The sequence below is a fragment of the Elgaria multicarinata genome, chromosome 13, assembly GCF_023053635.1.
Source record: "Elgaria multicarinata webbii isolate HBS135686 ecotype San Diego chromosome 13, rElgMul1.1.pri, whole genome shotgun sequence".
NCBI classification, from domain to species: Eukaryota; Metazoa; Chordata; class Lepidosauria; order Squamata; family Anguidae; genus Elgaria; species Elgaria multicarinata.
Window position 1 is genome coordinate 30,811,784 of NC_086183.1, and position 70,642 is coordinate 30,882,425.

The 70,642-nt window shown below is 48.8% G+C and overlaps 2 protein-coding genes across 2 annotated transcripts; one reads left to right on the plus strand and one right to left on the minus strand.

Moving 5' to 3' along the window:
• The first annotated feature begins 2,010 nt into the window (after positions 1 to 2,010).
• Positions 2,011 to 15,449, plus strand: FAM98C (family with sequence similarity 98 member C). Its single transcript, XM_063140222.1, has 8 exons — positions 2,011 to 2,091; positions 3,114 to 3,250; positions 5,686 to 5,820; positions 7,612 to 7,796; positions 11,026 to 11,109; positions 12,705 to 12,821; positions 13,644 to 13,811; positions 14,178 to 15,449. Exons 1-8 carry the CDS (start codon positions 2,069 to 2,071, stop codon positions 14,313 to 14,315), a joined length of 987 nt encoding a protein of 328 aa, XP_062996292.1. The 5' UTR covers positions 2,011 to 2,068; the 3' UTR covers positions 14,316 to 15,449.
• Positions 15,450 to 16,204: 755 nt separating this feature from the next.
• Positions 16,205 to 48,799, minus strand: RASGRP4 (RAS guanyl releasing protein 4). The gene is made up of 17 exons (XM_063140527.1): positions 48,692 to 48,799; positions 41,296 to 41,498; positions 40,517 to 40,622; positions 38,640 to 38,702; positions 37,709 to 37,840; positions 36,236 to 36,389; positions 33,321 to 33,494; positions 31,098 to 31,214; positions 29,447 to 29,722; positions 26,207 to 26,287; positions 25,486 to 25,590; positions 22,112 to 22,221; positions 21,022 to 21,166; positions 19,730 to 19,766; positions 19,177 to 19,311; positions 18,145 to 18,371; positions 16,205 to 16,472 (listed from the first exon to the last, which is right to left on the minus strand). The coding sequence occupies exons 1-17, from the start codon at positions 48,712 to 48,714 to the stop codon at positions 16,305 to 16,307; spliced, it is 2,256 nt and encodes a 751-aa protein (XP_062996597.1). The 5' UTR covers positions 48,715 to 48,799; the 3' UTR covers positions 16,205 to 16,304.
• Positions 48,800 to 70,642: the final 21,843 nt, after the last annotated feature.

A 70,642-nucleotide genomic window follows, 5' to 3' on the forward strand; every position in this document is an offset into this window, starting at 1 on the left:
TCTGAAATTGACAGATTCAGGGTGCAATTACATGCCTATTTTAGGGTGAACCTATGAAAAGGAGGACAGGGCTCCTGTATCTTTAACAGTTGCATAGAAATAGAAAAGGGAATTTCAGCAGGTGTCATTTGTATGCATGTCGCACCTGGTGTAATTTCCTCTTCATCACAACAGTTAAAGCTGCAGGAGCTATACTGCAACTATACTGTGACCAGATTTAAAAGAGGGCAGGGCACCTGCAGCTTTAACTGTTGTGATGAAGAGAGAATTTCACCAGGTTCCCCATATATACAAATGATACCTGCTGAACTTCCTTTTTCAATACAACTGTTAAAGATACAAGAGCCCTGTCCTTCTTTTCCTATGGTCACCCTAGCCTATTTAGACAGGGAAAAATCCCAAGGCTCCCAGCTTTTTCCTAGCCAGCTATACTGGCTGGGAATGCTGGGAGTCGTAGTACTTTTTTCTGTCTAAACATGCATGGGATTACACTCCTGGGGTCGGTGTGGGGGGTGGGGTGGCACAGGAGATGCAAGCTGTGTTGTCAGAGGGAAATGAAATGCAGAAAGTGCAATTTACATCTGCTCCCAGCATGAGTTATATATGAACCCGCCAATTTGAGGTTAACTCTTCGTGCATCTGATGAAGTGTACAGTGGCCTTGAAAGTTTACGCCAGAATAAAGGTCTTCCATCTTTAAAGCACCTCTGCTGTTTTTGTTGCGAGAGACTAATATGGCTGTTTATCCCTCTTTTACACTAACCTACCAGCAATACAAAACGCACACTGGGGAGTAAATCCTGTTGAATTCAAGCCTTACAATGGGAGAAAAACTATCCGCACATGCTCAGGGGCATTTTGACCTTGGGGTTTATTTTAGGAGGGGAGGGGTTGAAAAGCTTTCATCTGACTGGGAGTGATGTCCACACATGCATGGGGGCATTTTGACCTCGAGTTCTTTTTGGGGAGGAGGGTTGAAAAGAAGCTTTCATCTCTGGTTCGGAGTGATGTCTGCACATGCTCAGGAGTATTTTGACCTTGGGTTTTTTGGGGGGGGGAGGGTTGAAAAGAAGCTTTCATCTCTGGTTCGGAGTGATGTCTGCACATGCTCAGGAGCATTTTGACCTTTTTTTGAGGGGGAGGGTTGAAAAGAAGCTTTCATCTCTGGTTCGGAGTGATGTCTGCACATGCTCAGGAGCATTTTGACCTTTTTGGGGGGGGATGGTTGAAAATAAGCTTTCATCTCTGGTTCGGAGTGATGTCTGCACATGCTCAGGAGCATTCTGACCTTGGGTTTTTGGTGGGGGAGGTAAAAAGCTTTCATCTCTGGTTCGGAGTGATGTCCACACATGCTCAGGGGCATTTTGACCTTGTTTTTTTGAGGGGGGGGGAAGGGTTGAAAAGAAGCTTTAATTTCTGACTGGGGGGGAGGATTGATGTCTGCACATGCTCAGGGGCACTCTGGTTTGATGAGACAAAAGCTGGCAAGCCTGAGGCGCCCACGAAGCTCTCCTGCCTGCTGCGAGGCGTGCAAGCGGGGCTTCTCTCTAAAAGCCGCCCCCGCTTCCTTGCAAGGTAAGTCAGATCAGGCGGTGGGGCAGAGCGAGGCTCTGATTGGATGCCAGGTGGGATTTTCATCTCCACCGGTGTCTGGCTGGTTGCCATAGCGAAAGGGGCGGGGCGTGTGCAACGGTGGCCTTCAATTGGCTGAAGTCTCTCCCTGTAATGCCAGAAAGGACTCTTAATTGGTGAGCGCGGGTGGGAGGGAAAGACAAACTCCCGGTTGCTGAGGCAATTTTCAGCCAATCCAAGGCGCGGTGCTGCGAGGAGCCTGTAAATAGTGGAGGGGGCGGGAGAGGTTGTATCGTATGTATTTTTTTTTATCCAGAAAAGGCTCTCATTGGCTGGAAGGCTCGGCCAACGGAAATGCCCGTCGCGGTGTCTGAGGCGGGCCTCGCTTGAGCCAATTGACGCAAGGCGGGGAAGCTTAGCGAGCTTCCAGCCGCGCGCATGCGCTGTTGGGATGCGGACGTCGTCGAGGTCGGGCTGCGCTGCGTCCTGCCGAAGTCATGGAAGGAAGCGGAGTGGAGGGGTATAAGGAGAGACAGTGTGGCCTAGTGGTTAAAGCAGCCTCTCCCAACCTGGGGGGCCCTCCAGACGTGTGGGACTACAACTCCCAGCATGCCCCAGCCAGATGTGTTGTGGTCCAGCACACCTGAAAGGCCCCAGGTTGGGAAAAGCTGGGTGAGAGCCTTGGGCCGAGACTGGGGAGACCCGGGTTCGAGTCCCCCCTCAGCCTTGTAGCACGCTGGGTGACTCTGAGCCAGCCTAACCTTCCTCACAGGGTTGTTGTGAGTGAGGATAAAACGGAGGAGAGGAGGAGGAGGAGGATCGTGTACAAGATAAAAGTTCTTGGCAAGAGGAAAGGCGGGATAGAAATGTAACAAATAAAATAAATAATGGAAGCCCGTCTTCCCCAGCCTGGGGCCCTCCCAGTGCTTTGGACTACAACTCCTATCATTTCCTGCCTGGGGCTGATGGGACTTATAAGCCATCTATACGGCTCGGGTCCAGGTTATTTGAAAGGCCGTATTCTCCCTTATGAGCCGCCCGTGCTTTGAGATCTTCTGGAGAAGACCTTTCAGTCCCACCATCTTCACAGCGCGCTGGGTGGGAACATGGGACGGGGCCTCCTCGGTGGCTGCTGCAGTGCTCTGGAACTCTCTTCCCGGGGAAGCTAGGCTGGCTCCCTCCTTGATGGGCTTTAGGAGGCACGCAAATACTTTTTTGTTCCAACAGGCCTTTGGCGAATAATCTGGGCCTCTGTCTGTGCTTAGGACTTTAAAATTGTCATGTATTTTAAATATTTAATGTTCTAATATTGTAATATATTTAATTTTTAACTTTTGTATATTTTTTCATAGGTTTTAAAATGTATATGTTTTAAATTTATTTATTGGGCAAATAAATACAAATAAATATAATAATAATTAATAATAATAGCATCTGGAGTGTACCAGCCAGGGAAGGCTGGTGCATGTGATGAGGGAATCCCAGGAGACGAATGTTAGCTGGGGTTCTCTGGTCCACCTTCCTGATCTCTCGCTCCTACAGGTGCCTGTCGATGGAGACCTTTGCCCAGGTAGCAGAAGGAGGCGTCTCCAGCCCACAGTTCACAGCGCTCTGCTCTTGGCTGGTTTCAGAGCTCCGGACCTTTTGCCCGCTAGAAGAGGATGTGAATCCCACTCGCGGTAGGCAACCTGGTTTTGTGGGCAGCAAAAAAAAATAAAAATCCCTTGGGCAGGAGCTGTAGATGAGGGAGGAGGGGCAGGAGCAGTGCTGTGGTGGAGCCAGGGCTCCGCCTACCCCAGCACTTATCTGCCCCACCCCTCAGTCTTCCCTGTTTCCTCTGAATTTAGCTACAATCCTCAGGGTAGTTGGGAGAAAAGGGATTTTCAGCAACAGTATACTTTCCCCTGTTGTAATGCAAAGTATGTTGAGGCAGGCAATTCAGACCTATAGCTTTACAGAAGACCTGCTAGATGAAAACTCTAGAGCTGGTTGGTTGAGATGGATCCACACCAGTGGCTGCATTTTTGGACACCCCTTGGGTGCATTGGTCTGCGACATTTACCACTTCACAACTGGCCCCTTCCCCCCCAGCAAAGAATCCCATTCGGGGACTTCGTCACTGTTGTGTGACTGTTAAACTCTGAAAAGAAACAGCCCAAATGTAACGTAGACCAGTGTGTTTCAGTTTTCATTTATGGCTTTGGTGCTTGTGTTGGGCCCTTAACCTGTGGAACTGGTGGCTGAAAGGTTCTGTGGGTCCAGTGTGCCACCTGTGAGGGGAAATGACAGATCAGGCCTACCAAGCAAACTGTAGGGAGAATCTACAAGGAGGCCACGGGAGGGCAGTCCATGGGGCAGTGCTGTGGGGATTTTTTTTTCTGGCAAACTTCCCTATTTGAAAGCCCGTATTCTCCCTTATGAGCCTGCCTGTGCTTTGAGATCTTCTGGAGAGGCCCTTCTTTCAGTCCCACCTTCTTCACAGGAGCACATGGTGGGAACATGGGACAGGGCCTTCTCGGTGGCTGCTCCAGTGCTCTGGGGAAGTTAGGCTGGCTCCCTCTTTGATGGGCTTTCGGAAGCAGGCTAAAACTTTTTTGTTCCAGCAGGCCTTTAGAGAATAATTTGGTCCTCCATTTATGTTAATGTCTTATAATTTTGTTGTGTATTTTAAACGTTTATGTCCGTCCATCCCCAATGTATGTTTTAAACTTTGTAAGGCCGCCTTGAGGCCCAGCATTGGGCAAAAGGCGGGATACAAATAAATATAATAATAATAATAATAATAATAATAATAATAATATGCAAATTAGGGTAGTTACATAGGATAATTGGCATCTGTTCTTTTTCTGATGTCCTTGAGCAGGTGTGGGCAATTTCAGAAGATCTGGTTGCCATTTCTGCAACACACACACACCCGTGGGCCACGCTCTTGCTGCTACTTCTGCCCGCCAGAATTCCGCAGCGGTGGTGACAAAAAATAATCACCGATTTGCTGCTTATTTTCAGTAGCAGAATGCTACAATGGCCAAATTTACCTTGAAAACAATCTAAATTTGGCTGTTGTCGTGTTCCATAGTAGTTTACCACTGAATTTCAATGGCAGGTCAGCTGGGGGTGTGGGGTTTGCCATCAGCAGTGGGGTCCGCATGTTCCCCACCCCTTTCCTATTGAGTAGCAAACTGCTATGGAAGCAGAGATCTTGGTTGAACATTCTTGATGATAGGGTTAGTTTGACAGTGCAGCCAATTATCTGGCATGGGGAGGGGTCTCCTTCCCTGGAGGTCTTCAGGCAGAGGCTGGATTTCCTGCATCTCTCAGGGAGCTCTGGATTTCCTGCATCAAGCAGGAGGTTTGACTAGATGGCCCCCAGGACCCCCTCCCACTCCAATTCTCTGTTTTAGAAGTATATCTTCCCCGTAAAATCTCGATAAAATAGTTAAGAGCAGAGACACCACACTGACAACAAAGGTCCGCATAGTTAAAGCAATGGTATTCCCCGTAGTAACCTATGGCTGCGAGAGCTGGACCATAAGGAAGGCTGAGCGAAGGAAGATAGATGCTTTTGAACTGGGGTGTTGGAGGACAATTCTGAGAGTGCCTTGGACTGCAAGAAGATCAAAACAGTCCATACTCCAGGAAATCAAGCCAGACTGCTCACTTGAGGGAATGGTATTAAAGGCAAAACGGAAGTACTTTGGCCACATAATGAGAAGACAGGATACCCTGGAGATGAGGCTGATGCTAGGGAAAGCGGAAGGCAAAAGGAAGAGGGGCCGACCAAGGGCAAGATGGAGGGATGATATTCTGGAGGTGACAGACTTGACCTTGGGGGAGCTGGGGGTGGCGACGGCCGACAGAAAGCTCTGGCGTGGGCTGGTCCATGAAGTCACGAAAAGTTGGAAGCGACTGAACGAATAAACAACAAGGTCCGCTATCAGTGGGGCGCTGAATCCGTTCCAGGTTTCAATCAGAACTCTAAAGAAGCTATCCAAGATGCAAAGCTTCCAACTGTCTCAAAATGGTTCTCAGTCATCCATTTTTAATTTTTTAAAAAAAAAAAAAACGTTCTGGCAAGAAGATTATCTTTATTTCATGAGCTGTTTTGTTCTATCAGGTCCTGAGGACGCCGAGACATTCCAGATCGAAGTGAACGGCCTTCTTAGCGAGCTGTTTTGTCCTTATCCCTCGCTGACTACGGGGGACCTAAGATCCAGACTCAGCACCCCAGAGAACTGCCTCCAGCTCCTGTGTAAGTCCAGAGAGGAATGAGTCGTTCCCCCCCTCCCATTTCTTCTCTGCAGCTGTGGGGCCACAATGGATGTTTAATCACTCTCCACAATCAGAAGATTTAGAGTAAAACCCAGCTCAAGTCTTATTTAGAGTAGAACCCTTGAAATGAATGGGACTTCAATGAGTCCTGCCAAACTTAAATCCCATTCATTTCAAAGGGTCTACTCTAAGTAGGACTTGTGCTGGATTTTACCCCCTTGTATTCGGGGAATTCTGAGTCTCTCCTGTGAATTTATTTATTTACAATATTTATATACCGCTCCCCATTGAAAATTTCAGAGCGGTGTACAAGATAGAATGAAAATAAACACAGAATAAAACAGAGAGCTTCGGCTACTGGGCGGTATAAAAATGTAATAAATTAATTAAATTAAATTAAAATACAGTGACTCATAGCAGGACATTAAGGACAGGCTTCCTGGAACAATGATGTTTTCAGGCGCCACCGAAAGGAGTACAAAGTTGGCACCTGCCTGACCTCCAGAGGCAGGGAATTCCGCAGGAGGGGGGCCACCACGCTGAAGGCTCTTCCCCTGGTGGACTCAAATCGGAGGATGGATCTATGTGGAACCACCAGGAGCATGTCCTCGGATGACCTCAGTGACCGGGCAGGTTGGTAGGGGAGAAGGCACTCTCTCAAGTATCCTGGTCCCAAGTTGTTTAGGGCTTTGTACATAAGTACAAGAATAATCCATAGCAAACATCCACATGCAGTCACCCATCCCTCTGCAGGCCAAGGCCTTTCCAGCTGAGCAAATGTGACATGACATGCTAGCTTGCTGCACAGGAGTGTGTAATTCTAGGAGGGGTGCAGGTGCATTGGTTTACTGAAGCTGTTCCCAGCCTGGTGCCTTCCAGAGCTGTTGGACTGCATGGTAAACTGGCTTGGGAGTGATGGGTGTTGTACTCCTGAGTTCTAGAACAAGAGCCCCCTGTGTTCACGCAGCCTGGGATGCTCCTGTCGGAGATACCTCTCACTGGCTCCTTTTTCGTTCTGTCCTCCTTGCTCCAAGATCACAGTCCTAGGTGCGAAGACCTTTTTATTCTCCCAGCATTTTCAAATATTTTAGCCACTGTGCAAGTTTTAACTTGCTCGCCAGTTTTACTGATTGATCATGTTTTATCTGCTGTTTTTATTATTTATTATTATTTATTTAGAATATTTATATACCGCTCCCCATTGAAAAATTTCGGAGCGGTGTACAAGGTAAAATGAAAATAAAAACAGAATAAAACAGTTAAAACAAAATTTAAAAAGAAGCAAAAATCAGAAATCCAAGGCTGCATGTTAAAGAAAGGCTTCTTGGAATAAAGATGTTTTCAGAAGGCGCCGAAAGGAGTACAAGGTTGGCGCCTGCCTGACCTCCAGAGGCAGGGAGTTCCACAGGAGGGGGGCCACCACGCTGAAGGCTCTTCCCCTGGTGGATTCCAATCAGAGGTTGGATCTAGGTGGAACCACCAGGAGCAGGCCCTTGGATGACCTCAGTAGGTAAGGGAGAAGGCGCTCTCTCTCTCAGGTATCCTGGTCCCAAGTTGTTTAGGGCTTTGTACACAAGTACAAGAACCTTAAACCTGGCCCGGTAGCGAATATCTGTTTTTATCTTTAATTGTGATTTTTTTTTTAAAAAAAAAAGTCTTTCACTGTTGGCCCCTCTGGGAACTCTTGTGCCCTGAGGTTCTGCAGGATATCCGTTTACTAATAAATGCAAAGACATTAACCTAGCTCTCTTTAAACTCCCCCATCCTCCAGATTTCTTGAGCTCAGAGCTCCTCGCAGCTCGACTCCAGGCCCGGAAAAAGCCCTCTTCGCCTGAGCAAGGACACAGAGCTGGCGAAGCTATGAGTGAGCTCCAGCTCATCTGCCAGTCCCTGGGAATGCCGGAACCGGATCCGTCCTGCTCCATCCGCCAGCTCATGGCTGACGTAGAGTCCAAGGTGAGAATGGATGGGCGGGAGATTTTACTTGACGTGCCTCTGTGCCGTGGGTTGGTGCTGGTGGCACTTCAGTTTCTGGTCCTTAATAATGCTGGAAGGAATTGAAAATGCAGGGTCTGTAGCTGGGCCCGAGAGGGAGGGATCCAGACGTGCCCCTCACTCATACCCCTGACCTACGCTCGGAATGAAGGAAATCGTGATAAAGTCTGGGAGTCTCGGTTGGTTTTTTAAAAACTTTAAAGGCAGAAACTCTCAAACTGTGCTGCAAGAGAGCTTCTAGCGGGCTTCTGTAAGGCAACAAATGCTGAGCACTGTCTGATTTACGACTCTGTCCTTGCTTCCTTCTGGAGGGGCAGCGGGGGTGGATTGACTTATCTGCCTTTGAAGACGGTTCGGAAACTGCAGCTTGTGCAAAATGCAGCGGCCAGATTGATAACCGGAACCAGAAGGTTCAAGCATATAAGATCCACTCTGGCCCGCTTGCATTGGCTGCCTGTATGTTTCTGAGCCCGATTCAAGGTGCTGGTTTTAGCCTATAAAGTCCTACACGGCTTGGAGCCACAATACCTAAACAACTTGGGACCAGGATACCTGAGAGAGCGCCTTCTCCCTTACCAACCTGCCCGGTCACTGAGGTCATCCGAGGGCCTGCTCCTGGTGGTTCCACCTAGATCCATCCTCCGATTGGAATCCACCAGGGGAAGAGCCTTCAGCGTGGTGGCCCCCCTCCTGTGGAATTCCCTGCCTCTGGAGGTCAGGCAGCCTCCGACCTTGTACTCCTTTCGGCGCCTCCTGAAAACATCATTATTCCAAGAAGCCTTTCTTTAACATGCAGCCTTGGATTTCTGATTTTTGCTTCTTTTTAAATTTTGTTTTAACTTTTGTATTTTGTTTTTATTTTCATTTTACTTTGTACACTGCTCCGAAAATTTTCAATGGGGAGCGGTATATAAATATTCTAAATAAATAAATAAATAAAACCTGATGGAGTGCCTCCCCTGACCGGAACCTACTCGTACACTACTCTCAACATCTAAAGTCCTCCTCCAGGTGCCTACTCCAAGGGAAGCTTGGAGTACAGCAACAAGGGAGAGGGTCTTTTCAATGGTGCCCCCCCCCCCCCAATTATGGAATGATCTCCCCGACGAAGCTTGCCTGGCGCCAACATTGTTATGTTTTCGGCACCAGGTCAAGACTTTTCTCCCAGGCATTTAACAGCATATGTTGAATTTTTTAACTGACCCCAGAACAGTTGTTTTTAAGTGGATATTGTCTGTTTTCGTTTGTATTTTATGCTTTTTATGGTTTTAAATTTTGTATATTTCTTTTCAATGTTCACTGTTTTCAACTTCTGTAAAGCGCCCAGAGAGCTTCGGCTATGGGGTGGTATATAAATGTAAATAATAATAATAATAATCTCAAGTATTTTTTTATCTCGCTCCTCAATTCAAAAAAGACGCTCATCCATTCATAAATTAAGGCAGCCCCTGCCCAAAGGCTTAGAATCTAAAAAGTCATGACGTAGAAGGAAAATGGGAAGGAAAAGAAAGGGGGCGGGGAATGAGTGGATTGTTTTCAGGGTTGGTGGAATGGCTTTGTCTTCACTGCTCATCTCCTGTTGGCAGAGGCAGCAAGGGAGTCCAAATGAAGCAGGCCTTGATGTTCCCTCGGGCTGCCCCCGTCTCCCTCGCTCCGCGTCAGCTCTGCACCAGGTGCAATTGGATCTTTCAGTATCTCTGATAGATACAGAAGCACCTGCCCTTGGAGGAGGTTCCCCGTTGCCTCTCTGCACGAGTCGCTCCTCTGGCTTTGCCGCCTTTCAGTTGGGGGGAATGCCCGGGGGAAGTGATTTGCATGAACACAACGGACAGGCTTCTTTTGAGGAGGGGCAGACAAAATCACCCTGGTAGAGTGGATTTGCAGCTCACGGGCCGCCAGTTAACAATTTCTACCCTTCAGGGCACAACACAAGGGTTAAGTTATTGGGGAAAGCGTCCCATCAACTCTTGTTAGTTATTCTAGCTCAACAGAGCCTTGTTGGTCAGACACAGTAAGCCACCTGATAAAGCAAAAGCTAGGTTTGCAGAGCGGGGTGTGGTGTACAGCTAACAGCATCACTTATGACCCAAGAAACTCCTGCTCCAAACTTCATCTCTGCCACAAACTCACTAGGTGGCCTCAGGCAAGTCCCCCAGCGCTTCAGCCGCCCTATCTGCAATACATGGATAATATAGACACTTTCAGGGTTGTTGTAAGGATCACTGAGATAATATATGTGAAGATACTTGGCTCAGCAATACTACAAACGAGAAGGATCTTGGAATTGTAGATTGCAAGCTGAATATAAGCCAACAGTGTGATATGGCTGCAAGAAAGGCAAATGCTAATTTGGGCTGCATTAATAGAAGTATAGCTTCCAAATCACGTGAGGTCCTGGTTCCTCTCTATTCAGCCCTGGTTAGGCCTCATCTAGAGTATTGTGTCCAGTTCTGGGCTCCACACTTCAAGGAGGATGCAGACAAGCTGGAGCGTGTTCAGAGGAGGGCAACCAGGATGATCAGAGGTCTGGAAACAGAGCCCTATGAAGAGAGACGGAAAGAACTGGGCATGTTTAGCCTGGAGAAGAGAAGATGGAGGGGAGACATGATAGCACTCTTCAAATACTTAAAAGGTTGCCATGCAGAGGAGGGCCAGGATCTCTTCTCGATCCTCCCAGAGTGCAGGACATGGAATAACGGGCTCAAGTTACAGGAAGCCAGATTCCAGCTGGACATCAGGAAAAACTTCCTGACTGTTAGAGCAGTACGACAATGGAACCAGTTACCTAGGGAGGTTGTGGGCTCTCCCACACTGGAGTCATTCAAGAGGCAGCTGGACAACCATCTGTCAGGGATGCTTTAGGGTGGATTCCTGCACTGAGCAGGGGGTTGGACTCGATGACCTTGTAGGCCCCTTCCAACTCTGCTATTCTATGCTTCTAAGTTCTTAGTCTGTTTCCAACGTTCCATCTAAATATCATGCAAAGTGTTAGATTTCGAAAACTTTTTTTTCTGGGGTGGGGTGGGGTGGTTGCCTCAGGCGTATTTAGGGGTGGAAGCATCTTGTTTCTCCTCCTCCTCCCCTGCATGTGCCCCCCCCCCCCAGCTGCTGCTTTGGCTCCACCCCCAATATGCAAATTGTCTATTTCTTTCTCTTTCCCAAACAGCTAAACTTGTGGTCTCCTCCTTAGATCTCCGAGGTACTTTCTACGCTACCCCCAGAGCACCAGCAGATGGCGCCACTCCTGAAGGTCCCGCCGACCTCTGCGGAATGGGTAGGAGCGGATCGATGCCGGGGTTTCCCCGAGACACCTCCCACCCCAAGATGGCCACCAGTTTGGATGGCTTTAGAAGGGGGTTAGACAAATTCATCAACGGCTGCTAGTCCTGATGGCTCTGTGCGATCTCTTGTATCACAGGTAATATGCCAATGTGCACCAGTTGCTGGGGAACTTTAATTTATTTTTATTACGTACTCTTATATCCTGCTTTTTGTGATAGTTGGATGCTAAACTTCCTTGTTGGATTCTGATTCTGCCAGATCCAAATCATCCATCAGGTTCATAAGAACTTAAGAAGAGCCCTGAGGTTGGATCAGGCCAAGGGTCCATCTAGTCCAGCACTTTGTTGACACCGTGGCCAACCACCCACAAGGCAGGACATGCTGCAACAGCACCCTCCCGCCCATGTTCCCCAGCAACTGGTGCACCCAGGCTTATTGCCTCGAATACCGGAGATCGCACACGACCATCAGGGCTAGTAGCCATGGATAGCCTTCTCCTCCAGGAATTTTCCAACCCCCTTTTACAGCCATCCAGATTGGTGGCCATCACTATGTGGTAGTGAGTTCCATAATTTAACTCTGCGCTGTGTGAAGAAGTCCTTCCTTTTATTTGTCCTGGATCTCCCACCCATCAGCTTCATGGGATGACCCCGTTGGGATCTAGTGTTTTGAAAGAGAGAGAAAAATGTCTCCCTCTCCACACGTTCCTTTGGCAATCAAGATGAAACAGGTCACTTGTGCAAAAGGATGACAGTTTATTGATAGAAAATGGATGCAGACTATATACGTGCAATGAAAGTTAGCGCCTCCTTCCGGCTAATCAAGCTCTCATAGCTGGGTGTCTGTTGCCCCCTCTTTCCCACGATAGACGGAAGCTGTCCCTTTGAGCCACAGCAGATTCCCCAGGCCAGTTGCACGGTTCCTCCTAAAGTGAGGCCGAAGCATGAAGCCTGTGCAATGGGTCTTATAGGCTTCTCGGCTCAGGAGCTGACAGGCTGCTTCCCCTCCCCCCTCTTAGAAGAAGCGGGGGGGCAGGTGTCCCTCGGGCAAGTTGGGAAATTGTCTTTTCTACCGCCTCATTAGGAGTAAAAACCTCCCAGCTCATCTTGAGATAAGACTTCATGAGCGAAGGATGGCATAACTATGAGAGGTCATTACTGACTCTTGGAGGGACGCCAGCTTTCGCTGACATTTTCTTGGCAGGCCTTATGTAGCGGGGTGGTTTGCCGTTGCCTTCCCTGGCCGTGATTACCTTTCCCCCAGCTAACTGGGTACTCATTTTACCGACCTCGGGAGGATGGAAGGCTGAGTCGATCTGAGCCGGCTGCCTGAGAACCGCTGGGATCGAACTCAGGCCGTGGGGAGAGTTTCAGCTGCAGAAACTGCTGCTTTACCACTCTGCGCCACACGAGGCTCTCAGCTAAAGCCTCCTAAAATCTACTCACTGTGTTAGACTACACAGGACTCTTCGCAGCATTTTGGAACTCTGCGGAGTCTGTATTTCTGCTCACTAACAAACTCACTACACTTGTCTCCTACACCTTTTTGTCCTCATTTCCCCCCCCCCCCCTGCCGATAAAACACTAGGAAGCACTGAAGGGCATCCAGGAGGCGCTGTGTTCGGAGTACCAGTGCCGCAAACACATGATGATCACCCGTTTTGACGTCACCGTTGCGTCCTTTCATTGGTCTGAGAGGGCAAAGGTGAGACGTCGGAGCAGGGGCACTGCCTGCTCCTTGAAGTTACCGGGGGGGGGGGGGAGGGGGAGGATGCAGTGTTTGCGTCTCTGCTATGCGCCAAATCACTTGTTCATGACCATCAACGCTGGTTTGATAAGATTTGGAAACTAGCTTTAAATGATAAGTTGACACAACATAGCAGGTTAGCAAGAGGAGAAATAACATCAGACACATTTGTGGAAAACTGGTTGGACTTTTTCCACATTTATTAATATGAATCCTGGAGAACCTAGACCAGTGGTTCTCAACCTGCCTAATGCTACGACCCTTTAATACAGTTCCTCATGTTGTGGTGACCCCCAACCATAAAATTATTTTCGTTGCTACTTCATAACTGTAATTTTGCTACTGTTATGTAGCAAAATTATGTAGCTCGGTTCCTAAGACCATCGGAAATACATGTTTTCCGATGGTCTTAGGCGACCCCTGTGAAAGGGTCATTCGACCCCCAAAGGGGTCGCGACCCACAGGTTGAGAACCGCTGACCTAGACCCCCAATGACTCAGGAATCCTTTTGGTCAGAGGTTCTAACTTAACCTGCATCTTTTTCTGTACCAAGTGCTTATTGAAGGAATGAACACCCATGCTTTTTTATAGTGGTGCTGTGGGAACATTTATATTGTTGTTGAGTGTTTTCTTTTACTCTGTGTGTTTATTGTATTTGTCCTTACTTGAAAATCAATAAAAATAGTGTCTGTGTGTGTGTGTGCGTGTGTGTGTGTGTGTGTGTGTATATATATATATATAATTCACTTGTTCATTTCCCGTAACTTTCGTCCCTGCTAGGACCGTACCACAGCCATGGCAGAGGCCTTCAAACCCTTGAGGCAGTCCTTCTCCGGGGATTCCCAGGTCACCCTCGCCCAGCTGCTCGCAGCAAGGGAGGACTTCTCACGTATCATCAAGACCAGCAGCGGCTCCTCGCGGGACAAGACCAGTTGCTCCATCAACAAGGTATGGGATGGAGAGGAAGCCTGGGCCCCCCCAAATGGGGGCAAGAGAGCTCTATAGCCAGGCCTGTGTGTGTAGCAATGCCATAAAATTGCTCACTGCCCAATGACTCCAGAAGTTTTGCGTAAATGAATCAAATCAGGTTATTTACCCCCTGACCCAAGCTCAGTGCGTGCTGCCCCCTGACCTACTGTCTGTAATTGTGCTGACAACTTATCCCCCCCCCCACAAAAAAAGGCAGCATTTGTGCATTAGTCGTGGGATGGGAGAACAGGAAGTTGCCCAGCGCTTCCTGTCCATTACGCCCATCCCCTCCTTGCTGCCCCCTGGTGCCTAGCTCTGGAATAACTCCACCTTCCCTCCCTACAGGTGCTGATGACGGGGGGCGTCCCCGACCGGGGTGGGCGTCCAAACGAGATCGAGGCCCCTATGCCCACGTGGGAGAAGAGGCGGGAGGGGGGAGGCCAGCAGCGCTGGGGCAAACGGGGCAAGAAGAAGAAAAAATAACCCCACCCACCCTTTCCAGCCTGGGGTGTGGTCAGAACTACCCTCACCTGTGGGGAACAGGTTTCAGGAAGGGAACTGTGGAGAGGGGTTGGGGGGGGGCCGACACGTTGGTGAGAAGTTCACTCCAAGCCAATGCCAATCTTCAGAGGTGGTTCTGTTGTTGCCTTTTCCCAAAGATGGGGGAAAACGCAGCTTTGAAATAAGGGTGTGATTATTTTAGGGTTGGAAGTAAGACGGCAGCACTGACTTTAGCAGAAGTGCGCGTGTTTAGAAATGTCTCCCTCGCTTTTTTTTTATTTTAAGACAAATTAACCTTTAAGCTGTCAGACCCAGATGTTTGTTACCGTGCGGTAACTTGGTGCCATACGGATTCTTCCCTGAGTTGCTTTGGAGGGGAAGGTGGAGCTGCTAAACTTCCGTTAGGTATTTGGAATGGGAACGCCATCTCTGTTTTTTGGGGGTGGGGTGGGGGTGTCCTTTTTATTTTTCTTCCAACGAGGCGATTGCAGCCTTAACTTCCTGGAAACCGTCTGGTTAGGGTGCAGCGGTTCTTGTTCCAGGCAAAATAAAAAAGGCCAACGGGGCAAAGACGCGGGGAAGCTACGGTCTGGATTTCTCCCCAAGATTTTGTTTTCCGGCTTTCGCTAGCCAAACTTGAGTGTTGGGTAGCCTTCCTTTTTTTGGAGGGTGTGGAACGAAGTATATAAAAGAATCATCATTGATACTGTATTCAGTCAGATGAGACACTACGTAGCAGCTTTTCCTAGCCTGGCAGCCTTCAGATGTGTTGGGCTACAACTCCCAGCATCCCCTAGCTGAGGGATGCTGGGAGTTGTAGTCCAACACATCTGGAGGCTGCCAGGTTGGGGAAACCTGCTATATCGTTAGCCAGTGTAGGAGTTGGAGCGAATAACTCCTTTGGATTCTAAACACACACACTCTAAGCCTGTGGGCCATCTCCGTGGTGGCATCAAACAGTCTGCATTCTTTCGGTTGAAATGGTGTAAATTAATGTTTCTCTCACCCAACTCCTGCTGCAAGGAGGGCAGGTGGGCAGGACTGAAATCACAAGGCTGGATCCAGCACAGCACCAATGTAATTCTTGAGATTAAATGTTTGCACTTGCAATTCAAACTCTTCGTGCAAAGGTACTTTTTTAAAACCGCAACAACCACAGCTTTGTTTTTACCCCGTTTGCTCTTTCGGTGTTGCGGGTGGTGGTTCTGGGAGGGTTGGGACAGAAGACGACGTTAAAAATCGGCAAGGGTTTGCGGGTTTTTCGAACGGGATCAGATTCCTTGCGTGCGCGCGCACACACAGCGAAGGGTTAGGGTACAGGAGGCTTGGGGCGGCTGCAAAGACCAGGTAGAACAGGATCTCCTGGAAAGACAACTTGGTTTGAAAATTATAGAGCCCCTCTACTGCCTCCCTTTCCAGCAAACGGCCCCCTCCCCCCACCCAAAACGCAAATGGGATTAGGGGAGTGATGCAGAGATATGGGTATTGTCGAAAACGAGGCAGGAGGGCGAAGAGATACTGGAATGTATCCGATGCTTCCGTGCTCCGTCTCCTCCTCTGCCGTCTTGCCATCAGTTTCACGACCCAGGCTCCCGTCTCTCTGCCGCCCTAAAAACTTCTTTTCCCCAACCTCTACGCTTGGCATTGGCGGCACAGAGGATCACCCACGTCCAAGAAGGGATCTCTTTGCGCACGGACTCCTCGATTCTTCTACTTTTCAGTGGACAACCGTAGTCAGCAAAGTGCCTTCTACAAACCAAAGAGCAACCCGGATGGATTGAACGAGTAAGCCATGCTGCGTCCGACATTCCGCAGAAACAGCAGCTGCGGCCGAAAATGCGCACGTGAGAAAAGGCCGCCGGGGTTTGCCATTCAATAAATAGTTCTTTTTATTCAGCTACCATGAAACCCTTCCAACTTCTGTGCCCCAACCCATGTCCCCTTCTTTCCTGCAGCTCCTGTCCCCTTGGTTCAGTTGGGCTTTGGGGGCATGGGGGAGCTGCAGGCCGTCCACGCCTTCCAGCAGGTGAGCGATGGGAGGCTCGCGGCTTCCATCTTCAGCAGCCGGCTGTTCTCCGCCTCCAGCTGTGAGTTGCGGCTCTGGAGAGACTGATTGGCCAGCACCAGCCTGTCCCGGTCCTGCAAAACAGGGCAAGCCATGAGCAGTTCAGAGGCAGGCCTCTCCCCCGCCCTGAGCAACCGCAGTACTGCTAACAGACAAGCTGGAGCGTGTTCAGAGGAGGGCAACCAAGATGATCAGGGGTCTGGAAACAAAGCCTTATGAAGAGAGACTGAAAGAACTGGGCAGGTTTAGCCTGGAGAAGAGAACGCTGAGGGGAGACACGATAGCACTCTTCAAATACTTGAAAGGTTGTCACATAGAGGAGGGCCAGGATCTCTTCTCGGTCATCCCAGAGTGCAGGACACAGAATAACGGGCTCAAGTTAAAGGAAGCCAGATTCCAGCTGGACATCAGGAAAAACTTCCTGACTGTTAGAGCAGTACGACAATGGAATCAGTTCCCTAGGGAGGTTGTGGGCTCTCCCACACTAGAGGCATTCAAGAGGCAGCTGGACAACCATCTGTCAGGGATGCTTTAGGATGGATTCCTGCATTGAGCAGGGGGCTGGACTCTATGGCCGTGTAGGCCCCTTCCAACTCTGCTGTTCTATGATTCTATGAAATGAAGAATTCCCATGGGCTGCAGAGGCCCACAACCTTTCACACAGCAATGTACCGGAGGCAGGGCCCGCAGGGGCTCAGCTCCCACACTCTCTTATCAGCCATGATGCTGACATCATCTGCCTCCCCCCCCCACCAGAATTCCCTGTTCCCTCTTACTGCGTCCGGGAAGAAACAGATTTTCCCCAACCCTAATACGTTGTCCCTGGTTGTAATGCCAAGTATTTTCGGGCGATCTCGAATGGGCAATTCATCCCCATTTACGAAAGACTTGCTCCTGGTGGAGAGAGGAACTGCTAGAAGTGGCTTGTTGATATGGATCAACAAAACAGCCTGGATTTTTGGACTCTCTGGTGGCTACGATGTCTGTCACGACATGTGCCCTGCGCTTCCAAATTTAACACTACAACTCGGCTTTCAAACGTGCTGCAGCCGCAAACGACACATAGGAGTGCTCAACATGAGGTTTTCTCAAGGACAATAAAAGGCTAGCGGCATTGGGCCAGTGGTTATGCTGGATCGTGCCCCTTGTCTCTGAGCAGGAGTGATTTGGCCACCTTCACTTGCGTGCGGCCTGTCCGGGGCGAGGGGCAGCGTTCGTACCCCTTCCGTGCAGAAGCCACAAGGGGCCCTTCGTTCTCATCCGCTTCATAGCAAGGGCTTTAGGTTTGGTCGTAACTATCCGGAAGGCTGCCTTATGGCCTCTTCCTCCAGAGGACTTTGAGCAGAGCGTGACAGGTTATGAGAGAACAGCCTAGCTAGCAATCGTGGGTGAGGCTGTAGTTGGGTGCGGCTGAACTTCCTCTTCGTTTGTCTGAGAAACGCACGCGTTCCTGGAGCCCAGCGCTCATTCGCACATGTCAGCTCTTGAATTCCTACAAGCTCCAGGCCATGCTGGGGGTGACGTGCGAGGCGCAGGCTTCTGTCTGTCCTCCGCCCCCACGGCAGCTTTCTGGGATTCAGATCGGGGAACGAGCGACGGTGGAAAGGGTTGAACGCTCTCTCGTCCCCGTGACTTCCCCAGTTGTGAGAACAACCCGGAAGGTCTCCCACATTGGTTACCTCTAGTTTAGCCCTAATTCGCTCCCCCAGAAGTCTGGGACGTGGCCTTCCCTATAAACATCCTCACCTTTTCAATCTCCTTCAGCTGTTCCAGTAGCTGCTTCCGGCTCTTGCTGCGGCCACCCACCCCTGCCAGGGGCGCATGTTGCCCACCGGCCGTCAGGCTGACCGCCTCCGTTTGGGTCGAGACGTGTTTCACCCACCAGCTGCCCGTGGTGGGGCTTGCCACTCTGAGGAGGGGGCTCTTCGTCTGCTCCCGTCCGGGTGGGAAGAGAAAAGCTTCTTCCTCTGAACCTGCAGAGCAGGATAGGCCTGGTTAGAAGGGTGGCCGTGGGATTGAAGTCGTGCCTACCACCTTGCGCAGAGGACAATGTCTTGGTCTGGGCCAAAGGTGCAGCAGAAGTCTGTATAGGTTGCCATGGGCCAGCGAGCCTCTCCGGCAGGATGACGGCCCAGACAGGAACGTGGCTTTGGAGGGAGAGGAGCAGCAAATGTCCTACCGCGGGTCGTGCTGCCAGCCTCAGTCTGGGACAGTGTACTGCAGGAGGGGGGCATGGGCGCCTTTGGGAATTTGAGACCATGCTGTGGGCACTACTACAAAATGCCTAATCTGTCAAGTGCCACTTTGGCATCTCATCTGCCGCGTCTGTGGATCTTAGGCTGCCTCTTCTTCAGCAAAAAACCTTTTGTTTCTATTGGATGCCACAAGGGTTTGCCACATTTGCCTAACTGCTGGCCGTGCAATGCAGCGACAGCTTCTTTTAAACCTATCTTTTTGGCCATGGCCAGTAGTTCCTACTTTTGGGGAGGAGTTTACTACACAGCTCAATTTTGTACCGGAACAGTCTTTTAATATTCACCGATGTACACCACTCTTAAATTATTTCATGGAAATTAAGAAATGGTCAGCATAAGTGGGACGGTGTAGATGGGGTTTTTTAAAAAATGGATTTGACTGCTTTTGCTCTTCTTAGGGCTCCACGTGGATTGCAAGGCTGGGTAGAAAAAAAACAAGTCCTTGGCGCTGTGAATGCCCCAGAGCGGTCCTGTTTCCCAACCCGCCTATAGAGGTTCCCAGCCTGCGCCTGCAACCTCTTACCAGAACTCGGGTGATGGGTGGCAGCTGGCGTGGCGATTCGGGGCGTGGTGCTGTCGGAGGCGCTGGAGTGGAAGCGCCGCTGGCACTCCACCTCCACGTGGTCCTTGCACTGCTTGTGACAGGTCATGCCACAATCTGCAAGGGAAGGAGCGAAAGGGGGAATCAAGTCAGAAGCTGGGAATGCTGAAGCCAGGTGTACACCTGCAACAATATGATTTGGCTTAAAAATCACAGCCCCGCTGCTTTTTTTTTAGTAACATAGGGTGCAATCAGATGCATATTTAAGCGGGGGGGGGGGGGGAGTCCCACAGCTCCCAGCATCCTGGGGAATGCTGGAAATTGTAGGACTTTTTCCCCTGCCTAAACATGCATACAGTTGTGCTCTAAGTAGTTTTCAAAAATGGATTTCGTTACGTTTGAGAGCCGCTTGAGGGCGTATATGAGGTCAAAAAGGGGCACATAATTAGATATTGGAAGCTGATTAGAGCGAAGATCCCAGCTGCTCGTGCAGCAATAGCTCTCCTCTTTAGTGTCCAGTAGGGGGCATGCTTACCCCGACATCTGTATCCCTGCTTGGAAACTCCCCAGAGCTAGAAGTGCAGAAAAGAGAGAATGCAGATGTTAGTTGCAGGAGTCGTCACCGCTTCCTTGGGCCGTGACATTACGATGGCTTGCTCAGCTCCGTCATCAAATGTCAGGACCGGATATATTCCTGTTTTAACTTTAAATCACGGTCATTATATACACACATACACACAAAAACTACCAGTGGTTTAGCATGTGCCTGGGGATGCAACTTTCCTGTTTCCACTTTATTGCCAGTCACAAAAGTTGGATTCTAGCAACACCGTCCATTCTAAAAAAAATCCTGCTTTGGGTTCTGAAAGATACCATGTTTCTAGGCCTCATGGTCACATCAGAAAATAGTTCTGAAGGCTGCAAGGCTAACGGGTTCTGCTTCTAGAGCAGCCTTCCTCAACCTGGGGCGCTCCAGATGTGTTGGACTGCATCTCCCAGAATGCCCCAGCCAGCTGGCTGGGGCATTCTGGGAGTTGTAGTCCAACACATCTGGAGCACCCAGGTTGAGGAAGGCTGTTCTAGAGGGAAAGAAAGAGTCGAACTACCAAGGTCCTCCTTCCTTAGGGGCTCTAGGCCTTTTATCCTCCAACCCACCTGTTGCTGGATACAGTCACCACTGGACACCCGTTCCATCTCCTTTACCACTGTTCAGGGCCGGTGCTACTATAGAGGCCACTCAGGCGGCCGCCTAGAGCGCCAAGGTAAGGGGGGCGCCGAATGCCGCACCCAGAAGCCGCTCTCCCACAGCGGCTCTGAGAGGGCGGCTTCTGGGCGCGCTGTTCTGAAGCCGCCCGCCTGCCCCAGCGTCCTGGCTTCGCTTCGGTTGGGCGCCCACCCAGACAAAGCGAAGCCACGCCCACCCCACTCTAGCGTCCTGGCTTTGCTTCGGCTGGGTGGGCGCCCAGCCGAAGTGAAGGCAGGATGCTGGGGCAAGCGGGAGGCTTCGGAACGGCGTGCCCGGAAGTCGCTCTCCCAGCCGAAGTGAATCCCCCCCCCCAGTGTCCTGGCTTCGCTTCGGCTGGGCAGGTGAGACAGCGCCCCGTGCCCAGGTACGCTGGGGTGGGGGTGGGGGTGGGTGGGTGAAAGCAGCTCACCTGCCTAGGGCGCAAAATAGTCTGGCACCGGCCCTGCCACTGTTGCTGCCCTGTTTTGAATGCGAAAGGGGTTCTCTTAATCTGGAAGCGCACAGCTACAATTTCTGCCAATGGAAGTTGCTGAGTGGTGGGTGAGTTGCTGGTGGGGGTGGGGTGAGAGGTGAAAACTCACAAAGCCGTTGCAGCTGTCACAGAACGTGGGCTTCTTAAAGGTGGCCTCCTGGAAGTTGTGCAAGAAGCCAAGGCTCAGTTTGGAGAAGACGGCGCAGGCCCGCATGAAGTAGTCCGACAGTTCTTCCCGGCTCCAGGCTCCCTCGCTGTGGTGGGAGAGAGGCACGGGGTGAGGCTTCGGCCTAACTCGCTCGGGCCCGCCAATGAGGAATCCCAACAGGCCCTTACAAAACTCCCGGGCTCGGTTTCACACTGATTTGGCTAGCAAGGAGATGCCCACCCTTCCAAACCCTTGCAAAGGATTCTGGGAGGAGTTCAGTGAGTCTATGCAGAGGATCAACTCGGTCTCCCGGGCCTCAGTGGTCCCCCAGAGTGAACTAAGAAGGTGCCCTGTGGCTGCACACTGAAGGCGAACGTTTGAAGCTTCTCTGCCATTCGTAATCTTGCAAAAGATCCCTTGATAAGCTTGCAGGCTTCTGCGGGAAACGGCTGTTATCTCGCGTCTGGGCCTGCTGCTACTCTTGCACAGCTGGCGCTCACGGATTGGGGGTCCTCCCACCAGCTCCGACCATGCTTTTGCCATGGGTAGTCCTCCATTTGAAGGGCGGGCTTGTCCAGTTCCGGTTTGATTAAAAAGAACTTAAAGACGTGTTTCCCATCAACAGAGTCTAAACAGGAAGGCAAGCAGCTCACCTGTTCACACTCTTGCTTGCTACGTCGAAATGGACTGTACTGTTTAAATAATAATAATTCTAAATTTGTGTCTATATATATGTTAGTATAAGCAAATGATCATCTTTGGTCCTCCTTTTTTTTTATGATGATGCATTTCCTCTTTTTGGCAATTCATAAATGGCCACCCTAACCCCCAGTCTGCAACTTTGACTCCTGGGCATCTTGCACGACAGGGGCAGGAGCTGTGACGATTGTGCGGAATTTAGACTGTCGAATGTGTGCATCCCCCTTGCCTAAACGATGCCCTCGTATAACCCGGGGGTCCCAATTCCCCAAGGACATCATGTTCTGCCCTAAATCCCTTCGATTTCTTCCAGGGGTTCAAGCTTCCAGCCTCTCCGCACCCCAACCCTTACCGATCTCTTTCCAGCCCGTAGAAGGAGAAAGGAAAACTCGTGGAAATGGTCTCGAAATCCTCCTGGGAGATGTAACCTTGTTGTTCAGTGTCATAATTCTTGAAGACGGACTGGTGGGGAAGGAGAGAGAGGGGAGATGAGTAGGCAAAGGCTTATATAGGCGGAATTATCCTCCACTGAGTAGGTATGGGCATATTGATTTAGCACACACACCCCTCGTGTGGTGCAGAGTGGTAAACGGCAGTTACTGCAGCTGAAACTCCCCCCACGGCCTGAGTTCGATCCCAGCAGAAGCTGGTTCTCAGGCAGCCGGCTCAGGTCGACTCAGCCTTCCATCCTTCCGAGGTCGGTAAACTGAGTACCCAGCTAGCTGGGGGAAAGGTAACCGCGACTGGGGAAGGCAAGGGCAAACCACCCCGCTACAATGTCTGCCAAGAAAAACGTCAGCGAAAGTAGGCGTCCCTCTAGGAGTCAGCAATGACTCAAGTGCTTGCACGAGAGGTTCCTTTCCTTTCCTTTCCTTTCCCTCTGCGTTGGCCCTTCACAAAGAATGAGCTGACAGGTCCCTGCCCCGAAGCGTTTACAATCGAGATCAACTTTTCTTTGGTCAAGAGCTGTATTCCCTCACGGGTAATCATCAGTGATGATGGGACCAAAGCCAGAAGTGAGTAAAGCCAGAACTAAAAGTGGGCGGGTCGCCCTCTTTGCCAGCCCTTTCTTTCTCCTCCTTACGCAGTGGACTGCTCTTGCCAGGGCTCTGAGCTGGTCACACGCTGAGGGCTTTTGAAATTAGTCTGAGGGCTGCATGTCTATATAGAAACTGATGGAGGGGGCCAAGGAGAACAGCAGAGGAAGGGAGATGGAGGCAGGCTTTAAACAGGAAGGTTGCGTGCCACGTGCTATGTATTCTTATCCCCTTCATTTGGAGATGTGGGGTTTTATGTGAGGGGCCAGTTGGGAAAGGTGGTGCGGCTTGGACATGGCTTTTAAAAGGGTGTCACCAGTGAATTAAACCTTGCTCATGGGCTTCTAGCTAATAAATAATAATAATAATAATAATAATAATAATAATAATAATATGCTTGAAACTGCCTAGCGAAATCTCAGAAAGCCTGGATCGATTGATCCACCGAACTCAGCGCTGACTGGGAGCACCCCAGTTCTGGGGAGAGGTCTTTCCTAGCCTACTAGCTGTTTTCCAAGGGGTCATCACAACGAGTGCCACCCTCCCCCAGGCTTTATGCAGGCAGGGTGGGGTTTGCATCCCTCTTCAGTGACCTGGTTTGTACATCACGCTAAACCGCCGTGGGTTAATTAACTCACGGGGCTTTGCAGCAAATGCAGGCCGCCATTTTGAATATGCAAACTGCGTTCGGCGTGCGCTGTGGCTTGTGTCGTATGAACCTGGCCGGCGTGGGTTATGGGAGGGCTCAATAACCCATGGTGACTCAGCACTACGTGCGAACCATCCCAGTGTCTCCTGTGCTCACAACTACCCTTGAGTCCTGGGCCCTGCCCCTGTTTTTGTCTTTGGGGGATGTCCAGTTAAAGTTTCAGTAGATGATTTCCCAGTATTGTCATTCTTAAGAGTTCAGCAAAATCCCTCCCACAGGTTCTAGGAGAGAAATCTGTGGGTGGGCGGGTGGAAATGCGCCTTGTCTCTAGTGCATATGTGCGTAAGTGCTTGTGCCTGGGTGCTTAACGTACATAGCCTGACCTTTCACACACCGTAGCTGCTGAGGCACTCTTTAAACCAGCCTCCTCCAACCTGGTGCCCCCCAGATGTTCCTAACCAACATGGCCGTGCCATCCTAGACATCTGGAGACTGTCGGGGTTGGAGATGGCTGATGTAAACAGTTCATAACGTATTTGCAAAATGCTATTCTCCACCCAGAGAGCACACATGCGCCTGGCTTTTCAAAGACGTGGCGGATGGGCCGTTGCAGAGACGTGCACCACAAGACGCGCCATGAGCTGCATGAATGCTATTTATGTACATGTTTTCGGTTATGCAAACAGCAGTTCTGGGGAAGCCCAAGCGGCAGGACTGGAGGGGAAAGGGACAGGGACGGGACGCTGCCGCGGTCCTCAAAACCTCCTCTCTGAAACTGCTTGGGGTGTCCTAGTGTGATGCGCGATTGTTTAACCCTCGCAGAACTCAGGCCGGTCGTGTTCGTTTAAAACAAAAAGCCACGCCGTATCACCAAAGCTTCTTCAAAATGGCTTCGTGCCGTGATGCACGAACAGGCCCAAAGAGTACAACTCGCATGGTCCGGAGGCTGCAACTTGACATGACCAAAAAAGGTGCAGGTTGATTGCATTCATGCGGCATCAAGGGTGCATACTTAAAATTAGCATCAGCAAGTTTGGCTCTTAAATATAGCCCGGCGTGGGGCCTACATTAGGGGTTTCGGTGACATGCAGTCGTGGGGAAGGGGCTTGGGCACTCTTCCTTAAGGTGGGCATGGATCTGTGGGATGGGGGGATAATCTCTTCTCCCCCTCCCCACCCCCAAGACAAAGTTTGTCTCTGCAGCAAACTTTATTTGCAGTTGCAGAAAAGGAAGTGGTTGAAGTGGCCGGATTTGAGCCTCTTCCTTCACCAAAGGGGCGCGTTGCGTGGAAAGGGGAGGAGGAAAGCAGGAACAGACCCCGCGGAGGGGGGAGGCACTCTCTTTTCTCCAGGGGTTGCAGAGCAGCCAAACATGATACCAGAAAGCGACACCGACCGCTGAGCCACAAGTGACGGAGCATAAATTATGCCGGGTTTTGGTAGGCAGGCGATGACTTGACACGACCCTGACTGGCAAGACAGTGTGATAAAAACGACGCTACCCCACGATCGTGGTCCAGGAACAGAAGACATGCTATCGCGCAATGACGCAACACCGCCCCCGGTGGAGGAGGAGGGTTGGATTCGGATTGGGGAGTCCCGGGTTCAAATCCTCCACTCAGCCCTGCCAGCTCACTAGGCGATCTTGGGCTAGTCTTTAACTCTCAGCCTGACCTGCCTCAGAGGGCTGGTGGCGAGGCTAAAATAGGGTTAGGGTTATGCTGGAAGACCCTATGCTGGAAGAAGGGCAGGAGATATCTATCTATCTATCTATCTATCTGTCTGTCTGTCTATCTATCTATCTATCTATCTATCTATCTATCTATCTATCTATCTATCTAATGAATATAATATCTTCATCTTCCAACACGCGGTTTTGCTTTATATGTTCCTGGTAAACGGATCCTTTTGAGTTTACCGGAGAAACTAAAGTAGCCTTCGCCCCCAACCAGCTGGCCTCCAGATGTGTTGGACTACAACTCCCATCTGGAGGGCATCCCTCCAGGCTTTTCATCCAGTCCCCAGATTGGCCCATTCTTACCTCAATCATTTGCTGGACGTGCCTCCTGATAGTGATCTGGTCAGGCTTGGGAGAAACCCCAGGCGCCCACTCCACAACCACAGGGGACTTGAACTGGGTGGGCGGCTGCAAAGAGGAATAGTTAAATATTATGAGTAATTATTTATTACATTTCTGCACTCCTGACCCTATAGCTGAAGCTCTCTGGGCATTTTTTTAAAATAAATAGAAGCCATTAAAATACATTATACAAAGTGTAAAGCCATTTACATTAAAAACACACACACATATAAACAGAAAGCAAGTACACACGCGCACATATGTCTAAAAGAATTTAAGCAATCAAAAACCAAATCCAGGCCTTGATTGAAAACAGATGCTACCAAATGCCTGAGAGAAGAGAAAAGTCTTAACGTGGTGCCCACTGGGGGGGGGGGGCATCACCAGGAAGGCCCTCTCGTAGGTTAAGCGGGCAGAAAGTATTTTTATTTAATTTAATTTATTTATTACATTTTTATACCGCCCAATAGCCAAAGCTCTCTGGGCAGTAGATCTCCAGAGGTTTTGGATTTCAACTCCCAGCATGCCTTGTTGGCAGAGGCTTCTGTGAGTTGAAGGCCCAAACATCTGGTGACCTTACCTTCTGCCCCCACCCCTGGTTTAAGAGATGGGACTGCGACGAGGCCGAGAAAAGGGCTTTTCCGCTCTCTCTGACTTGCTCACAGGTTCGCTACTCTCTTACCAGTGACTTGGGGCAGCGGGGCTCACGGGCATAGGAGAGTGTGTAGATCTCCTCGTCTGTGTAGTAGAGGTCAAGAGAGAGCTGGAAGACAGAAGAAAGTTAGTAGGGAAAGACGAAACCACACGCAGGTCCCATAAATCACATTATTATTGGCCCGGAAGTGCTGCCCATCCTCCTGGTCTCCATTTAACTGCAATGGAGGTCTTTGATAGGTGTGTGCGAGGAGACATTTTGAGGCCTAAGGCAAAAAATAAGATGACGGACCTCTTCCCACCACCATCTCCCTGTACAGAGGAGAGCAACCAGTATGATCATGTGTCTGGAAACAAAGCCCTATGGAGAAGGACTGAAAGAACTGGGCAGGTTTAGCCTGGAGAAGAGAAGATGGAGGGGAGACATGATAGCACTCTTCAAGTACTTGAAAGATGGTCACACAGAGGAGGGCCAGGATCTCTTCTCGATCCTCCCAGAGTGCAGGACACGGAATAATAGGCTCAAGTGACAGGAAGCCAGATTCCGGATGGACAGCAGGAAAAACTTCCTGACTGTTAGAGCAGTATGACAATGGAATCAGTTACCTAGGGAGGTTGTGGGCTCTCCCACACTAGAGGCCTTCAAGAGGCAGCTGGACAACCATCTGTCAGGGATGTTTTGGGGTGGATTCCTGCATTGAGCAGGGGGTTGGACTCAATGGCCTTGTAGGCCCCTTCCAACTCTGCTATTCTATGATACAGGGGCTGATTAGAGTGGCCGTTGAATCTTACTTCCACCCTGGCAATGGGCAGTGATACATGTTGAAGTGTAGGAGCTCCTCATCACAGTCCCCATGGCCACATTTCCAAGGAGAGTCCAAAAATGCAGGCTTGATCTGTATCAACAAACCCGCTCCAGCCATTTTCATTTTCTTCAGGAGCAGGCCTTTTGTAAGGCAAATGGCTCTGAATTGCTCCTTCAAGACCAGGCCTACCCTGAAATAATTTGCATCACAACACGGGAGAATATATTGTTGTAGGGGGAAATTCATATCCCCCCAGCTACTGTGAGGATTGAAGCTCAGCTCAGAGGGAACAGGGAATTCTTGCAGGTGTGGTAGCATCACGGTAGGCCCTGGCTCCTCTACACCACTGGCAATGGGACAGTACCCCTGGGAGCAGCAGATTTGCTTAGGGGACGCAGAACAGACTGTGGGCCACTTCCGCACGATCATTGCAGGCTAAACAAGCCACTGTGGGTTGTTTAAGCTGCGGAGCATAACCGGCAGGTTTGATAATAATCACCCACTCGGCCATGGTTCATCATGTTGTCCGAACCCAGGCAGAATGGCTTGCTTGAAGGGGAAACAACCCTCAAACAACAACAGCCCACGGATTATTTGAAGGTTGTTTCCCCCCTCAAACAAGCCATGCCACTTGGGTTTGGACAACACAAGCTGCGGCTGGATGGGTGAGTATGCAAATCGCATCTGGCACACACCATGGCTTAGAATCATAGAATCATAGAATAGCAGAGTTGGAAGGGGCCTACAAGGCTATCGAGTCCAATCCCCTGCTCAATGCAGGAATCCACCCTAAAGCATCCCCGACAGATGCTTGTCCAGCTGCCTCTTGAAGGCCTCTAGTGTGGGAGAGCCCACCACCTCCCTAGGTAACTGATTCCATTGTCGCACTGCTCTAACAGTCAGGAAGTTTTTCCTGATGTCCAGCTGGAATCTGGCTTCCTTTAACATGAGCCCGTTATTCCGTGTCCTGCACCCTGGGAGGATCGAGAAGAGATCCTGGCCCTCCTCTGTGTGACAACCTTTTAAGTATTTGAAGAGTGCTCTCATGTCTCCCCTCAATCTTCTCTTCTCCAGGCTAAACGTGCCCAGTTCTTTCAGTCTCTCTTCATGATCATCCTAGGCTCTCTTAGCCTACGATGATCATCCGAACGAGGTCTGTGTGGTGGCAGGCACAGTTCTATCCGCCAGCACCACGCTGCTGCTCCCTGACCCCAAGCAACGAAGGCTTGAGGTGGCCGCCTCACCCTACCTAATGCCCTGTGCATGGATCACCATTCTGACACAATGCCCAGTTGTGGCCACATGTAGTCCTGCTTCCAGGGCGTGTAGAGGCAGTGGGGCTTTCCCCTTGAGCAGCACATAGGCCGTGGGCCTCCTCCTCGGACCCTCCGACAGTGACAGTTGCTAGGCAACGCATTGCATGTTGAGCAAAGGGAGATAGAAGAGGTGGGGGAACCCCAGAGGTCTGTCTTAAGTCACGCAAGGTGCGGCCTCCTAGCGTGGTGCCTGGACCATGTAGAAGCTGGCTGCCCAGCCCTGCAACGTTTATGGCTCAATTTTCCCGGTAGCAATCGCTGATAGGCAACCCAGAAGTTGTGGTTGCTGAGTCACGGAAGAGCCGACTGCTAGGCCGAGCAGCGCACAGGCCTCTCTTTGCCTGTAGCGGGGTGGTTGCTAGGCAACGAAAGAGCAAGCAGGGGTTGTCCCCACTTGCAGGGGTTGCTAAGCAACGTGGACGTTGTGATCCTAACACACTCTGACGAAAAGGACACGTCAGGCGTATTTCCTCAATGAGGCAATGTGGTGGACCTCTACCTCCCCGTTCTTTTTGTGATAGAATTACTAAGCCTTAACGCATTGCCGGCTCCATGTTTCTGAATGCCTTTGAGCAAGACACCTCAATGAGACCCCTCTGTCAGTGCGGCTACATTCCCATCATGGTCACCAGTTGCTCCTCCTCTTGCTCCTCATGGCTCCTCCTTGTCTGCCTGACAGGTAGAAGAACCTGGGAGCAAGGAGTCCGTGGCATCTCCCACTCTTACTTCTCACCACCACCATGGTCTGGGCCAGAGCAAGGGGCAGGTTGTAATGGTGAAGAGGACAAGCTAGTCTAGGGTCTCTTATCACTGGACCCCTGCCAGGTTGTGGACTCTTGACACCTGCCCAACCAGGCCTATCGTTGACTCTGGCCCTAGTGGCTGCATTAGCATCTCTGGGAGTCTTGTGCACACCCTCCATGTGGAACACCTGTGCCCAACCCCATGGCCTCCACTCCTCCTGGTGGCCCAGGTTATCAACAAAGTATGAGAAAACTGGAAAGCACCCAAATTAGATCTGAAATGTGAGCGCTAGTCTCAAGACGCCGAAAAAATAGTTTCATTCTTTAAGAAGCCCAACTAGGTTTTCAGCATCCGAGACGGGCTCTATCTTTTTGGACCACGTTAACAAAGACCATCTCTCACAGTGAGCAGGTGCACCAAGTCCTTGTTGGCTTGGAACGGGGGCTTCGCCTGCTGCAGCGCCCGGAGCTCCCACGTGGGCTCGTACAAACTCTGCAGCTTGCTCAGGTTGAGTCGCCCGCCATCCACGCGGTCGGGCAGGGCCTCGTGCCGCGTCACCAGGTCCTTGAGGTGGACACCAACGATGGGGATCTTGAAGCCATCGCAATCGGCATACGCCCGTCGGTACGTCCCATAATTTCCACACGACGAGAGCAACTCCGTCATTTCGGACAATATCTGTGTGGGGCGGAGAGGGCAAAGTCCAAGATGTTGTGGTCAGTGACAAAGCGACTGATCTCATTTCATCGCCCAGGCGTATCGTGCCCCTTCAGGTAAGTAGCTTTCAAAATGGCGCCCAATAGATGGCTGAGGTCCATTCTGGCCACCAAACCTAGGGGTGTCAGGGTGTTGTTAGGTACTTAAAAGATTAGGGGACCAATTCAATGGAAAATAAGGACAAAACGTTTCCAAGTTTACCCAAACAAATACTCAGCCTAGATCTGCCCTTGAGGTTTGGGGGCGGGAACGCAGATTGCTTGATTCGCCCTAGGGTGCCAGTTGTTGGCAGCTAGTCTACGGCTGTCCCTGCACCGATGGACACTCAGGTCTCCATCTGGGGAACAGATCCAGTGCTAGCGCTCATGGGCCGAGGCCTAGAAACACCCCGTAGCAGAGCACGTGAGTATTAGGAGAAAAGAGGGATGGACATGCCCCTGACGTGAACGTTTTGCCTCCCATCTTTGTCCCCAATGAATCGCTAATTAACTGGACCAAGGTGACAAATCAGTCCCAATCACCTATGTTGTAGGTGCTGGGAATGACACTTTAGAGCACTTCTGTTTCGTTAATGGTTATTAGTACAACGTTTAGATTTCCCGTCTTCCAAGGAGGGCCAGGGAATTTCACCAATTGTACTAATTTACCTTAAGAAATCCCTCTAATACTTATTTCACAATATGTATATACTGAATGTTGAAGACATTTACCTCTCACAGGTTTTCTACAAATATCATAGAATCAGAGTTGGAAGGGGCCTACAAGGCCATCGAGTCCAACCCCCTGCTCAATGCAGGAGCATTGTTTGTTCTCCTTTGTAACCAAACATTGTCCTTGTATAAATGAAACTGTTAAGCATCAATGCCAGCACTATCATCCCATCAGGCATCATAGGATTCAATTATTTCCAGTCAATTTTGGAAAATCATAAGACTTCCTTAATGGTATTGTGAGAAAATGTGGGCGCCTATGGCAAATGGCTGAAACTTTAGAACTTGAAATTGGTGCAAGAGAGGCTTGTTATTTTTGTGAAATAATTATACTAGCTCTCTAGTATTGACTTAGACCAGCCTTCCACAACCTGGTAGTCTTCATAGGTTTTGAAATACAGCTCTTAGAATTCCTAAACATCGAAATCCAAAACAGCCAGAGGTCACCAAATTGGGGGAGGCTGGCTTAGATAATACTTGATTTTTAAATCTGATTTTTTTTAGTCTTTCAAGATCTAGATTTTTTTAAAACTTTTGTAAACTGCCCAGAGAGCTTCGGCTACGGGGCGGTATATAAATAAAATAAAATAAAATAAAATAAATAAATAAATTAAATAATTTCTTACCTTGGTGACCTCGGAGAGAAGGAGAGCATGTGTATCCTTGAGGCGAGCGATGGCACTGTGGCAAAGACCCCCCACAATGGCCATGAGCGTGTTGAAGTTCTGCAATTGTTTTAATTTCTGCGACAGGACGAAAAATAAAGGGATGCCAAAGACGAAAGAGGTACCCCATTGATCAAAGCCCCCACCCCCGCCGAAATCATTTGTCAGAACTCTCTCTAAGCTCCATTGGAAATGCATGACAGGGAAACTGGGTGCCATCATCTCAGAGGGAGTGTACTTTGCACATGCCTAGAGGAAATCCCTTCTCTAGCTGGCAAATACAGGGGTAGATGATCCCCTACTAATGTATCATATAGGGCAGCCTTCCCCAACTGGGTGCCCTCCAGATGTGTTTGACTACAGCTGGGAGTTGTAGTCAAACACATCTGGAGGGCACCCAGTTGGGGAAAGCTGGTGTAGGGATTTTCAGTTCTGTGTCGGGTTCCCAACCAACCAATCACAAAATTCCCAGGCTTAGGTGGGGTGGGAGTTGCTATGAGACCAGGTGCCCAAAAACCAAGACTGTTCCCCTATGTCCTTGCCTGCCGACATTTCATAGAATCATAGAATAGCAGAGTTGGAAGGGGCCTGCAAGGCCATCGATTCCAACCCTCTGCTCAATGCAGGAATCCACCCTAAAGCATCCCTGACAGATGGTTGTCCAGCTGCCTCTTGAAGGCCTCTAGTGTGGGAGAGCCCACAACCTCACCAGGCAACTGATTCCATTGTCGTACTGCTCTAACAGTCAGGAAGTTTTTCCTGATGTCCAGCAGGGATCTGGCTTCCTGTAACGTGAGCCCGTTATTCCGTGTCCTGCACTCTGGGAGGATCGAGAAGAGATCCTGGCCCTCCTCTGTGTGACAACCTTTTAAGTATTTGAAGAGTGCTATCATGCCTCCCCTCAATCTCCTCTTCTCTAAAAAGCTGCACCTTTTAGGTGACTACAAACAACTTTTGTACTCGTCTCCACCCACAGACTCCTCCCAAACTCCTGAGATCTGCCCCAGAACCACCCAAAAAACAGCAGGGCCATCCCAGACCTGCACTGTTAGAACCAGGTATCAGGGAACCTTTTAATTCCAGAGTCGGACAGCCTTGTCCTAGAACCCAACCTTTTAGTTATTTCAAACATTTTTGGATCGCCTTCAGGACAGAAGCCTTCCCGAAGCAGTGGTTCTGGTAACCAGCATGGGTTAAGCATTCATGCTTGGGGAGCCACCATGGTGAGCTGTGACCTCTTCCCATCTCCATAGAATCATAGAACTGGAAGGGAGATCACTTCACCCGATTCTTGCCCAATGCCCGTCTTTGCAATCCAACCTACAGCATCTGTGACAGACGGGCGTCCAAGTAGCTCCATCGAAGGGGAACCCACCACCTCCTGCAGCAGCCTGGTCCACTGCCAAACAGCTCTCAAAGTTAGAGAGTTTCTCCTAAAATTTCGCCGAGATTTCCTTCCCTGCAATTTCCACCCATTGGTTCTAGTTCCGCCCTCAGGAGCTACAGTTAACCAGTCTGCTCCATCTTCTGCATGATCAGACATTCGAAGAACCGCTATCGTGTCTCCCCTTCATCTTTTCTTCTATAGGCTAAACATACCCAGCTCTTTCATAAGAACGTATGTAAGAATATCAGAAGAGCCCTGCTGGATCAGATCAAGGGTCCATCTGGTCCAGCATTCTGTTCTCACAGTGGCCAAACTGGAAACCCGGCAAGCAGGCGATGAGTGCAACAGCACCCTCCCGCCCATGTTCCCCAGCAATTAGTGTTTCTCGTAGGACTTGGTTCCCTAAAAGGAAAGGAAAGGAACCTCTTGTGCAAGCACTGAGTCATTACTGACTGTTGGAGGGATGCCAGCTTTCACTGACGTTTTCTTGGCAGGCCTTATAGCGGGGTGGTTTGCCGTTGCCTTCCCCGGCCGTTATTACCTCTCCCCCCAGCTAACTGGGTACTCATTTTACCGACCTCGGGAGGATGGAAGGCTGAGTCGATCTCAGCCGGCTGCCTGAAACCAGCTTCCGCTGGGATCGAACTCAGGCCGTGGGGAGAGTTTCAGCTGCAGAAACTGCTGCTTTACCGCTCTGCGCCACACGAGGCTCTAACCTTTCACTATTCCGGTGGACACCCCACACCACCCCTTGTTCTGTTGCCAGTTCTTTCTTGTCGCCAAATGGGCAACCGTACCTGTGTGACGTGGATGAACTTGGTGAAGACTTCCGCTCGCTGCTGGGGCGTGGGCCGGTTGAGAATCATGACCTGCACCCACTGGGAGATGCTGTTGCACAGGGCAATGGCACGCTCCAGCGCTGGGCTGCCACGCACTGACCCACGCAGCACATAGTTCTGGAGGTCCAGATACTGCCCAATACATAATAACATGACAGTAAAAATGGTTTTACTGAATCAGACCAAAGGACTTTCCAAATGGAGGGAGGGGGCAACCTCTTTTGATCCGGGACTAGATTGCCCCTGGGACAAAGCCCAGCAGGCTGGATAATGCCAACGGGGCGGGCTCCACCCTGAAGCCCCTCCCATGATGTCATTGCAAACATCCCGCCCACTTCCCCTCTCCTAAATCCAACATTCTGTTTTCATGTGGCCCATCAGGGAGTCTCAGAAGTGGACTGTGAAAGGGGGACACCCACCCACAGACCTTGTTCATTCCCAGCACCTGAGATAGACTGGTTCTGCTATTCGGAGGTGTGATAGGCCTCTCTGAATGGAGGCTGGTGGCTCTAATTTTGGTGGGGCTGTGAATCCATTTGGGTTTGGGTCAGAGCCAGCCAGAAGTCTAAAGAAGCCATCCAAAGTGCTGAGCCCTATCCCCAAACTGAGTTCAGCACCTTAGATAGCTCCTTTCACTTCCTGGCTGAAACCTAGAATGGATTCGCAGCCCCACCGAAATCATAGCTGCCAGCCCCCACTGTCTCATCGCTGTGCATCCTCTTTGTGAACTAGCGCCTTGGTTTCCAACCCTCAGGCTGAGCTTTCAGAGGTGGCAGAGGGAGACGGTCCGGTTCCACGGTCTGGCACTGCCCAGCTGAAAGTCATCCTCTTCCACTCCCCAGACTGTTGGCTGAATTCAAAACCAGCTGGCCATAGAGATAGAAAGAGGAGAGTAAGACCCGCCCCGGCTTCTGGGTTGAGATGGAGTCCCCCTCGGTATCCACCGCAGGAGCACACGAGCAAATGTTGCCTTGCGGTTGAGGGCCTGATAAAAATGGTCCTTTGACTAAGATATGCCCTTGATGCAACTGGGAAAGCATTTGATGTGGGAGACGTCGCACTGGAAACCCCCCAAAAGCCACAGAAAGAACACTGACCAAGTCAGGACCGGCAGAGTGGGCGGTTGGCTGTAACTGCGATGTAACATCCACTGTAGCATTTTTAGGAGGAAAGGAAAGGAAAGGAAAGGAACCTCTCGTGCAAAGCACTTGCGTCATCGCTGACTCCTAGAGGGACGCCTGCTTTCGCCGACGTTTTCTTGGCAGACTTTGTAGCGGGGTGGTTTGCCCTTGCCTTCCCCAGTCATGGTTACCTTTCCCCCAGCTAGCTGGGTACTCATTTTAGTGACCTCGGAAGGATGGAAGGCTGAGTCGACCTTAGCCTGCTGCCTGAGAACCAGCTTCCGCTGGGATCGAACTCAGGCCGTGGGGAGAGTTTCGGCTGCAGTAAACGCCGCTTACCACTCTGCACCACACGAGGCATTTTTAACAGAAGGGTAATTTCAACCACAAAAAACTAATCACGGATGCTTCCAGAGGAGGGTTTGACTGTGCAATCACACTGCCTCAGTCACAAAATTGGAAGGGGGGGGGTCCAGACGACGTTGTCTTCCACTTGTAGCCCTCCTGTCCTTTCCCACCGTTTCTTTCGTCTTTTTTAGTTATCAGAAAAAAAATCCGTCAAAGAGGAAAAGACAGGTTAGCTGTACAGTGCCTTTTGAGTGTTGGCACTAGGAGTCCTCCGTCTGGGAGGTACTTTCGGACTGGACATGCCTACAAAAAGCACTGTGCAGCTGTTGACCTGGTTCACACAATGCAACAAGCCAGAATACAGGATGAGTATGGGTTGCTTGTGGCTTCTCGTTGAACTGTGGGTTGTTGAGTTGCGTGAACCCAGCCACGCTAATAAATCATGGTTTATTAACTACGAACAACCTACAGTTCACAAACCAACAGCAACAAGCCATGGGTTCTCTTCATGGGTTGTTCACGGTTAACAAACCATGGCTTGACAGCGCGGCTGGATTCACACAACACAACAACCCACAGTTCAACAGCAACCCATGGTTCAATGACAACTTACTCGTCAGGAAAAAAAAAACGGAAGAAGCAATACACCCAGAGGAACAATAATGCCTCGATCCACTAAAACACCAAAAATCAGCCTTCCTCAACCTGGGGCGCTCCAGATGTGTTGGACTACAACTCCCAGAATGCCAGTCCATCACATCTGGAGCGCCCCAGGTTGAGGAAGGCTGCCATCAATGAAGCAGGGTGAGTGCACAGTAGAAGCCTCGTGTGGAAGCACGCCGTTCTGCACTATAAAGATAATAACACCAGGCTGCTACTGCAATTTCCAGGGCAGATTTTTAAAAACCAAAAGAAGTATCATTTCCCTGAACCCAAGTTTGAAAGAGCATTAACAGCTGCCTTTGTTTCTGCTTTGGGCAGGGGATGGACACTGACACCCACACGCATGGCATGCTGCTTCCAAATCCCAAAACAATTACCGTAACTCTACATACTTTTCTGTGAGTGAGCAGTTTTAGAAGGCTGGTGTAGTCTTCTGACTGAAACCTGGAGGGGATTCACCGCCCCACCGTCAACAGAGCCACCAGCCTCCACTGACCAGTCCTACTCAACCCCAACAAGAAGGCTCAAGGCTTCAAAACCAGCCAGGAAATCTGTTCTCCAGACAATAGCCTTTCCCGACCAAGTTGTGCTGGACTACAACTCCCATTATCCCCAGCCAGCCGGCTGGAGGTGATGGGGCTTGTAGTCCAAGACCGTTGGAGGGCACCAGGCTGAGGAAAGCTCTTAGGTCCACACATCTCTCCATCTCTGCAACAATTTTAATCTTCCACGCTTGCCTACCGTTAGGCGGCAGAACGCCTTGAACTCCAGGTAACTGAGGTGGTTGGCCAACTCAGCTGCGTCCAGGTGATCAAAAAGCAGGGAGACCTTCCGCTTCTTGCCACAGCCGGGGCTGCCGTGGCAGCTGAGAGAACGGGTCCATATACGGGTCACCCTGGAAGAAAGGAAGGCCAGAAGGCCAAGTTAGGGGCGCTGTACTCCCAAGCCCTTGGCATGCTCAGAGGAACCCTTGCCGGAAATGCTGGAAGGTTCTGCAGTTCATGGTGAGTTAGCATGGTGATGGTTATGGGTGTGGGGTGGAGAGGCAGAGAAACTAGAACTCCAGGCTTCCATCTGCAGCTCCAGTATAGATGGAGATTCCTACAGCCCTCCCATGCATCCCACCGATGTGAGACATACATTATGGCGGGACGTGGGAGAGGGCCTTCTCTGTTGTGGCACCCCAGTTGTGAAATACCCTCCCCTTCATTTCAGCGCCAAGTTAAAACGTGGCTCTTTTTCAAAGCCTTTGAGGGCTAAAGCTTCCACAGTTACACATAGTTTTAATTGTTTTTAATTAATTGTTTTTATTGCTTATTAAAACTCTGCTGGTTTTAATTTGTTAACAATTTAATACGTTTTTAGCTACGTATTTTTATGTATGTACATTGTTCAGATTTTATCTGTACGCAGCCCTGAGATCCCACTGATATAGGGCGGGACACAAATGTTTTCATAAATAAATAAATAATAGAGGAGGAAGAATTGAGAGCCAAGTTTCCAGGGGTTGCACTGACTGAGAGCAGAATCGGGGGATTTCTAAGCCCAAACTTCCGGAGTTCAGTAAATCAAATAGAGGGGAACTGGGAAAGAGGACTCGAAAGTCCTAGAAAAAAAATGTGGGAGATATTTATTTATTTATTTATTTATTTGTTACATTTATTAGGGTGACATATTTGGGAAACCAAAAAAGAGGACACCTAGTGTGTGTGTGTGAGGGGAAGCAGCTTTCTGAGTCCTGCAGAAAGTACATTATTTCCCCACCACCTTAAAGAACCCGATTGGAGCGGAGGAGGGGAAAGGATTTCATTCTGCACCACCACCATCCACTCCAATTGGGGCCTTTTCTATAATGTCCACGAATGACCCACTTTCCCCTTTAAGATCTCAATTGGAGCTCGGGGTGGGGGAATGATGTGCCTCAAGAAAGCATGTCATTCCCTCCTGCCATGCTAATGGCAGCCTTAAAGGGGAAGGTGTGTCATTCCAGGACATTATTGAAAATTATAGAAAATCCCCCCTGACACCATGGAAAGAACAAAAACCAGGACAAATCTGGGTAAATCAAAATCCCCACTTCTTGGAGCATGACTCTCCATGAATCCCAGTTTTGCTCCATCCCTCCCCTCCCCGCCGGCCATATGGGGTCCCCCCCTTCTCTTCCCCTCCCCCACCTTAAGTTGCAGATGCGATTTCTGAGCCGGTCAGACTCACGTGCTGGATGTGTCAAGCAGGCGGCAATGGTCCTCACAGCCTTCTTTCCTCACCACCTCCAAGATCTCGGCAATGGCCTCCTCCAAGTGGGGGTCCAGGTGAAAGGCCTCGGGATAGTTCACGAGCCAATACCTGCAGCCAGAGCGAGAGGTTCAGCCTGGAGTTGCAGGCTCAGCTCTCTCCCTACAGCTCGGAGGGTGGGCAGGGCGCTCCCAGGCAGCCAGGGCCGGTGCCAGACTATTTTGTGCCCTAGGCAAAGTGAGCTACTTTCACCACCACCACCCCCAAAAAAAATGCCAACTTTGATTTTTAAGGACAGATGTTTCCTGGAAAACATAAGAAGCACAAAACTTGAAACTGCTCAATTTATTTTAAAGTGCAAGAAAGACGTCATGCCAATTATAGCAAACAAATTGGAAAGGAACGTCTATGGGTCTAAAATGCATTATTTAATAGGAATATCACCTCCAAATCATCCCCCCCCAACTCAAACGCGCGCGCACACACACACACACATGCAGCGTCACTCACTCTAAACAAACACACACATGAACACATGCATTAACTCAAAGACCCCATGCACCCCATTCACCCATACATTCTCTCTCTCTCTCTCTCTCTCTCTCTCTCTCTCTCTCTCTCTTCCGGGAGCATTCCGGAAGTCCGAACGTGGAGCCGCCCCACCCCCACCCCAGGGTCCCTGGCTTCGCTTCGGCTGGGCGGGCACGGGGCGCCATCTCGCCCACCCAGGCCCAGCTAAATCCTCGGGCCAGTCTGGCTCACAGCCAACGCACGTGAGTGCTACGCTGTGCCCGGCGCCCCTCTTAGCTTGGTGCTCTAGGCAGCCGCCTGAGTGGCCTCTATGGTAGCACCATCCCTGCAGGCAGGATGGGATGAGGGGTCAGGGGAGCGAGGGGGAGGGAACTCGTACCGGATAAAATGGCAGATTCTCAGCTGGCGTTCCTGCTGGTTCTGTCTGGATGCTTCTTGATACGTAGCGAGTGGAGTTAAGGCTTCATCACTCTCAGGTTGCTGGGCAAAGGACCCAGGAGCTCTCAGGTCCTGACCAGTGGTGCAGTGGTAAATATTGGCCCTGTTCAGACAACACGCTAAACCATGATGGTTAAGCATTGTGAGCTAAACATTATGGCTTTAGCGCCTCGTGTGAACCATGGGTTAGTGCGTCGTGTGAACTATTCCTAACCATGGTGGCTACATAACCACGGTTTGAACACCCTGGCTAACCCCTTACTGCAAAAGTTTAAGCGGCGTAACCGTGGCTTAGCGTATTGTCTGAACAGGCCCATTGAAACGCAGGACATCATCATCACAGCCCCCGTAGCACCCCCATCAGCAGATGCGTTGATCCAGATCAACAAACGCGTTGTAAAGCGAATGGGTCTGAATTGCCCATTCAGGACCAAACCACCCCAAAACAATATATTGTTCCTGGCAAAACCCATTCGCCACCGCTCCCTTGCCCTTTCAGCTACTGTGAGGACTGCAGCTAAGCTCAGAGGGAACTAGGAATGGCGTTGGCAGCCGATGATGTCAGCATCTCTGCTAATAAAAACGCACAGCTGATGTATCCTTGTGTGCCCTGGTTCTGTGACTTCACTGGTCCTGGCCCAACCCTGCTGGAATGTTTCCCTCTCCTTCCTTTCAGAGTTCCTAACCAAAGCCCAGTTCAGTTTTGGGAGTAATTCTATAAGGCAGTGGAGGCTGGTGGCTCTGATGTCAGCAGGGCGGTGAATCCGCTCCCGGGTTTCAGTTGGAACCCCAAAGGACCTATCCAAGGTGCGGAAGCTTTTTCCAATCTGGTGCCCTCCAGTTGTGTTCAACTACAACTCCCATTACCCCCAGCCAGCATAGCCTTGCGTACAAAATAATGTATGGTGTAGATAGGGAGACTTTTTTCCTTCCCCTCTCATAATTCTAGAACTCAATGGGGTCATCCCATGAAGGTGATTAGTGGGAGACTCAGGACAGATAAAAAGGACTTCTTTGCACAGCGCATCGTCAAACTATGGAATTCACTTCCACAAGATGTAGTGTAGCCATTTTGGATGACTTTAAAACAGGGTCAGACACATTCCTGGAGGAGAAGGCTATCAATGGCTACTAGTCCTGATGGCAATATAATCATCTCCAGTATCCGAGGCAGTGTTTCTCTGCATGCCAGTTGCTGGGGAACATGGACAGGAGGGTGCTACTGTGCTCATGGCCTGCTTACGGGTTTCCCATGGGCAGCTGGTTGCCCATTGTGTGAACAGAATGCTGGACTAGACAGACCCTTGGTCTGATCCAACAGGGCTCGTCTTGAAAGGTTGTCACACAGAGGAGATCATTCCAGAATGCAGGACACAGACTAATTGGCTCAAGTTAAAGGAAGCCAGATTCCGGCTGAACATCAGGAAAATCTTCCCGACTGTTAGAGCAGTACAACAATGGAACCAATTGCCTAGGGAGGTCATGGGCTCTCCCACCCTAGAGGCCTTCAAGAGGCAGCTGGACAGCTGTCTGTCAGGGATGCTTTAAGGAGGATTCCTGCATTAAGCAGGGGGTTGGACTTAATGGCCTTAGAGGCCCCTTCCAATGCTACTATTCTATGATTCTATGTTCTGATGAGTTGTGCTCCAGCACATCTGGAGGGACCCACACTGGGGAAGGCTGATTCAAAGTATCTACCCTGGCACCAACTCCCTCATCTCAGCAGTGGCTCCTTTTCATCCGAGCACAATGGCAAAGCAGGGCGAAGGGGGCGCTTCCTATATTCAAAGAAGCCCAGAGTTACCCTCAAAAGGATATAAAGTCAGGAGGTTGCGAGCCAGCTCTGCGGACGGTACCACCCAACTGTGGACTGTTAGCGTCATATTTACCATGAAGTCGCTGGTGCACAGGTTCCCCTCCAAATCTAGAGGAGGAAGAAAAGGGTTCCGCTGGGTTATTTGTGGGCAGAAGGGAAGTGGAACTGGACGGCGGAGTGGAAATGAAGAAGATCACAACAGCAGTAGATCTGAGATGGGCCAAGGGCTGGTGTGGATTCATTAAGCTTGGGGTCACGGAGACATCACACAGCTGTTCATTGCTGAAAGTGCATTGCAGTTAATTGACAACATAGAAGTGCACTGAAGTCTGCTTGTTTTCTTAACCTTCAGGAACATGATTGATTTGACTGAAGAAATGTTCGCATGGAAGGGACAAAAACTGAAAGAAGCCGAACAGGCAGAGAAATGGCTGCCCGTGATTCTCTCTCTATGTTCAACCAGGCTTTAAGGCAGGGGTGGAGAACCTGTGGCCCTCTCCAGATGTTGTTGGACTATAACTCCCATAACCCCCAATCATTGGCCATGCTGGCTGGGGCTGATGGGAGTGGAGTCCCTCAACTTCTAAAGGGCCACACCACAGCCTCTCTACCTATGCTTAAAAAGGAAGGTAGGACCAAAACTCTTTCTCCCAACTGGAACCTGGAACGCTTTGCAGGCTGATTGACAAAGAGCATCACAACAGCCTTGTAGAAGACCTGATCCGTGGGAAGGGCCCCCATGCCTTAGCCTCCCCCCACCCCCAGGTTGCTGCCAAATTACCAAAGGAGCGAAGGCATTTCTCGATCAACTCATCCAGGGTGCAGGACCGGTTCAATTCTCCCAGCGAGATGGAGGCCAAAGCCTGGTTGATTTCCCGGGGATTAGGGCAGGTCATGCGGCGCCGGCTCTTCCGCCGGTGGATCTTGCCTGCGCCCGGGATGGTGCCGGCATCCACCATGTTGGCGGATTCCACCCGAGATTTCCTGCAAAAGAAGGCGCTCTTAAATTGGCCAACGTGGCAAGCTCAGGGCGTGTCGACTGTGGGCGTCGTTGGCTTCCCAGAAAAACGGGGAGGACAGAGCCAGAAAGACAAATGGTGCTTTTACTGTAAGTTGGGAGGGTCTAAATGCCAGAGGCCCGCCTCAGCCAATAAAACGGTCAGGCTGTTAAAATGCCCCTAGAACAGGTAATTTATATCTACAGCAGAGATACAGATGGAAAAACTATGTCGCCAGAGAGGGAGAGAAGCTGGAAGGTAGTGGATAGGGAGTTTTGGACAATAGAGTCCTGAGTTCCAAACCCCACACCAGCCTTCTCCAAGGTGGAGGCGTCCATTAGTGTTCGACAATGACCCCCACAATCCCATAATTATTGGTGCGGTACCGTGTCCCTTTCTCATTCCACCTACAGAAGCCAGCTGGACCGGAAGTTGAAAATTACTTCAACATTGGTGATGGGTAATTTATTTATTTATTAAATTTATATACCGCCCCACAGCCAAAGTTCTCTGGGCGGTTTACAAGTCCTCCGTCACACCTGAGGCAGCAGGATAGCTAGTTTAAGGGGGGAAGGATAGGTTGTACGGCGTACACCAATCTGTCCCCTAACAGAAAGGAACAGCTGGGGACTTCAGGAGGAACAGCCAGGAGGCTGCCACTGCCGCCTCTCAGAATCAGCTGCCTGAGGCAGTCGCCTCGGTCTGCCTCATGGTAGAGCCAGCCCTGAGTAGGCTAGATGGCAGCTCCCTGCCAAACAAAAGCGTGCTCCGAACAGGGACTCTGGAGAAACCGGTGGGCTGGGGCGCAGGATAGCGGGCGTGTAAACGCGAATATCTTCAGGTGTAAGTTCTTCAAGTGTCAGAAATTACCACCCCCACCCCCAGAACCACAGTTTTAAAACGTGTGCAAATGCCAACTGTCCCACCATTTCACATTTGACAGACTGAGCTTAAAAAAATCGACAGCAACACATTTTGCCGAGTGTCAAAATCTAGTCAGGCCGGTTTAGAACTCGGCCGGATGGCAGCTTTCCCCCCAGGTGTGGCAGAATCTACGCCTGTAAATTTGGCACCCATGCCGGGTGAATGAAAGGCTCTGCTTCCAAGCTTCCTGTCCACCCCATAGCTGGCATATATGGGAGGAGGGAGGGAGCAGCAATGAACCTGAGTCCCTCTTGTTCCTCAACATACCCAAGTGACTGATCTATAGCGGCCTTCCCCAACCTGGGGCCTCCCAGATGTGTTGGACTACAACCCCCATAATCCCCCAGCCAGCTACAACCCCCCCATAATCCCCCAGCCAGCTCTATTCACATTTCATGGGGAGGAACATCTCCCTCAAGTTCCCTCAAAAGCAACATTTGGCAAGGGGGCACCGCAACAAATTGTTGCAGTGAATTCTCACCTCCTCTCCGGAATGCTCTTCTTAAAGGTTCCAGCAAGCTATGGCTCGGTCTAAGTTCTTCCGTTCCCTGCCCCGTTTTCCATTTTTCTTCTCCAATTCAGAGTTACATTCTGTGGCTCCTGAGACCTTGCGTAGGGCTGTTCTTTTAGGAGTTTTGCCTTCTTGGTTGCTTTTCTCATTTATATTTGCATTTTTAAAGACTTATTCCACTTCCACAAATCTTGGGGTTCTCCCAAGCATGCAGGTAACTCCTTGTTTTTAATCAGTGGCCTTGTTTAGGCTGCGGTCTGGTTGCCAGACGCCACCCAGATTCGCTGTTAGAGAGGGCGACGAGTTTTAATTTTAAGAGCTAGTGCTCCAAACAATTAAGTCTCTAGTTCATATCTTGCCTAACTGTTGTATACTTTCCCTGTGAGAAGGCAAGGATTGCTAGCCATAACTAGCCTGGCTACATCCTTTGTCAGGCAAATTGCTCTTTAATAGACGTCTCTCAGTGGGAACGAATGGTTAGAAGACGCCTGCTTGTTTTAGAGCTCCATCAGACGAGCATTTCATAGCATGCACGCTCGTTCCTGGGCACTCACGGATTTTCGTGGGTCCCTCTCACAATATCGTCTGCCTCCCGCCCCTTCTAGCCTTCTTCGCCCAACAAAAAAAACCCCCAGTAAGTATGACTTAATTTTAAAGACAGAAGTTACAGCTCTCTCCTGCTGTGTGCAGGAGAGGCAGCGAGATCAAAACAGCCCACTGAAGGGGCCACGCGCCCGTTGTTTACGTCCTCTTTCAAAAGAGGAAGTAATGAGGGACAATCGCACGGGCGGAGAAGCGACGGTAAGCAAACGCGACTTCCCCCTGTGTGATGTCGCTCTTCGAGACCACCCTGGAGTGTTTTGAGTGGCTCCTGCATTCAGAATGGAGTAAGGGCACCCCTCCTCCGCTCCCTCCTCACTGCTAAGCATGATGTCATCTGTGTGTAAAAAAGTCCAGGGCTAGATCTACACTACTTCTTTATAGCGGTATTGAAGTGCCCTGACAACTGTTGGGGCACATTCCGTACACCGCTTTCAAAGTGTAAATTTACTGCTTTTTAATTCCACATTCGTAATGGTTTGACACAAAAGGTGTAGATCTGGCCCAGGTTGTAGCACAGCGAGGCAGAAGAAAATGAAGCGCCTTGGAGTTGAAGGGTTAGGCTTCCAGATTAGGTTTTTCTGGTGTTATCTCTCAGCCCCATCTATGGGCTTTTACAGGGTGTCCTGATGTCATCATCTTCAACAATGGAACCAAAGACCTGGGGAGGTGGTGGGCTCTCCCTCACTAGAGGCCTTCAAGAGGAAGCTGGACAGCCATCCATCGGGGATGCTTTAAGGCAGGGTGACCATATGGAAAGGAGGACAGGGCTTCTGTACCTTTAACAGTTGCACAGAAAAGGGAATTTCAGCAGGTGTCATCTGTATATATGGAGAACCTGGTGAAATTCCCTCTTCATCACAACAGTTAAAGCTGCAGGAGCTATACTAGAGTGACCAGATTTAAAAGGGGGCAGGGCACCTGCAGCTTTAACTGTTGTGATGAAGAGGAAATTTCACCAGGTTCCCCATATATACAAACGACACCTGCTGAAATTCCCTTTTCAATACAACTGTTAAAGATACAGGAGCCCTGTCCTCCTTTTCATATGGTCACCCTATTTAAGGTGGATTCCTGCATTGACCAGGGGGTTGGACTTGATGGCCTTAGAGGTCCCTTCCAGCTCTACTATTCTATGATTCTATGAACTCAAACCCGTCCCGTGTTTTCCCACCACTTCTTCCATCTCGTCTGTTACTTTTAAGAAGGAAAAGTCAGAACAGCTGATTGGTAGCACTAGGAGCCCTGGAAAAACCCTTAGTGAGTGAGAAAGTGGCACAGAGCAAACTTTAAGCTGTACCCTACCCAGTGCCTATTTGCATTCTCTTCCCCTCCTTATTGCTTTACTATGATTTTATTAGATTGTAAGCCTATGCGGCAGGGTCTTGCGATTTACTGTTTTACTCTGTACAGCACCATGTACATTGATGGTGCTATATAAATAAATAAATAAATAATAATAATAAAGGGGTGGTGAGAGGTGTGTAAAGCAGGGGAGGCTGGTGGCTCTGAAGTCAGTGGGGTGGAGAATCCGTTCCAGATTTCAGTCAAAACCAGTCAAAACTCTGATGGAGATCTCCAAGGTTCTCACAGCTCCTTGGAGAGCTCCTTTAGAGTTCTGACAGGTTCTGACTGAAGCCCAGAGAAGATTCACCACCCCACTGACACTGGAGCCACCAGCCTCCACTGCCAATAAAGCCTGGCTGAGGGTACGTCTTGGGCTCCATTTCTGGGGATCTCAGGGAATGGTCATTCTATTGAGATGCATAGGTGTGTTAGCCAAACAGCAAGGGTGTGTTCTGTGCAGGCCCCGAAGAGCCACAAAATCTCGGCATCCAACATCCTGAGAAACGCAGGGCTCAAAACGAGCAAGTTTCTAGCCCTCATGGCTAAAATGCCTGACGAAACCTGAGAAGCCATGCCGATGTGAATGCCCAAAGCCTCCCTTAAGCCCCGCCAGGCAAAATAAAGTCTGATTTTACAGGGACAAGTGGCAGAAAATGACAACTTTACAGGGACACTTTGGACATATCTCTCAGGCCTCATGCTGCTTCATCAAATCTGGATTCAGCCTCCAACGCTTGCGCTCTACCACCTATGGCCCTGTCAAAGTGATCCTATTGATCGGTTCCCAGAAATCTGAAATGCCCCCCACCAGACATTTTTGGAAACCCTAACTTTGAACGCATGCCCACCCCACCCCAAAAAAGATTCATAATGCACAAACACTTGGGCTTCCTCATTTCCCCCACCTAAGAGTAGACTTCCCTCTCAATTCACTTCCTTGCATTTGAAAACAAACCAACCATGCAGTGGCTACGCCTGGAAGTCCTGAGCGAGACCAGAAGACTTCCTCCTCCTTGCCCAACTTCCTTGCAGGCCCAGACTGTGCCTCCGCCCTGCGCCACCACCCCCATCCTTCAAGGCTTATCAGCATTTTTACTTTGAGTGCGAGATCCCTAAGCAGGGAGAGGCCAGTCTTCCCGCTATGACATTTCATCTCCAAACTTGGCTAAGCGTTCTGATCCATTGTCCCTGGATCAGGTGACGGGTCTTTTTCCAATCGCTGAGCTAAGCTTCCCGGATCACAGCAAGACACCTCCCCTCTGCATCTCGTGAAGATCAAGCTATGCATACAACCTTGGGGTCGCCGGATCACGGCAGAACTCTGTTACATAATCTCAGCTTTCCCCTTGGAAAGTTTTAACATTGCTAAACCTGAGCTGCAAAAGTGGACCTTTGCAAGACCTCGGCGCTTTCGCAAGACAGCCTGCTAAGCGAAAGTTGCTTAAAGATCAGGAATGGAAAAATAAATAATATAAATCCACCTTTCAGCCTCAAAGCACAAGTTTAAGAAGTTTTTGGTATCGGTTTAGGAATATATCATGAATAAGAGCAAATATTAAAATGCATGTGCTTTTTAAAATTATTATTGGGGCAAAGGCATCAAGGCAGGAGCTGTGCAAGATTTTTACCTTCCAGAACTGCTGTGATACATAATCAGAGAGGTGTGCCTGTAATCCCTTTAAAAGTCACAGAGGACTGGGTCTCATCATCTTCTGCAACAGCGACAGGCAACTTGTGGTCATACAGAGGCCATCAGCCCCTAGCCAGCATGGTAACAGATGATAGGAGTTGCAGGCCAAAACTTTTGGAGGGCCACAAATCACCCACCCCAGCCCTACGCCTTGTAAGATCCTTGAGTACCCTGTTCCAGATCACACTCACAGTACCATTGACACCACTAAAGAATATTCAGGTCGTAAGCAGACACACTGCCCCTCCTGCCAAAAATGCACAGATGTAAACAGGGGGCACTCTTATGTATTTGTATCCTCCCACCAAAAATCACAGCCTAAATATTCACACACCTGTCCCCCACCTCACAAAGCAAATTCACATTTTCTCCGCGGAATTCTCTGGCTTGCTATGCATGGGATTAATTTACCCTGCATAACTTGGGGGGGGGGGAATTTAAGAAAATCTAATCTCCCAAGGGACCTGCAGCGCTCACAACACATTGAGCTTCATGTTTACTAAGCACAATCCCTATTTTGTGGTAGTAAAATCAGTCCTACACACAATTCTATTTGTAGGTCGCACCTGAAAAACAGTGGAGGAACTTCAAAACATGCTTCCTCTGGAAGCAAATATCTATCTTTGGATTTTAAAATTTGACACCTGTGTGTCTTCCAGCTCAAGAGTGGAATGTTGTTGTGATGATGATGATGATGATGATGATGATGATGATGATGATGATGATGTACAGGGGGAGGGGGTATTTATTTATTTATTATTTGTTGCATTTCTATACTGCCCAATAGCCGGAGCTCTCTGGGCGGTTCACAAAAATTAAAACCATTCATAGTATAAAACAACAGTATAAAACCATACTATAAAATACAATATAAAAGCTCAACCAGATCAAAACAGCAGCAATGCAAAATTACAAATTTAAAACACCAAGTTAAAATTTATTTATAGACTGTTAAAATGCTGGGAGAATAAAAAGGTCTTCACCTGGCGTCGAAAGGCATATAATGTAGGTGCCAAGCGAATCTCCTTAAGGAGCTCATTCCACAGCCGGGGTGCCACAGCAGAGAAGGCCCTCCTCCTGGTAGCCACCTGCCTCACTTCCTTTGGCAGGGGCACAGAGGGAAGGACCCCTGAGGATGACCTTAGGGTCCGGGCAGGTACATATGGGAGGAGGCGTTCCTTCAGATAGCCTGGCCCCAAGCCGTTTAGGGCTTTGAATGTTAATACCAGCACTTTGAATTGGGCTCAGACCTGGACTGGCAGCCAATGAAGCTGGAAAAGGACTGGCGTGATGTGGTCTCGTCAGCCAGTCCCTGTTAGTAACCGTGCTGCCCTGTTTTGTACCAGTTGAAGTTTACGGACCGTTTTCAAAGGCAGTAATCCAAATGAGAGGTTATCAGAGCATGGATCACTGTAGCTAGGCTATCTCCATCCAGATAAGGGTGCAGTTGGTATATCAACCTAAGCTGATAAAAGGTGCTCTTTGCCACTGAGTTCACCTGTGCCTCAAGTGACAGTTCTGGATCCAAGATCACCCCCAAACTACGGACCCGATCCTTTGGGAGAGTGCAACCCCATCCAAGACAGGGCAAACGTCACCTCGCCGGACAGATGAACCCCACCTATGCAAGGCCATCCATCCATAGAGGCTTTCAGCTGTAGAAAGGCAGTAGGAACTAGGAGTTGCAGCAAATGGGCATGAGGACATTCCCTTTCCCCTTGCAGAGCTCCTGCACAGTTCGCAGTCGCACAACAGACAGAAAGTCAACAGCGATCACTTTTTCGCAGGCATGGAAAGTATCCCCGGACGCGCTTACAACTTGCTACAGAGCTGTCCCAATGCATGACAGCCCTGCCCGGAAAAAAAAGTTGGCACTCTGACAACATATTGGGAAAGACAGTGTTTCATTTGACAGCCAGGGCGTGTGGAGGCTGAGCCGTGCTTTTCAAAATTAGAATGAAAATGGGTGGTGGTGGGGGGGGGAACCAAAGCAAAAATAAAATAAAATGAAATCCCCTGAGCTCAGAATGACATGACATGAAATTTAGCAGTGCTAGGAAAATCCCAGTGCGTAAGAGAAAGGGAAGGTTCAAGAGGTTCCGCTTACCTCTTGCTCTCTCGTCGGATCATAGTTTTTTCCAGATCACCACAGTCCTTCCAAGTCACCGTTTTGGCCTGAATTGGCCCTGGGTTTTTTTGGGGTTTTTTCTGCCAGTGACTGCTACTGCTGCTGCTTCTATTAGCACAACCTGAATTCATGCAAAGGCGAATTGGAAGGCAGAGAACTGCCTCTCTGTGAGGCAGCTGAGTCAAAATGAACTGGTTGATTTTATGCTGATGTGTGGTTAAGGAACTGGGTTACACATGTGATGTGGTGCGTGTGTGTGTGTGTGTGTGCGTGCCTGTGCCTGCATGTAAGCAAGAGATAGAACAGGCTGCATTGAAGTGTGGAGATGATTGCATTGCTACTGGCCTGTGTTTTTTTCCCCTGTTCTTTTTTTCTTTTCTTTTTTATGAGTGTGATTCCTATGCCCTGGACAGCTGCACAGCAGGCAGACATTCAACAGGTGACATTTCTTGATTCCTGCACCTCCATAATGGGGAATTGCCACCTGTTGAACATCTGCAGACCATACAACAGATAAAACCAGAAAACACACACCCACACCCAAAAAACTTGTAAAATACAGGCCATACCTAGAAATAAAATACTAAAAACAACACAAGGTTTAGGGAATACAAAACGTCGCTCACTATTCACCCTGGATTAATCACTCAAATTACTAGGAATGGAACTCAAGTCTCTTTCTCCCTGTTCTAACTCACACCAGATCTGGTTATTGATCCTAAAAGTTCAATCTCTTCCATCGCTAGACCCTCTAACCCAGCCTTCCTCAACCTGGGGCGCTCCAGATGTGTTGGACTACAACTCCCAGAATGCCCCAGCCAGCTGGCTGGGGCATTCTGGGAGATGCAGTCCAACACATCTGGAGCGCCCCAGGTTGAGGAAGGCTGCTCTAACCATTAAACCCATCTCAAAGCCAAGGGGTAGAACAGGAGTCTGAATTCACGGACTTCCTTTAATTTTATTTATTTATGAAAGGATTTTTATCTTGCCTTTTCGTTATAACACACAAGATAGCTTACAGAAAATTTATTAAACTGGTTTTTTTGGGGGAGGGGGATAAGATATTTACAAAACAAAGCAAGTAAGCAGTTTAAAAATAAAACAGCGTCAGCAGTAAAAGAATCAAGAACCCCTAATCCTGAGACCTTTTCCAACCCCCTTGGAAACCAAACCCAGGAGATGGGGCGTATAGGTAGACCAGAAGTACCAACAGTGGTCTCTCTCTCTCTCCTTTCCAATCCATTCGCCAGACGAAACATCACTACGGCCATAAATCCAGGAACCGGCATGTATTATTCGTGATTTAGTGCTGAGGATTGCCAACTTTTCATCTGGCCCCTGTGTTTTTAATAGCACCTTGACCCGCAGGCACACAAGAAAAAGTGACAATCTTTCCCAGCGCGCCATAAAATACTTCAGCTATTGGTCAAGCTGTTGCGGGAGTCACAAGAACAGACAAGGCTGTTCTTATTTTCTGGTCAGTTGGCAACCCTACAAGTATCACCTTTGTAGGTAAGAATCATGCACCAAAAAGCCAGATGTCTGACTCGTGGGAAAGGGGAGGAAATAGCATGTGTTGCAAAGGCTTCTGGCTGCCATCTGGAGACAGGATTCCCCCATTCATTCCCCCTAATCCTAGCTAGGAAAACAGACCTTCTGGTTTCTGCACCTGAGACTCTTCACCATAACCCTCTAACCACTAGGGATCACATTCATTAAGGTTTTTCTTCTTAAGGGTTCATCTGTGGCTTTAGGAGAGGTGTGTGTGCCTTTAAATACTGTCGTGGCCTCCCAGAGGGAATTTATAAATGGGCCCCTTCTATTCTCTCACTCCTAAGGGTTTTCCCCCCCTCTGCTTTCTTTCTCCAGAGAGGGTTATTTTAGGTAAAGGAACTCTTCTGTTGCGCAGAAGAGAAGGTTTCTGTTTGGTACAAGAGAGATTATTTCAAGGGAGGCGCAGATCAAATCTCGTACAAGTGAAGGAAATCCATAGATTAAGATTTTAAATTAGCCCCGGGGGGGTGGGGTGGGGGGCGGTGGAGATTCAACTTTTGCTCTATAAATTAGCTCCTTGTTTCGTTGGGCTGCTGAGATGCTGTTTGCATGGTGAAATCACCTGGGGAAAAAATACTGGGGAACGGTTTTCGTAATCGCCTTTCGCTGGAAAACCATGGAGAATTATCTACACAATAGTATTCAACCCTTTTACTGAGTCAGGTTTTGGAGGTGGGTGTTGCAAACTTGAGCTACCTTAGTGCAGTGGGTTCTGCCTCTCTCCCACCCATCCACCCCAAATTGCTTAACTTTGTACACTTGGCTCCCTAAACCTACTCCAAAGTATTTTTGGGGTGGGGGTTATTGTAGGGGGAAGGATTGTTGAAGTTGGCTACGCCGATCCTTCATGCGAAATTTAGCACACTCCCCCAGAACCATGCCGCCTAGCCCGGAGGAAGGAGAGCTCGCCAAGGTGATCACCCGCTACCTAGCCAGTGTGGGGGTTCCAGTCCGACCTGGGAAGACCAGCCCCATCCAGGTGAGTAGAGCGGGAGAAGCCCTTCTCCAAAGCGCTAATCGTGGCTCGTGAAAACAGATAATCCAACTCTCTGTATTGTCTAGTCTCCGTCCACGGCTGATCAGTGTTCCGATTTTGCCCAACTTCTGCCTTCTGGGGATGCCCAATTAAAGGTTGGGGTATGTGTGTGAGCTGGCTGTTAATAATAATAATTAATAATAATAATAATAAATGTATTTATTTCTTACCCACTTCTCCCTCTGGATTGAGGCGGGGCACAACACAGATACAAAACACCATAAAATACATATAATTGGTTAAAAAGATATAAAACTAATACATTATGAAAAGGCAGCACATTATTAAAAGGCCTCCCGACTCAGTATTCTCCTGACTTCGGCTTCTTTGCAGTATCTTGGTGTAAAACAGGGGTGCGGAAGCGGCCCTCCGGGTTTCCCAAGAAGGCTATGCGGCCCCCGCCCTGCCCTCCCAACTGTCTTTGGGTGGGTTCCCAGCTTCTGTGCATTTCCCCTGTTTTAGGCTAAAACTGATATTTTGGGTGGTTTGGTCCTTTGGCCCCACCCACTACCGGAATGCGGCCCCCGAGAGCCTCTCCAAAATGGAATGCGGCCCGTGGGCTAAAAGAGGTTCTGCACCCTGGCGTAAAATCCTTGAACAGGGTGGGAATGCCTTGTATCTTGTGCCTAGTACAAGGCTGGTGTTAGAACCAGGCATTCTTGGGCTCTAGAGGCGTGGAAGAAGGACCGCTGCTAATATTTGTCCTTGCTGCAACCCCCCCAATAATTTTAAAACAATTTCCTGGCCCAGCACCCCAAGCAGTGCAGGGTGGCTGTGGAGCAATGCCACGTGACAGAGGTGCGTAAAAACTAGACATAGGCCATGGTTAGACCTATCCGGTCTAGCGCAACGGAGGGTGTATGATCTTGTGATAGGGTTATCATGAGATCTCCCTCTCCCTCTACACGCAGCACATGATGTTCTAGGAGGAAGAGGACGTCACGCCCACCATTTTGTTTTTTAAAGAGGAAGGAGCGCAGAAGCGCTCGAACGGCAAATGTGAGTATTTTTTTACTCACCCCATCCCCGATCTCCCAGCTCCTCATGGTTACTCGCGAGGAGCCATGACAAACAGCGACATGCGCCCACATGTTCCATGGTCTCGGGATCCGAGACCGTGGAAAAAGCACACTTTAAAGGGTAGGGCGAGATCCTGGGTCAAGGGAGGGATCATTCCTCCCTGGTCCTGGGATCCCCTGTGCGTCATGTGGACACACAGGGATGATCCCGGGGCGATCCCTGGGATATCGGCTGGTCTAGCTATGCCCATAGTGTAGAGAAAGTGGACAGGAGGTGTTTTTCCTCCTTCTCTCACCCTGCAATCCAAAGGGAGAGGCAGGTAATTAATAAATAAATTATTATTATTATTATTATTATTATTATTATTATTATTATTATTATTAGAACCTGGGATCATTCCATGAAGAGGAATGGCGGGAGATTCAAGGCAGAAAAAAAGTAGGAATTTCTTCACACTGCGCAGAATAAAACTATGGAAGTTGCTACTATAAGATGCAGCGCTGGCATAGGGATGGGACAAATTCATTGGTGGCTACTAGTCCTCATGACCATAGGCTACCTTCAGTAGCAGAGGTACTGTATGCCTCTGTATACCACAGGGGTGCAGAACTCCAGGCCAAACCTGGCCCTCTTGGTGTTCCAGTTCAGCCCTCCCAAATTTCCCCAAATGGCTCCACCCCCTTTGCCCCGACAACCAATGATTTTATTATTTCCCAACATTTGTGCATTCTCCCTCCATTCTGAAAAGCTGGACTGTCTCTCTGAAGGTTTAGTTGTTCAGGGTGGTTAAAAGCCACACTGCATAATTAACCACACCCTGCGGAAAATGTCCTGGCTTCAGACAACACGCTAATCCACAGTTCAACCACTGAGTGGGGATTAGCGTGTTATGTGAACAGGGTGGGTTGGCACAATCACAGAGGGAAAACAAGCCATGTTGGCTTCTTTTCCATCCCTGTCTGTGTGGGTTGGCATAATTACCTTCACTGGGCACAGGTTGTTGTGATGTCCGAACCCAGCCAGGGTGGCTGGCTAGCTGGTTTATAAATTACCCTGAAACCCTAGAACAAGCCATGGAGCCCAGTTCCCCTTTTTAAATGCTGGGGCTCAGCTGTGGCACATACAAAGTACTAATAAAGGTGGGTGCCTCTGAGCATGGGCAGAGTGCCTTTGGGTTCCAGAGCTGGAAAAACACTCTCTCTGAGCATATGCAGAGGGATTTCCACTCATCGAAGATGAAAAGCGAAACAGCAGATGTCTCTGACTGGGGGTGGGGTGAGGAGAAGGGTTTCCTGACTTCTAGGCAAAATTGGGCCTTCAGAATTAAATGCTTGCAAAACCCGAACACACCCTTTATTGTGGTAATGTGCCTCACTTTGTGAGTTCCAAACAGGATGTTTTCCATTTGTACCCCAAGAGGGTTTCTGCCCCAGATTCACACTTCTTCTGTGGTTGAGCTTCTAAGTCAACTGAAACGCTCAACTACGGCTGAACGGGAGGGGTGCGGGTGACCGCCCTGCTTAAAACCACTCATCCCCTCATCTCTCGGAGAAAAGTTGAAGAAACTATCCCACCACCACCACCACCACCCTGTTCATTGTGGACCGCAACACTTAGTCTGCCTCAAAGAGAGGGCCGCTCAAAACCTTGATTTGAGCCAGGCCTGAACGGGACCTGTTGGGAGAGGGCAGGGAGTGAAAAATTCGACAGGTGTGAGTATAGCCAGCAACAGAGAAACATGGCGTACATTTTTACAACTGGCTGGCAAACAGCTGCAGGATGGAGCAGGAGCTCTGCTTGTGGGTAATGCTGCATTCGCCCTTCCTTAGGAGGAGTTAGAATCCTATCCCATTTAGCCAGACTCCAAAGTTGCACATTTTGGGGGGAAATGAAAGGTTCGAGGGTACAGAACCGGTGTAAGGCGTGCTCTCTCCAGCTTGGAAACTTTTCCAGGGCCGGATCTACACCAAGCAGGATGTGACACTTCAAAAACGGTTTGAAAACTGTATATGGAGTGTGTCCTGGGCCCCAACAGTTGTCACTACTGTTATAAACCGTTTTAAAGTAGTGGTGTAGATCCTGCCCAGGTAATTTCAGGTCTGAACGGTTCTAGGTGTTCAAGTGGTGAGGAAATGAAACTCTGTGTGAACTCAGAGGCACGCTTCCCCCTCCTCACTGCTTCCCATGTGTCCGGCCTGAGAGCTGGATTTTGCACAGAGTTCTGTGTGGCTGAAATAAAGCCTGTCTTTTAAAAACGACACAGCGAATCAACGGCTGTTATTCCTGTAGCACCGTCGACGTGCACAGCGCTTGAGCGAGGAACGTATGTACAAAGGAGGAAGAAACAGGAGGAGGTACAGTCCAAATCTTTGAGCGCCAGTGTGGCGTACTGGTTAGTTAAGAGTGTTTGACTGGGACTCGAGAGATCCGGGTTCCCTCGGGCGTGGAAACCTACTGGGTGACTTTGGGCCAGTCAATGACTCTCCGCCTAACCTACCTCACAGGGTGGTTGTGAGGATAAAATGGAAAGGAGGAATTGGAGGAGCATTTAAGCCACCTTGAGTGCCTTGCAAGAGAAAAAAAGGTGGGATATAAATGTAATAAAAGATAATAACAATTGGCAGTTTAATCGACATTTGCTTTCTTGTAGGACAAGAAAACTCTTCCCCCTCTAGCTGGTGGTCCGTTTGGTGTCCCACTAGATTTGTTGCCCCTTTCAGAACGTGTCGCTGGGGTGCCACAGTGAGTCATTTGTAAAGAACACCTGGATCACCTGTTCCTTGTTTTTATTACTGGAAGCCTCATGTCCTGTCAGTGCGAGGCAAGGGACAAGTTTGGTTCATGTAAACCGTAGCTTGACAGGTGCCTACTCCACTTCTTCCCAGAATCCTCCTCTCTGCCCTAGTGATGGAGGTGGCTCGCTGCCCTAGTCAGAATAATTACAGAAGGGAACTCTGGGTAATGGGCCCACACTCTTCACCAAAGCCAGGCCTCTGGTAAATAAAATGGGAGCGAAACTGTGAACGGTCCAGAAGAACGTTGCCACCTCCTGAGTAAACAGGCTTTTACTTCCTTGCCTTGGGCCGGTTCGTTACCTGCAAGGCCCCTCAGCTGAACACTTTGTGGCTGGTTGTGTGAACTGAAACCCTGGCAAAACGTTGTGTTTGAGGTGGCAGGAAAGTTCTGGCTGGGGTGTTGGAACTGCGAAAGGCCGTTCACATGGGCCAGTCACTGCCTGACGCTGCAACCCTGCTATTTGCCTTTGGTCATGTGAACCTGCGTAGCAGTGCTGGGAATTTAATTTATTTGTTTTATTTATTTACAATATTTGTATACCGCTCCATATGCAAGATTTCAGAGCGGTGAACAGCAGATAGGATTAAATAACAACAACAACAAGTTAAAATTACTATTTTTAAAAGAAACAGAGTTCTGATCAAACCATGGCTGTTCATTCAAGGAAGGCTTCCTGAAATAACAATATTTTCTGAATTAACAAGGCCATTTTGACCATCCAGTGTGCATTCTGGGGCTTTCTTCTAGCCTCCCAAAATGTCCAATATTTTTTAGCCCCGCCCTCCCCTGCCATCCCATCAAATCCCTCCCCTTCCATAAGTAAAACCATCCCCCCCAAAACTTGGTGCCCCTTCCGTTGCCCTACTCCAACCTGCCTTCCCTAATCCGGTGCCATGCAGATGCGTTGGACTACAACTCCCATCATTCCCAACACACCAGGAGGGCACCAGGTTGCAGAAGGCTGCTGTACACCATCTTATTGCTGCTTCTTTGCATTCGTGACTCCAGGTTCCTCGTGGATGCCTGTGAACTCCTCCGACCCCATCTTCACATCGAAGGACTTTTCCGGAAATGCGGCTCAATGACTCGCATCAAAGCGCTAAAGGTAAAATGTAGAATTGCAGAACTACAGGATCCAGGGACTCTGTTTGTACAGGGGGAGGGGGCTGGCAGGCTGCTGTTTAAGCCCCGCCCAGCTATTATCCAGAGACGTTCAGTGGGCCTGGTTCACATGTAACAACAACCCAGAGTATGGGTTGTTGTTGAATCATGGGTTGTTGTTATATTGTGTGCTGCCGTTACGTGTGGACCCTGCACTATGGCTTAACTATAAGTTGTTAACACATGGTTAACCACAAACAACCACAATGTGGTTAAAGTTTTCAACCAGCTGAGGTATTGACTGGTTTGCACGATTAGATTCCATTCCCATATCTGGGAATACAATCTGGGCAGGATCTACACTACTGCTTATAACGGTTTATAATGGTTATTACAACTGTTCAGGCCCAGGGCACATTACATATACAGTTTTCATACTGCTTTAAAAGTGTTATATCCTGCTTGGTGTAGAGTTGGATCTATATTCCTTCCTTTTTGAGTTCTGTTTCTTTTTCCATCTTCTGCTTAACTGCTAGTATGCCTTCCCAGAATTTGGAGTAGAGTTTATTTATTATTACTATTATTATTATTATTATTACATTTATGTCCTGCCTTTTTTCCTCCAAGGAACCCAAGGTGGTGTACGTAATCCTCTCTGTTTTTATCCTCACAACAACAACCCTGTGAGGTATGTTGGGCTGAGAGTCTGTGACTGGCCCAAAGTCACCCAGTGGGTTTCCATGACCAAGTGGGGACTAGAACCCGGGTCTCCCGACTCCCAGTCCAACACTCTAACCACTACACCACACTGGCTCTTTTTTTAGTTGTTAAACCTTCACTCTGCATTCTGGAACAGAGCTGCAAAACAAAAGTCATTCAGTTCAGTCCCTTGACTCCAAGGCAAACCTGTTTCCTGAAATCCGTATTCCATGTTCTTAGAAGATGGAGGGTGCCTCCTTCCTCATGACAACAGTGGTGTGAACATGTTGAAACCCGCGTCAGGAGAGGTTGCTCAAAGTGAGGGGAACTTGAGCAATTCTTTTGCCAGTAATCATTTTTTTGTTTTGTTTTTCAAGCCCTTTCTCTTACACATGGGCTGGGAAAGAGGGATTTTTAAAAGTCTTGGAAAGTCTTGGATTTCTTCTATAAAACTTGAACAAATACAGGCAAAAGCCTGTCATCGCAATCTGTCTGTGTTTCTTAAAACAAACCCTTTGTCTTCGTCCCCAGGCATTTTGTTTAATAATTATAAGTATTTTTTGCTTGGTGATTTTTATCATGTTTGGAGTGAACAAGCTGAAGAATGTAAGGGTTAGAAGTTGTTTCCTTGTGGTCCAGGTAATTCGAGAGACTTCCTTGACCGCTGATTGGTTGGCAGTTTTCTGGGTTTTGTAAGGTTCCCCCTTATTCTAAAAGATTGAAAAAAAGTGCCTGAATTTGCTTATTTTCCTCTCCCCTCCCACTCTTTCTTCCTTTTATATCATTGGTATTAGCAGTGGCAGCTGGTGCCCATTGGGGCTGGTAGAGCAGAGGACAGGGCAAGTACCCAATATTCTACAGAGATTGTCTGAGGAAGGCGGGGAGCAGATCATGGGTGGCAATTGACAGCTGCATGCCTTGTGCTGGAGGAAATGTACCTTATTATGGTGGGGCTCCATTAAAGTTCTGACTGAAACCCGGAGCAGATTCACTGCCCCACTGACATCAGAGGCTTATCGTTACACACCTTGTACCACCATCTGTATCATTAGGCAGGAGTGTGTGTGGGGTGGGGGTGGGGAGTGATAATAAGGAAGTGAGGCAGGTGGCTACCAGGAGCAGGGCCTTCTCTGCTGTGGCACCCCGGCTGTGGAATGAGCTCCCTAAGGAGGTTCGCTTCGCACCTACATTATATGCTTTTAGACGCCAGGTGAAGACCTTTTTATTCTCCCAGCATTTTAACAGTCTATAAATAAATTTTAACTTGGTGTTTTAAATGTGTAATTTTGCATTGCTGCTGTTTTTATCTGGTTGAGCTTTTACATTGTATTTTGTACTATGGTTTTATACTGTTGTTTTATACTTTGAATGTTTTTAATTTTTGTGAACCGCCCAGAGAGCTCCGGCTATTGGGCGGTATAGAAATGTAATAAATAAATAAATAAATAAATAAATAAATGATCTCCAAAGGCCTTCCAGTAAATAACAACCAGAAGCAAAATCCGTGTGTGTGTGTGTGTGTGTGTGTGTGTTGGTGTTGCATCCTTCCAGACCCGGCTGGAGGCTGGCGAGCATTGCCTGGAGATGGCGCTCCCCTGCGACGTGGCGACCCTTGTCAAGCAGTTCCTGAGGGGGCTGCCGGAGCCCTTGATCCCAGCCGGGCTGCAGGGACCCCTGTGCCTGGTCCAGCAACGAGAAGATGACGACGAGAGCCGGGGACCACTGATCATCCTGCTCACCTGCCTGCTCCCCCAAAGGACCGCCGGCACCCTCCGGTACTTCTTCAGCTTCCTGCAGGATGTGGCAGCCAGGTGGGTCAAGGTGGGGAGAGAGCCAGCCCGTGCCCCGTAACCCCTGCCTGAAACTTGTCCACATTCCCTACCAATAGCCGGCCTCCCCATCTTCTGCAGTCCTGTATCATTGTGGTGGTACAATCCTGGCCCAGAGCTGATGCATCTTAGCTGCGGCCATGCTTTCAGGCGGGTGGGCTTGAGGAACTCCATTTGCACAGCCCTCCCTTCCTCAAGGGCTCAGGAATTATCCCCTACATCGCTAAGCTGTTGGCATTGTTGTTGTTGCTAAATTACCCCCCGGGTGGCAGCACTCCTAAAATCCTCTGCAAAGGGTTTAGGGGGGGGAAATGTAAAAAAAAATCATAAAAAATCAACGGATGACCCAATCCGATTCAAATTTGGTATGCTTAAAGCTCTCCTTAATATCTATTACTGTGCCAATTTTGAAGTCTTTATCTTTAAAGTTTACCCAGATGTAATCAGTTGTTTAATTCATATCAAATCCTGCTCCTGCGCCCCAGTGGCCACTCGGAAAACACACTCGGAAACTAGTAGCAAAATAGGGCGGGTCTTTTCCCTTTATAGTACAATTAAAGCAGGATGCATGGGAGTACTACATAGTCAAAGCAGATTACAAACTGGAAAACTTCAGAGTACTTCACAATAAAAGCAGATTATAAGCTGGAAAACTTCGGAGTCCTTTGCACGCAATTCGCAGTGATTGCACAGTATAACGCTGGGGTGATAAAGCTCTTAGATATCCAAGGCAGATGGGCCTTTGGCCCTCCGAAAGGGCTCGTTGGCAAAAGGAGGCAGCCAGCAGCGGGATCGTGGGTCATTGAGAGCATTTTGAAAAGGCATCGAGGCAAATCAGATGATGCAACCTGCATAAATTGTGTGCAGACGTAATTGGCTTCGGGCTTTTCCCTTACCCGCACTTTGCGTAATGAACGCTGGCGTTGTGCATAATCTCATAATCTCGCTTCTTTCTGTTAGTTACGGGGAGGGGCAAGGAGCCGCTTCAAACGTCGAAAGACCTCTACCCTTCCCTGCCCAATGGAAATCCCGATTCAGTCCGCTTGTTCGGTTACTGAGATTTCAGCCGATGTTTTCCCCGCTGGCTTTTGTACATATCTTTGCCGACTTGAGGGCTAGAAACTTGATCTCAGCTTTGTTGAATCGGGAAGCCGACCAGCATTTGGTGCTTGTGTGGAATTGCAGCATGTGCATAACATATGGCAGGACGTGGGGGGAAACTTGAAAATAAGCTCCGGGGGATAATTTTCTTTGATGTGGTCAGAGGTGTGGGATTGATGCAATAGGCAGGCAGGGCGACACACACACACACACACACATATGAGGGGGGCTTTCTCCATAAGCTGAGGGAATGTTGTGCGCCTGCCTCTTCAGCCTTCCTTGTGAGAGGGGGATGCAGAAGCTGTACTCTTAGGGGGGGCATTTCTTTTCTTTTTCCAATATAAGTTTATGAAACACTAAATAAAATACATCAACATAACATCACACACATAAACAAATCATAATACATAACAAATTACTTGATTATTTAACTGTTAGCATATACATTTTATCCATAAACATAATCAAAAAAAGAAAGCAGAGTGCTCCCCCTTCCCTTCGGGATCATTCCTAATTCCAAAACCTTAAGACCTCTTCTGGAGGCGGTTTCCCACTTCCCTTAGAGAACACATATACCAGGGACTGTCTCCAAATCCCCTCAAATTCATTCGTTTTTGCTATACCTCTTCTTACTTTAATATTACATGTCAATTTATCATTAATAGCAATATCCCACACTTCTTTATACCATTCTTCAATACAATAATTCTCCTTGAATCTTCCAGTTCCTTGATACAATTAATCTTGCAGCAGTCAGCAAATTGGTTATCAATTCTTTAATTTCTTTGGTACACTTTACATCTTCATATAGAGATAGTAATGCCACTCCTGGTGTCTCATCAATCTTTATTCCTACAATATCTTTAATCTCAATAAACATCATCTTCCATAATTTTTGGACAAATTTGCATTAGGGGGGCATTTCTCAGCGACACAGCACCCGCTTTGCCAGCGGAAAGTCTTGAGTTCAATTCCTGGCATCTCCAGCTTAAAGCATCTCTGGTAGCAGGTGATAAATGGAAATACCCTTCTCCTTTTGAGACCCTACAACCACGTAGAGTAAACCATTCTGGACAAAATTGGATTACTAGATGGTGTATATCAGCTTCCTGGAGGAGAAGGCGATCAATGGCTATTAGTTGTGATGGCTAGATGCTACCTCTAATATCATAGAATCATAGAATAGTAGATTTGGAAGGAGCCTATAAGGCAAACAAGTCCAACCCCAGGCTCAATGCAAGAATCCACCTTAAAGTATCCCTGACAGATGGTTGTCAGAGGCAGTAGGCCTATGTACACCAAGGAGACATTTTTCTCCCTTTCTCAAAATACTAGAACCCAAAGGGGTCTTCCCATGAAGCTGATGGGTGAGAGATTCAGGACAAATAAAAGGAAGGCCTTCTTCACACAGTGCAGAGTTAAATTATGGAACTCACTACCACAAGGTGTAGTGATGGCCACCGATTAGGATGGCTTTAAAAGGGTGGTGGTGGATAAATTCCTGGAGAAGAAGGCTATCAAGGGCTACTAGCCCTGAGGGTTGGGTGCTACCTCCAGTATCCGAGGCAGTAAGCCTGTGTGCACCAGTTTTTGGGGAACATGGGTGGGAGGGTGCTGTTGCACCATATCCTGCTTTGTTGGTCCCTGGCTTGTGGCTGGTTGGCCACTGTGTGAATAGAATGCTGGACTAGATGGACCTTCGGTTTGATCCAGCAGGGCACTTATGTTCTTAACATGGGCAAGAGGGTGCTGTGGTGGGTTTTCTGTGGGCAGCTGGTTGATCCGACCACCCTTGGTCTGATCCAGCACAGTTCTTACCTTCTTATGTTCAAGGACTAACCCTTACAATTGTGTTATGCATCTCCTTAATTTTCTCTGGCGCTGAGATACAGGCAAAGGGCTCTTTTTAACACACACACACACACACACCACACACACTATCTCCTGCCATATGAGCAACAAGAGAGGCTTTGGCAGATGCCTTTGCCCTTCTTATCCAGCGTGACCAACGACAGAACTGGCAGCTGAGATGCCTAAAGAGAAGGCCTTTGCCAAAGCCTCTTTTGTGGCTCTTTTGTGGCTCTTTTGTGGCCTTTGGCCTTGTGTTAGCTCAGGTTGGGAGTCTGTGAGTGGAGCCATCATTTGCTGGCCTTCCACCCCTCTTTCTCGGCTCAAATCATGGCCTGTGTTTTAAAAATAAAAGTTTTTGACAGAGCTACAAAGTCTCCTGCACTTTAACAGTGCTATTTATAATTGTTTTTATTTATTTTGTACCTGGCATTTTATTGTATTTTATGGCAGACTACTCAGAAATGTTTTAAAAAATATAATTCTCCATGACGACTAGCAACTTGTTTTCAAAATTAACGAAAGCTGGGATTCTCAGGATGATGAAATTTAGGTTGTATTTTGAGCGTGCGTTAGTCTGAGTGTGGGGGATACGTACTCCCTTGCTAATAGATGGACAGACCTCAGCCTTGTGTTCCCTTCCACTAAACCCCGGGGCCACTTTTGTTTCCTTCCGTGGGGTTCCTTTCAGGTGTGCTCAGAACAAAATGGATTTGGCCAACCTGGCTATCATCTTTGCCCCCAATCTCTTCCCCTGTGAGCTTTGCAGCCAGCTGGGCAGCAGAACTGAGGATCAGCTGCAAACGCAAGCGGCCGTGGTTCAGGTGTTGATCAGCCACGCCCCCGAGATTGGTGAGTCTGATTCTTGTGAATGCAGAAGGGAAAGTGTGTGCGTGTTTGTATCCAGGCATGCATGATCTTAAGCTTCCTAGTGGCTAGAACCGGTGCTGATATGCCCCCCACCATGTCTATCACAGCACTTAACACACCAGAAAGGTTGAAAAGGGATGTCCGTCCGTCGCTAGGAAATCCAGTTCTTTTTTTGTTCAACGGCATTTGCGATGTGTTCAACTCACTTTGCGTCTGTGACCTAAGCGGCAAGCTGTTCCCTGAACTCCAGGAGCCTTTTCCCCCCTAAAGTTTCTACAGTTTGTGCAAATTTCTGAGCAATTTGTGCGAATTTCTGTGAAATATGCGCAAAGTGCAGCCAAATTTGCGCAAATTGCAGCCAAATTTGCGCAAATTGCAGCCAAATTTGCACAACTTGCAGCCAAATTTGCACAAATTACGCACATTTGGCCAAAATTAGTGGAAGTTGCACAAACGCAATCCTAATTTGTGCAGACTGCTCAGAAATTTGCACAGCTTGTCGAATGTTCCAAACGAAACAGCACAGAATTCCTGGGAAATCCGCAAGCTGGCTCGACTTGCAACAGATCAAGTTGGGCGCTGCATCAGGAACGGAAATGAAGGCCAGGGGGAACGCTGTGACTAGGAAAACCTGTCAAACTCAAACGAATTTCTCCAACAGGCCCAGGGAAAAGTAGTAGTGCTGAGCTCGTGTACTCACTAAAATATGCATGCTGCCCTCTGCTGGTTGGCGATGGAATTTGCACCATCCTCCACTAGGTTGACATGGTCGGACATATTTGCCCAGGCCCACGCCAATTCGGGCAGGGGGCACTGCTGACCCCTGGAGCTTTCTGGTCCTCCTTGTTCTGGCTGCTCGTTCACTTGCCCTCTTCAAGTTTTTAAGCAGCCCCAAGTGTGAGGAGCTGAGGCGGCATCCCCCACTGGCTTTCTGCACTCTCTCTGGGTTAGCCTGCCCAAACCTGGGGTCCTCCAGATGTGTTGGACATAGGCGCGCACAGTACATTTCATGAAGGTGTGCACCCCAGGATATTTTTTTTTAAAGGTGAACATTTATTGAATACTCTTACCATAAAGGACATTATTTTTATACATTTATTTATTAAGCACTGTAGACGTTGAGGCCCACTCCGTGTTCAGCTTGCCTGACCGTGGGCAGGCCGCTGCAGGTGGGGCCTTGTGGCTGGAGGAAGGGCTTATGAGGTGATAGGAGCTTTCGAGGGCCCTCCTCCTGGCCTCTCTTCTGGCAGAGAAGCTTCCAGCAGAGCGATTCCTTGGCGCACTGTCGGGGGCCGCAACAGTGAAGCAGCTGGAGGGCGACCGGAGGACTGTTTCCACTGCGTCTGGATCCTCCTCTGGTTCCCTACTCAATGGCCCCCTCAATTCAGCTCTTATTGCTTGAGACATTAGGGTGTGCCTGGGCACACCCAGCACACCCCTTGTGCACGCCTATGGTTTTGGACTAAAACGCCATCTTCCCCAGCCAGCATGACAAGGAGAAGAGAAACATCGAGTGAGCAGTACAGCCCTACTGGTGTCGCGCCGTGGCGCCTGCCTTCCTGCTTTCACCCGATACTTGCGATAGCTTTCACTCATCTATAAAATGTAGTTTCAAAGCACTGCCTTTAATATGGGTTTCCCTGCCCTCCTCTGCCCCCTTGGTCTCAGGTACGCCTCCCCAGCCTCTCCTGGAAAAAGTGCGAGCCGCCTTTTCAGTCAAGGAAATCCCACCAGGGCCAGGAAATACTAGAGAAAGCGATGTGGACGAGAGGAGGAGGAGAAGGCGCAGTGTGGGCAGTGAGTATACCAGAGCAAACCCAGGTATATCCTAAGATGAACTGTTGGAATAAGGGATATTTAAAAAAAAATATTCTGATCCTGACTTCTCTCTGGATTTTGGAATTCCAGTTGTGTTTCAGAAGCAAAACAGATGCATTAGGAATTTTCCATTGTTCCCTTTTGTTTTGTTTTGAATTATTATTTCTGAAACTTGTTGATGGCTCAGGTGCTAGCCAATAGGCACTCTCCACAGCTGGCCTTTTACCTGGTTCATCCTGAACAACAACAACAACAACAACAACAACATAATAATAATAATAATGATAATAATAATAATATATTTCTTACCTGCCTCTCCACTTAGATTGAGGCGGAGAACAACACTGAGTATAAAACACATAAAAACTGATCCAAAACATAGTATACATGATTAAAACATCCTAAAAATATTCTAAAATTCCACTGGATAGGCTTGCCGGAATAGACCAGTTTTTATTTCTTTTTTAAATGCTAAAAGACTGTCAAGTTGACGAGTCTCCTCCAGCAGGCCATTCCACAGTCTGGGAGCAGCAGAAGGGAAGGTCCTCTGGGTAATGGTTGTCAGCCTAGTTTTGGCTGGCTGAAGTAGATTCTTCCCAGAGGACCTGAGTGTGCGGGGCGGATTGTACGGGAGAAGGCGATCCCACAGGTAGCCTGGACCCAAGCCATGCTGACAATGTGCAGAACAAGTTTGTCAGAGCCTGCCTTGCCACAGAAAAAGGTCCATTTTGTAAGGAACAGAGTGAGGGTGCTTTCAATCTACGAACGCTGCTCTGAAAACATCATGTCTGTCTTCACCCTGATCTACAGTTCGAGTTTTTGTTAGAAAGTGACCGCTAGAGTTAAAGATAAATGCAATATGGCGCCCCCTCCCAGGTACTGGAATTGTCTGACTGCAAAACGTGGCAACCCAACTACGTAGGGTGGACATGTGTCCTCTTTTACAGTGGACAGTTCTCTGTTTTGGCAAATCTACACGAAGGGCTGACCTGTTCAATTTCAGTTACGATAAAGAGCTATAAGAAGTGTTGCCCATCAACAGTTAGCACCTGAACAGCGGATGGAACAGGTAGGCACACACCCCACCTGGTCTCATTCTTCCACATGATGGTGCGATGTAATATATTTCAATTTAAATTATAATAATAATTTCTAAATTTGCATATCTACATATAAATTAGCATGTGCACATTTTGTGCAAATCACGGTCCTCTTTTGTGGTGATACGTTCCCTCCTTTCTGACATGTCATAAATTCCACACACACACACACACACACTGGCTTTGCTGTTGGTTTTTATTGCTGTTTTTATTGTTCTTAAGAGTGTATTGGTTTTATGTGTTTTATTTTTTAATATATATTTTTATAAAAACCCTACAAAGCATCCAATGGCCACTCTCTTTCCCTCCCATAATGCATCTTGGGATTAAGTCCCACAATTCCCTTCCGTTTACACAACATGACCTGGGCAGTGGCTTTTCCTTTTGAAGCGTCCTTCGAAGGGGGAGGCCTGTACAGGAGGACAGGAGCGGGACGTTGAGCTTCTTAGGACCCTAAGATGTCTGCCTACCACTTTCTTCTTTTTCTCCCTTGCAGACATTGTCACTGAGGCCCTGAGCAAATTCAAGACAGGCCGAGTCCTCTGCACAGCTTCTTGCCAGGAAATCAAAGAGGGTGAGTGCTATAGAGTGGGGGGGGTGTGATAGTGATAGATGCTCCCAATCAAAACGCACCATGCAGCCGTTCCATCATTTTTCCTTATCAGATTTATTTCTAGTAAGAAAAGTAAAAAAGGTGGCGGAATCAATGGGAAAGCGTGGCTACAAATGGAAGACGACGATGTCTGGACACGGGCACACACGGGCAGGGCAGGGCTGGGCAGAGGGGGTGGGCGTGGTGCCAGTTGGCATGGGCCTATGATTATGAGGGGGGCTACTCCGAGTCCCCTTGGGCAAAGTTGCTTGATTTTTCTGTTGTTGATGATGAATTTGCCTAAAGAAAAGCCCGTAAGGCATTTCTAAATGTGAAGAAATGATGTCTTATATACATCTGGCCTGGGCCTATTCCCAGTTTTGTCCGGCCCTGCACACGGTCACCCTAAACTCCTGTGAATGATGCAGGGTGACAGCCCAATAAAAGCCTCCCCAGCCAACCGTTGGCTTTGAGGTTGTCTTGAAACTGTTCTCCTTTTCCCACAGACTCTTCAAGGAACACAACTCTGAAAACATATTTCATCTCCAAGCGGAAGGCCTCCGAGGACGTTGCCTGGGCTCCTGAACTTTCGGCTAAGAAGAGGTACAGATGAGACTTCTGGCTGGACATGGCTGGTGGGGGTGGTGTGTGTGTGTGTGTGTGCATTGCACTTTTGCTTGGAGCTCCGGGACTTTCGCTTGGGATCCCGTTCCTTAGGGAAAGCGATGTAAGCTGTGGAGGCTGGAGTCTCCGATGTCAGTGGGGCGGTGTATCAGCTCCTGGTTTCAGTCAGAATCAGTCTAGTCTCTAAAGCTGCGGAATGTGTGCACCTCTGAAATGGAATTCAGACCTCATGTTGAAAGAGGTTCTGCAGCCCTAGTTTTTGGACAATGAGGGCTAGAAACGTGTTTGCTTCCAAGTCGTGTGAGGTACTGGTTCCTCTCTATTCGGCCCTGGTTAGGCCTCATCTAGAGTATTGTGTCCAGTTCTGGGCTCCACAATTCAAGAAGGACGCAGACAAGCTGGAGCGTGTTCAGAGGAGGGCAACCAGGATTATTAGGGGTCTGGAAACAAAGCCCTATGAAGAGAGACTGAAAGAACTGGGCATGTTTAGCCTGGAGAAGAGAAGATGGAGGGGAGACATGATAGCGCTCTTCAAATACTTAAAAGGTGGTCACACAGAGGAGGGCCAGGATCTCTTCTTGATCCTCCCAGAGTGCAGTTGCTCAAGTTACAGGAAGCCAGATTTCGGCTGGACATCGGGAAAAACTTCCTGACTGTTAGAGCAGTACGACAATGGAACCAGTGACCTAGGGAGGTGGTGGGCTCTCCCACACTAGAGGCCTTCAAAAGGCAGCTGGACAGCCATCTGTCAGGGATGCTTTAGGGTGGATTCCTGCATTGAGCCGGGGGTTGGACTCGATGGCCTTAGAAGCCCCTTCCAACTCTACTATTCTATGATTCTATGCTTTTGGGGGACAAATAAGCCCTACATCCTTTGGTCGCTTTTATGACTTCTAACATTGATGTCGCAACTTTTTCAGTACAGCTTCCAAAGTGGTTTTCAACAACAGTTAGAAAGAGCAACATAGTCATAATTCTATTTAGTTGGTTAGTTAGGGGGCAATCCTATGCATGTTTAGACAGGAAAAAAAAAGTCCTACGATTCTCAGCATGCCCAAGCCAGCATATCTACTGGACAGATGCTATGGGCATGGTAGGACATTTTTATGTCTAAGTGTGCATAGGATTGCACCCTTAGTTATATTTAAAAGACACCTATAAAACAGATTACCTGGGCATCATACAATTTTAAAATGGAATGAAAAATTATTATTATTATTATTATTATTATTATTATTATATATTTGTATCCCGCCTTTTGCCCAATACTGGGCCTCAAGGGCGGTATTACAAAGTTTAAAACATACATTTTAAAACATACATTTTAAATACAAAGTTCCAAACAAAATGCAATGCAATATCAATACCAACTCACGATAAAAACGCAAAAGTGCATACAAAGCCAGCATGATAAATAATTTTTTTAAAAAAACAGCAGAAAACAAATCTGATAAAATGCAGTAAAAATGAGATAAAACCAGCCAAGAAGAAAACAGGAGTTAAAAACCACCAACATGAAGTAGGAATTAAAATTTATAAAATGCAGCAAAAAATGTACGCAGCAGCGTCGCCCAGAAAAAGAACAGCAACGTTAAAATAAGCTGACCAAAGAGTAGAAAAATTCACACATCCATTTCTCCTGTTACCTTTTGCAGAAGATCAGCCTTGGATTCCGGCAGCTCAGAACCCTTTGATGAGGATGCCAGCGACCCATTGCATCAGCCAATAGATATAGGTTCTATGCAAGGTAATGCGTTTCCCCACCACCACCCTTAAGGTGTACACGTTGAGCCGTTTCGTAATGCAGGGCTCATGTCACTTGTAATGTCCGTTGTATTGTGCAAATATAAACAAATATAAATTTGTTCACAAATTCACAAATATAAATTTAATCGTCAGATCAATTGCTAAAAAAGGCAGCTGGTGGATAGCATATTCTTTAATTGGTTAAGAGCCGTAATATTAAATTGCAATATCGGTATTGATATTAAGGTGGGAGATCAATCTAAACATTAAAAAATGAATCTCCATTGCGTCCAGTGGAGCCAGAGCTCACAGTATGAGGGATGTCAGAAAAATCCGTTTTGTGGTGGTGGTTTTCCTATGTTTGCTCCCCCTACCAACTTTATTCCAGCACCCATCTCAGTCTGCAGCAAATTGGGCCAATTTGTGGATGTTCTAGGCATTTTGTGCATTTCCCCCACAGCTTCTGCAATTTGCGCAAATTTCTGAGCAACTCTCGCTAATTTCCAAGCAACTTGCGCAAATTTCCAAGCAATCCGCGCAAACTTGGGTGAATTTGTGCAAATTGCAGAATCTGTGGGAAAGAATTGGGGAAAATGCATCCCCGGAGTTCAGGGAAAACCCCACAGCTCGGCTCACAAATGTAAATCAAGTCATATACACCGTGAAACTCCCATCAAGTCAAAAAAGCACCAGGTCTCCGAACCAGGGACATCCTTACAATTTGCTAGGATTTTTGATTAACAGGGACAGTGATGTCATTTCACACACACACACACACACACACACACACTCAGAATTCCCTGTTCCCTCTCAGTCTAGATGGGGGTGGTGGCTTTTCCCAGTTGCAAGATATTGTTGTGAAGTACCCCTGTTGTAATGCAAAGTATTTGGGGATGGTTTGGTCTTGAACTATTTATTTATTTATTTATTTTTATTACATTTTTATACTGCCCATTAGCTGAGGCTCTCTGGGCAGTGCACAATTTTAAGGCCATAAAATACAAAATCTGAATTAATTTAAAACATTAAAAGTTAAAAATGCTCTATAAAACCAAAATAAGTCGTAGTCCAGAGAAAGAGTGTGAAAAGATATGTATTTCAAGAGGCATTTAAAGGAATTTACATTTTCCGCCTCCCAAAACGCACAAGGGAGGCGGTGGGTGCCGCTACAGAGAAGGCCCCGTCATCTGGGTTCTTCATGGCGACATTCCGTTAATTTTGGAATGGCCAGCAAGACCTCCTCTGAAGTTTATAACTGCTGTCTAGGTGTATGTAAGGGAAGGCGGTCTGTTAGGTTGTGTCCCATCTGTTCCTTTGTCAACTTGCTTCCCCAAACCAGCTTCGACAAGCCCCACTCTGGTTTTCTCTGGCGCCACCTCGAATCCAGTCCCGGACGCAGGAAGTGGGCCTGGCAGCTCACGGACCCTGTCTGTGAACTTTCAGCAGAGACGGAGCAGCGGCAGGAAACACTCCCAGAGGTGAGATTCTAAGCAGTCCTTTTATGGGGGAGGAATCCTTTTATGGGGGAGGATAAAGATAGGAAGATTGTCTTATATTTGCAAATACGAACTTGAAATTTCTTTCCTACCAGCCTTCTCCAGCATGGTGCCCTCCAGATGTGTAGGACCATGGCTGGCTGGGGATCATAGGAACTGTAGTCCAATGCATCAAGAGGGGCCCTCTGAACGTGAAGGCTTCATTTTGCTATCATTACTTACATAGCCATTGATAAAATCCCACTAGCTTGTATCGTCAGCTAAGCAAATTACTGTGACTTCTTCCCTATCTCCTCTTCCCTTTCCTTTCAGGAAACGCTCCGTTCACACGTCTCCCTGCTGCTCCCCAACCACTTTTGAGCGGAAGGACACGGGGCGCAAATCTTTACACATGTTCTCCTACAAGAGCAAAGATCTGGTGAGTCCTTTGCACAAGCAAGAGACTCCTGCGTCCTACGAAGCCTGTAGTTCTGCTCCGGCGGCTCTGCACTTCCCATCCCAACCGACAGGGGGCAGTGAATGGCTAGTGACTCGTATGACGGAAGTGGTTCCCTCTAGCATCTCTCTAGGCCAGAGATCCAGAACTCTTTTACCCAGAAGCCGAATTCCAGCGGTGGGCGGGATTAAGGGCAAAAAGGGGTGGGGCCGAAAACACCAGAACAACACCTTAGCGTGTTGTCACTTAAAACTCTTACTGAGA

Coding starts and splice junctions, on each gene's coding strand:
- FAM98C (XM_063140222.1), top strand. CDS start 2,069: ATGGAAGGAAGCGGAGTGGAGGG. Junction 2,092..3,113: donor GAAGGAAGCGGAGTGGAGGG/GTATAAGGAGAG, acceptor TCGCTCCTACAG/GTGCCTGTCGATGGAGACCT. Junction 7,797..11,025: donor TGGCTGACGTAGAGTCCAAG/GTGAGAATGGAT, acceptor TCTCCTCCTTAG/ATCTCCGAGGTACTTTCTAC.
- RASGRP4 (XM_063140527.1), bottom strand. CDS start 48,714: ATGATCCGACGAGAGAGCAAGAG. Junction 38,703..40,516: donor GCTCGCAACCTCCTGACTTT/ATATCCTTTTGA, acceptor TCCACTCGCTAC/GTATCAAGAAGCATCCAGAC. Junction 16,473..18,144: donor AGCTGAAGGAGATTGAAAAG/GTGAGGATGTTT, acceptor CCTGTTTTGCAG/GACCGGGACAGGCTGGTGCT.